Below are 72,089 nucleotides of genomic sequence, written 5' to 3' on the forward strand. Positions count from 1 at the left end.
ATTAAGTATTTTCCTAATAAACAAACATTGAAAAAATTTGTCATAACTAGACCTGCCCTGCAGAAACTACTCAGATCTGATATACATATATACACATGTATATGATATACACATACACACACACAGACACACACATATATTTATATATAATCAGCACAACAGACATATGCAGAAGCTAAAGGTCAAAGTACAGATACCACAATGGCTCTAGAGGTAAATCAAAACAACAAAATTCTATATGATGAGATGAACAGAATTTATCAATTCTTTCAATAAATATGAATGGAAAGCTATAGCCTGGTTGAATGGATAAGAAAACAAGCTTAATGTCTTGTGTCTCTAGGAAACACATCTAATCCATAAGGATTCATTCAAACTCATGATGATGGGATGGTAAACAACATTCTAATACAAAGGAAAACCAAAAGAAAGCTGGTATAGCCATTTTCATAGCAGATAACATAGACTTCAAATCAACAAAATTTAAGAAAGACAAAGATGGTCATTATATAATGGTGAAGGGAACAATTCAATGAGAAGACACAAAAATCTTATATATTTATGCATCCAACAGAGGTCCACTCAGATTTACAAAACAAACCCTACTTGATATTAACAAAATGGCAAATGGAAACATTGTATTAGCCAGGGATTTTAACACTCCACTGACAGATGTGGACAGATCTTCTAAGCAGAAAATAAACAATAATTCACTTAAACATTACTCTAAGAGTCATTCTATTAGCCAGGGATTTCAACACCCCACTGACAGATGTGGACAGATATTTCAAGTAGAAAATGAACCAAAAAAAAAATGCACTTTATTAGGCCCCTCTAAAATCCAGGGGCCTAATAGACATTTATAGAACATCCTACCCCCAAACCACTAAGTATGTTATCCCCATCACCTTATGGAATATTCTCCAAAATTGATCACCTTCTAGGCTATAAAACATGTGTCAACTATTTAAAAATAAGAATTATGCTATTTATTTTCTTAGACCACAGTTAAACAAAATTAAAAATGAATTCCAACAGAAACACTCATCCCTACCCAAAGTCATGGAAATTATGCAAGCTGTTGCTGAATGACAGTTGCATCAATGAGGAATTTATTAGCCCTAAATCTAAAAGATTATTAGACCCAAATTATAATGGGGATACAAGTTTTCAAAATCTATGGGATACATCAAAAGTAGTTCTGAGAGGAAAATTCATAGCCTTAAATGCCCACATCTAAAGGATAGAAAGGTCACAATTCAACAATCTAATGAACCATTGCAAAGAACTGGAAAAGAATAAGCAAACCAATCCCAAACTAGCAGAAGAAAAGAAATAGCCAATATTATACCAAATTAAATGAAATTGAGAACAAAGGAATCATATAGAAGATTAATGAAGCAAAAGTTGTTACTTTGAAAAGATAAACAAAATTGACAAGCCTCTTGCTAGGTGAACCAAAAACTGAAAAAAAAAAAAGGATTCTAATATTCTTAGTTAACAATGAAAAAGGAGCCAGGTGCAATGGCTCACGCCTGTAATCCCAGCACCTACAACGATGAGATGGGTGGATTGCCTGAGTTCACAAGTTCGAGACCAGCCTGAGCCAGATCAAGACGTCATCTCTAAAAAATAGCCAGCTTTGTGGGGGGCACCTGTAGTCTCAGCTATTTAGTAGGCTGAGGCAAGGGAATCACTTAAGCCCAGGAGTTGGAGGTTGCTGTGAGCTATGACATAATAGCACTCTACATGGGGGACAAAGTGAGACTCTGTCTCAAAAAATAAAATAAAGTAAAATAGAATAATGAGAGGTTACACCTGATAGCACATAAATACAAAATTTTTTCTCTAAATACTATAAAAATATCTCTGCTCATAAACTTGAAAATGTGGAAGAAATGAACAAATTCTTGGAAACTACCAATCTCCATAGGCTCAGTAAGGAGGAAATAGAACTCCTGAAAAGACAAATATCAAGCACTAAAATTGAAGCTGCAATAAAAGTATATTCCAATGAGAAAAAGTCCCAGATCACAAAGTTGTTCATCTGAATTTTACCAAATGTACAAAGAAGTTGTACCTATACTGCATGAATTATTCCATAGTGTTGACAAGGAAGGACTCCTACCCAACTTTTTCTATGAAGCTAATATTACCTTAATACCAAAGCCAGGAAAGGACACAACAGAAAAAGAAAACAACAGACCAAGATCCCTTATGAACACAGATGCAAAAATTCTTAATAAAAGCTTAGTTAACCAAATTCAGCTCCACATCAAAAAAAGAATTCATTACAAGTAGGCTTCATCAGAGAAATGCAAGGATGGTTCAACATATGCAAATCTATACATGTAACTAACTATATAAATGGATATAAAAACAAAGATACTATGATCTTTTCAATAGATGCAGAAACAGCATCAGCCTGCTTTTGGAGCTGTGAATCCAGGAAATGACTTTCTCTCTCTGGATATGAAAGTTCAATATGGCATAATCTTCCAGTAGAAGGGTGTTCTATCCACATTGAAAATCTATTGTTTAGTATTGCCAATTTCATCAGTTACCTTAGCTAGATCTTCTGGATAACTTGCTGTACCTTTTATATCAGCACTTTCTCTTTTACCTTGCTTTTAAAAACATTTTAAAGTATTTTAGAAATTAAAAAAAATTAGGAGGTGGGGGTATAACTAAGTTACCCAGACTAGTCTTGAACTCCTTTACTCAAGCAATTCTCCCACTCAACTTCCTAAGTGGCTGTGACTGCAGGTGTGTGCCACCACACCCAGCTTCCACATTGCACTTCTACGAGGATGGTTTCTTATGAACCAACCTTTGCTAGCTCCATACTTTTCTTTTCCATCTTCCTCACCTCTCTCATTCTTCATACAATTGGAGAGTTAGCATCTTGTTCTGGATTAGTTCTTTATTTTTATGGACTGTTGTTGCTTAATCTATTCAGACCACTAAAACTTTTTCCGTATCAGAAATAAGGCTGTTTTGCTTTTTTTGTTTGTTTATTTGATTTGTTTTGGTTTGGTTTTGCTTTCTTATTTGTGTGTTCACTATAGCAGTGTTTTTCGTTTCCTCAAGAAATTTTCCTTTGTATTCACAACTTGTCTAACTGGTACAAGAAGACTACATTTCAGCCTGTCTCAGCTTTCAACGTGCCTTTCTCATTAAGCTTAATCATTTATAGCTTTTGATTCATTTGTCTTGAACACTCACAGGCTATTATATGTTTTTTAATTGGCCTAATTTCAATACTATTGTGCCTCAGGGAATAGGGAGGCCTGAGAAGAACAAAAGAGATAGTGGAACAGCTGGACAGCAGAGCAGTGGACATAGTTTATGGTGCTCAAAATAGCTAGAATAGGCTCAGAGCTTGTAGCTCTGTGAGTAGGGCACCGGCCACATAAACCAAGGCTGGCGGGTTCAAGCCTGGCCCGGGCCTGCCAAATAACAATGACAATTGCAAGCAAAAAATAGTTGGGCATTGTGGTGGACACCTGTAGTCCCAAATACTTGGGAGGCTGAGGCAAAAGAATTGCTTAAGCCCAAGAGTTTGGGTTGCTGTGATTCTGTGATACCACAGCACTTTTGAATAGGACTGATGAACTGAGGAGATTATATGGCAGAAAAATATTTAATAGTGTTATGTTGAAGGACAGATGAAGTCAATCTTACAAGGGGCATGGGTGAATGTATAGTGCAAGAAGTAAAAAAGTTTGGCCTTGAGTAAAATTTTATGGTGGGTGGTGATTGCTGTATAACAAAATAAACCACAATGAGATGCCACTGCTTACTGGCATTTGTCAAAACAGTTGTAGAAATAACTGATTTCATTGTCAGTCTTTAAGGCACATAAAGAAAGGGGAGGCTTTTGGAATGTGAATCGAGTCAAATGTTTAATGTACTTGGCTCCCTGCCTGCTGTTTTAGTGGAAGGGGGGGTGCCTAGATGCCTCAGAGAAGTGTCTTAAATATTCCGTTTAGGACTGGGAATAAAAGAATTCCACGATGCTGAAGTAAGGAATAATGTCATATATACAGAATCCCAGAAAGAATAATCTTGGTTTTTTCCAGCAATTAAGTGGTCACTGAGTCAAAATAATACTTTCCTTCCTCACTATTCCTTCAACTCCAATGCTCCTTTTTAATTTGATTTAAAGGTTATTTTAATTCAAAATTACTCTGATATCATTGTATTGACCCCAATTACGTAGATAAATTAATCATTCTGAATGTTAGAGATACTTCTGGGAAACTAAGAATGCTTTCCTTTACTTTCATGGAACAAGAAGGAAGAACTCCAAAGGAGACAATGGCATCTAGATGCTCCTTTGAGAAAGGCCCAGCTTGTTTAATGAGTCACCTGGCTCCACAAGTCTTTTCTACCCAACAAACTCCAGGACTTTCTCTCAAAGGGGCAAGCAATAGCAGCCCTGGGAGACTTCCCATGTTCTATTAGAGTCTTCCTTTCTCCTCCACCCCACAAAAATATCCGCATGATGCTCACAGCATTATGCAAATATGTTATTTGTCCAAGGGGAACCTTTTGTGGTTCATGTTGTCAAGTATTCAGTCTCCAACTACCTATAAAACTAAATGGAAAATAGTACTTTAAGAATTTCTTTGGACTTCAACATTAACAATTCAGGTTCTAAAAGGTAAGTTCAGGATTCATCAATTTTGTTAAAATAATTTACATTTTTATTTGTTCATAAGAAATTAGAAATAAAATACATCTTCTGAACTTCAGCTTTTAATTCCAGTGGAAACTGTGTCCTCAAAGAGACATAAAATGTGACCCCAAACCAGGCTTCCCTGAGTCCATTGGGGCAGTGTGATGGTCTGCAGTAGCTGAAGCCAGTGCTAGGCTTGTGTAACAGTGCATGTGAATAGGAAATCAGAAGAAACAGCCTGATACTCAGGTTGAATGAGGCTTAGAGTTCTGTGTGGACAAGCATGAATGAAAGTAAAAATGGAGAGCTCTAAAAGGATGTCGGGATTTTGTGATATGGGCTAATCTTACTGGAGTTAGATGGTATCTCAAGGTAGTTTTGATTTGCATTTCTCTGATGATTAAAAATGATGGGCATTTTTTCATATGTCTGTAGGCCGTGTGCCTGTCTTCTTCAGAGAAGTTTCTCTTCAAGTCCCTTGCCCAGAATGTGATAGATCACTTGTTCTTTTCTTGCTTATATGGCATCTTAAAAGGGTACATGTGAAACTTAGTAAATGTAGGATTTAATTGTCTTAACGCAATAACTAAGAAAATGCCAGGAAGGCTAAGTTAACCAGTGTGATGAAAATGTGTCAAACTGTTTATAAAACCAGTGTATGGTGCCCCATGATTGCATTAATTACACAGCTATGATTTAATATTAATAAAAAAAATAAAAAATATAAAAGGACCTTGGATGTCCAGAGGAAGGGAAGGGCAAGAATCAAGTGGCATGTCATATACCTGAATGGCCTAATCCAGAACTAAGGAGTCATCAGATACTGTACTTCCTGTCTTGTTTTGGATTTGTTGTGAAAGTCCTCTGACCTGTGCTGAAAGCAAAATTATTATTTAAAAATTGAATAAAAATGTACGAATAATTTATTACATTTAATGAAAATTAGTTTTTAACCCTGATGTATAACGAAGTACTTCTGGGTACTTTATAAATACCATTTCTTTTAATTAGACAACAAAGCTATATTATAGAAACAATTATTTGTTTTCACAAATGCAAAAACTGATGGTCAGAGTCATTATGTGCAAGTTGATGCAGTAGCTAGTGGGAAGCCTGGGACCTGTCTGACTCTAGTGTCCATAACTCTACTGTCGGTACCGATTGAAGGTCAAAATGTGTGCACAACGCAAGCACAGTTGTCCCCGCTGAATTCTGCTTAAGTCAAAAGGCAAAAAATGTAAGCACTTCTCAGTGTCTGGTCTCATTCATCAGACCAAAGTATGTTCAGAGACTGACAAAGAAATTTGTGAGGGATTTAAAAAGTGTATCACAGGTGGAATGGCCAAAGAAACTATGGATGCTGAATTTTAGAAAAGAGAAGTTAGTGGAGGCACCATAGCTGTATTCAAACATGACAATTTTTTATACATGTAAAGTACATGGTTATGACATTAAACTTAGGGGGGACCAATTGATAAGATTAAAAACATATTTTAACAGTACAGCGAACGCCAAAGGCAATAAGCTGGCTGCTGCTAGAATAAGGATGCTAGAAGCATCCTTAATGAAGATCAATTAAAGGTCTCATCAAAGAGATAAAATACATTCTCTAGGGAACCAAAATAGCTCACTTGGGAGCACGTGAGACTGAAGAACATGTTCTTTTATGAGCTACAGGTTCTCAACTGTTGTTCATTGTACCTAACAATTAATCAAAAAACTCAGTCCCACCATCAGATAAACTTAATACTCATCCTAAAGTTGAAGAATTTAAAATTCTTAAAAAACTCATCCTAGAAATTAGGGTGTTTGAAAGACCTTGGTACTATTACAACATATTATTTAGGTAAATGTTTAAAACCTCAAGAACCACAATAATGTTGTTAGTAGAACTTGTGTTTCTTTGAATAGCATAACCCATAATATTGAGTAGAAAATCTCACTGGCATGTTAACATGACTCTTGAGAGTTACAAAAGTTGCAAGTAAGGATATATAATAGGGACATACATCTAGGAATATAATTGAAGATAAGAATATCATGCATAGCATGCTAAAGAATTTGACATTATTCCATTCAGTATTTTGGTTATACTGAAAATTGAAAATATTTTATTGATAATATTCATTAAAAATATAAGGTACAAAATAGAATATATAGTATGATTATAAATATGTAAATATTGCTAATATGTACCTCAAAATTAAAATAAGTCAAATTATGTGAGGCACTACTAAAGTTAAGGATGTCCAGGTGATTCTCTTATTACTTGTTAAATAATATGCAAACTTTTAAAAGGAAACACAAGAAAAGGAATTTGTAAATTTGTAAAATTTACCTAACATGGTTGTTAGCTGAAGTTAATGGAATAGAAATATGTGCATCAGTGATATTTTTAGATCTTCTGAAATTTCACTGACTATATTTGTTAAATGTTATACTTCACAAAAATTATTTTCACACTTCTATGTTCTTATTCTGATAAATACAACTTTTGCTAATTTTCACTCTTCAATATGCTCTGAAAGTATTGTGTTGAACTGCAGTGATTTCTCTGTGTCTTCTCTTATACTTTATCATTAATTCTGCCTTGTCAAGACGGCCTCCAAACAGAGGAACTCTGTGTTGGTTATGAGATGACGGGAAAACATGAACAACGGACTAAGCTCCTTAATGAAACACAGGCCAGAATGCAACAGAACAATGATCATAGGGGGCACTTTGATTTAGTATTTTTATTATTGCAAATCATGGTGATTTGCTTACTTTGAAGCACAGAACATAATTGTTTGTAATTATTGCCTAAAGAAAAATACTCACTAATGGGATTATTTTTAAATTTATCATATATTGGCATGTTCTGCTCCTCATGCTTGATCCAATTTTTGAACGTACTAGTTCTTTCCCCCTTATTTGATTGATTTTACTTAAAAATTAACATAACAGTAAAAATGATTTTTTGGTGAACAGCTTTATGAATTTCTTTTTTTTTTGAGAGAGAGAGTGTCTCACTCTGTTGCCCAGGCTAGTGTGTGGTGGAGTCATCACAGCCCACAGCAACCTCAAACTTCTGGGTTCAAGCCCTTTTTCTGCCTCAGCCTCCCAAGTAGCTGACATTCAGGCACTCACTACAATGCCTGGATAGTTTTATTTGGACAGTAGGTGATTTTTAATAAGTGTGGAAAGGTGAAAAGTAGACGAAGCAGTGGTAACTGGCATGGAAACACAACTTTGGTGTCTAAAGAAAGTGACTAAAACAGGAACAAGCAAGCCAGTTTGTCATAAAGAATCCATGGCAGGCTCAGAATACACAAGGCACACGGCAGCATGGGAGGTAGAGTGAAACATAAAAGTCAACAAGGTTTAGGTTAAAAATCTTTGATTAGAGCCTAAGTCCACCTGTCCTCCCATCTTACAAGGAATTTATTTTATTTTATTTATTTTTTTATTTCAGGTTAATATAAGTTACATTTTTTGGTGCTTGTAAGGTAAAGTTCATGTTGTAGTTGAGTACTTCACCTAGGAACGGGACCTGATCAAGTTCTTCTATTTTTAGTAGAGACAGTGGTCTCCCTGGTGCTCAGGCTCCTCTCAAACTCCTGAGCTTCCCTGATTGGTAACATTTTATACTCATTGTCATATATTTTTTTTTGCTAACCACTATACTAATGAGGAGAATTGAAATTCTTTTTTATTTTTAATTAATTAATTAATTTTTTTTTTTATTGAGACAGAGTCTTACTTTGTCTTACTTGGTGGAGTGCCGTGGCATCATAGCTAACAGTAACCTCCAACTCTTGGGGTCAAGTGATTCTCTTGCCTCAGTTTCCCTAGTAGCTGGAACTACAGGTGCCCACCACAATGGCCAGCTATTTTTTGTTTGTTTGTTTGTTTAGCAGACCAGGGCTGTGTTCGAACCCACCAGCCCCAGAGCATATGGCAGCGCCCTAACCACTGAGCTAAGGTCATTGACATAACTTTTATAAAAACTTATCTCAACAGATTTAAAGACTACAAATTGATTTAGAGAGTTTTTTTTTTTTGTTACATGGATGAATTACATAGTGCAGAAGTTCAGGATTTTAGTGTACCCATCACCTTAATAGTATACATGGTACCCAACAGGTAATTTTCCTTACTTTACTCCTGTTCCCCCTTCCTCTTCTGAGTCTCCAATGTCCATGTGTCACCTGTATGAACATGCATATCCACTAACTGCTCCCGCTTATAAGTGACAAGATTCTGTGTTGGGCTTTTTGTTCTAGGGTTACTTAGGATAATGTCCTTCAACTATCCCCAAATTGCTACAAAAGATATTACATTGTTCTTTTTTCATAGCTGAACAGTATTCCATGGTATGTGTGTATGTATATATATATATCATATTTTCTTTACCCACTTATCAGTACTTTGGTTAGTTCCATGTCTTTGAGATTGTGGATTGTGATATGCTAAACATACAAGTGCTCTCTATTATATTCCATTGATCTAGTTCATTGGCCTATGTGTCTGTCTTCATGCCACTACCATACTGTTTTAATTGCCGTAGCTTTATAATATATTTCAAAATCAGGAAAGGTGACAACTCCAACTTTGTTTTTCTTTCTGAAGATTTATTTAACTATTTGGAGTCATTTTGTGGTTCATATAATTAGAGATTCTTAAAAATGTCTGTAAAAAAACACTATAGGGATTTTGATAGGAATTGCATTGAATTTGCCGATCACTTTGGGTAGTATGGACATTTTAATAATAACAATTCTTCTAATCTATGGACATGAAATGTATTTGTATTTGTGTCTGGTTTAATTTTTTCCTTGACGTTTTGTAGTTTTCACCGTGTAAGTCTTTGGTATACGAGTACAAGAGCTGTCCAGATGTATCCAGCCACATACAATAAAAAATAAAGACATGTTTGATTGGATATTTTCTGGACAGCCCTAGTACTTAGTGAATTTTATTTCTAGTTGTCTTTTATTTTTTGGTGCTGTGGTAAATGGAGTAGGATAGAGAGTGTGGAAATAAATCCACAAACCTATGTTCAACTGATTTTCAATAAAGGTGCTAAGAACACACAATGAGAAAAAGTTAGTCTCTTCAAGAAATGGTGGCCAGAAACCTGGGTATTCACATGCAGAAGAATGACATTGGCCCCCTCATCTCACTCTTTATACAAGATTCAATTCAAAATGGATTAAAGACTTAAACATAAGACCTGTGACTGTAAAACTCCTAGAAGAAAACATAGCAGAAAATCTCCATGATATTGCCAACGTTGGAATTGGCTTTCTTGGACATAACCTAAAAGCACAGATAATGAAAGTAAAAACAGACAAATGGGATTGCATGTAACTAAAAAGATTTTGCATAGCAGAGGTAACAGCCCACATATTGGGAGAATATATTTTCATATCATACATTAGGTAAGAAACCAAAATATACAAGGAACCCAAACTTCTTAATAACTATAAAATCAGTAACCCTATTAAAAATGGCAAAGGACCTCAAAATACACACAAATGACCAAGAGATATATGAAAAAATCCTCACTATCTCTAATCATCAGAGAAATGCAAATTAACACCAAAATCAACTATTACTTAACCCCCATTAGTCTGGCTATTATTAAAAAGATGAAAGATAGCTAGCGTTGACAAGTTGTGGAGAGTGGGGAACACTGTACATTGTTGGTGTTATTTTAAGTTAGTATAGTCATTATAGAAAACATTATGGAGATTCTTTAAAACTAAAAATAGAATTACCATATAATCCAGTGATTTCACTTCTGGATATATATCCAAAGGAATTGCAATCAGTATATCAAAGAGATGTCTGAACTCCCATGTTCCCTGCAGCATTAGTCACAATAGCCAAGATAAGGAAACAACCAAAGTGCCTATTTATAGATTAATGAATTTTTTAAATGTGGTATAGATATGCCATGGAGTACTATTCAGTCTTTTTTTTTTATTATTCAATCTTTTTAAAGCAGGAAATTTTGTCGGTTGTGACAACATGGATGGACCTAGAGGACATTATGTTGAGTGAAATAAACTAAGGAGCTCAATTATATGTGAAATCTAAATATAAATTGAACTCATAGAAGTAAAGAGTAGAATGATGATTATCAGAGGCCAGGGTGAAGGATGGGGTGTACAGAGAAAGGGAAGATGTTGACCAAAGAATACAAAGTTTCTTAGACAGAAAGAATATGTTCCAGTAATCTGTTACACAGCATGAAGATTTATAGTTATTAATAATGTATTGTAAATTTCAAAGTAGCTAAGGCAAGGGTTTTAAATGTTCACACCACAAAAAAATGATATCTTTTTGATATAATGGATATATTCATTTGCCTGATTTGATAATTTTTAATATATGCATGTATCAAAACATCACATTTTACTAAAAATGTATAAAATTATCATTTGTTAATTAAATATAAAATAAAACTTAAAAAGAAACTCAGGTCAATGTGATAAAAGGCACATAAAAACTTATCTGTAGCAGATAAATTCCTGGAAAAAAGTACCAAACATCTGATAGTTGACATGTGTGATGGTAGCCAGACATGAGAGTAATGTATATTTTGAATTTTCAAGTGTTTTTTCCAATCTCCTTCTAAAATTTTTATTTGGAAAGCAATAAAATAAGCCATATTTTTCTTAAAATACTATTATATGAACTAATAATATTTTTATTTTCTTTCTTTTCTTTGAGATCTGGTTTCTTTGGACAGAGAAACTAAATTTTATTCCTCTCTCATCCCCCAAGGCCTTTTCATTACTCTATAATCGTGCATTCATCCATGGGACAAATGTTTCTGTTCAGCATATTTCACTAGGTATTTGCAATATAGGGAAAGGGTACAGGTATTAAAGAGAATAAGTACTAATTGAAGAGTGAAAAGTAAAAAATTTGAATAACAAAAATGACAACCTAGTTTAAAGCATAGCAATCTGAATATTTCCAAAAGTAGATGTTTATAAAACAAATGAAGGTTAATTCCACAGAGGGCTTTGGAGAGAAATAAATTCTTGAAGGATAAGTAGAAGTCACACAGAATAGTGATGATGGGAGATGGGAGCCATCAATGGAGAAAAAGAGGAGTAACAGCTAGAAAAAGTACAATGCATTGTGAAGACTACATAGTGCAAGAATATTGAGGTAATGTGAGTGGTGGATGGAAACATCCTGAGAGACAGGCAGCGAGTCATATGCATGGAACAGAGCAGAAAGGATACCGTCCATCATCCTAATAGAATCCCTTTGGCATCCTCTGCTTTTTGTTAAGCAAGATACCACCCAGGCCAATGTATCGTGAATTACAGGCAGTCGCCAGGTTACAACCAAGAGAGGTTCTATCGGTTTGTTCTTAAGTTGAATTTGTATGTAAGTTGGAACAAGCATATTTACCTATTACCTACCATTCATCACTGTGAGCTGCATGTAAGTCAGATGTTTTTAACCTGGGGACTGCCTGTATAAGAGGACAAGAATTGAAGGCAGGGAGGGAAACAGGAAAAGAGAAAAAGTTAACTAGGGCTTTGATGAAACTATGGAATGGGAATCATAAAAAGGACATAAAGAGATAAAATTGGGAGCTAAGTTGTGGGATAAAACCAACAGTTGGATGTGGCACAACAAAAGGAAGAAGGCTATGGAAGCTCAGAAATCATCTGGGTGGATGGTGGTGTCATTCCCCAGATGCAAAATACAAGAGGAGTTGTTAAAGAAAAGAGTGAATTTGGTGTGTGGAAGGCTGATGTTGAAGTATTTGTAGGATTTCCAACTGGAGACTCCCATAGATCATTGGAAATATGTATCTGTACCTTAGCTAGAAGTTCAGGTATGAGAAGCATTTTTCTGTAAATATTAAATGAAGAAAAGAATATAACTGAGGTTCTAGGTAGGGAAGTTGAAATATTCTCTGCTTATGTAGAGAAAGAAACAGAAAATCAAAAACAGTCCTGTAGAGCCCCTGTATTTACAGCTTGGATTGGGAGTAAAGTTACTGTGCATGAGGCTGAGGAATAACCAAAGAAATCCAGGCATTTGTGAAATGAAAGTATATAATAAATGAATATGCACATTTCTCTCAACAGAAATGATTCACAGAGGACATGGAAGTTGGAAACCATACCACTGTAACAGAGTTCATCATTTTGGGGTTATCTAAGGATCCTACACTTTGTGTCATCTTCTTTGTTATATTTCTAGGAATCTACATTGTCACCTTGATAGGCAATATCAGCATAATCACTTTAATAAGAAGCTATTCCCAGCTTCACACGCCCATGTACCTGTTCCTCAGCCATTTGGCTTTTGTGGACATCTGGCTCTCCACATCAGTCACACCTACGATGCTTATAGGATTCCTTAGACAGGGAGTGGCCCTCTCTGTCACTGGCTGTGAAGCTCAACTCTACTCTATGGTCATGTTTGGCACGACCGAGTGCTTCCTTCTGGCCACCATGGCGTACGATCGCTATGTGGCCATCTGCTCACCCCTTCTCTACTCCACTCAAATGTCCTCCAGAGTCTGCATGCCCTTAGTGGCAGCTTCCTACCTTGGGGGATGTGTGAATGCTTGGATATTTGCTAGCTGTTTATTGAGTCTATCTTTCTGGGGACCAAATCAGATAGATCATTTCTTCTGTGATTTCACGCCTTTGTTAAAACTTTCCTGCTCTGATATCTCCATCATTGAAATTATCCCTTCCATTTCCTCGGGCTCCATCATCGTGGTCACTGTGTCTGTCATAGCCATCTCCTACATCTACATCCTCATCACCATCCTGAAGATGCGCTCCAGGGAGGGCCGCCACAAGGCCTTCTCCACCTGTACCTCCCACCTCACTGCGGTCACTCTCTACTATGGAACTATTACCTTCATTTACGTGATGCCCAAGTCTAGCTACTCAACTGACCAGAACAAGGTGGTGTCTGTGTTTTACACGGTGGTGATCCCCATGCTGAACCCCCTCATCTACAGTCTCAGGAACAGAGATGTAAAGGACACTTTAAGAAAGGCAATTGTCAGAAATATTCCTAGGATCCATTCTCAGCACATCAGATGACCTATAAAGTTTTGATTTATTACTATCACACTTAGGACCTACCAACTACTGGTGAACTAATTGCTTAAAATAAACTCATATTTTGGTTCTGTCTTTCTCTTTTAAACATCTGTAAACCAGTTGCAAAACACCTGACATCACTAATAAAATTAGTAGTAATTATCACCATTCAATGAATTCCTGTCCTGTAGTTATCAAGCATCTTTCCTCGGTTTAAGTTATTTTGTAAGCAATAATTTTCACTTACTATTTGCCAAATCCTGTTGTAAAATTGTTACATATATTAACTCATTCATTCTCACAACACCCTATGAAGTGTTACGGTGATTTCTATTTCAAAAATAAATCATCTTGACATGGAGACATAATGTGGAATGCCCACAGTCATAGAGTTAAGAAGAGATGTGATCATATTTGAACTCAAAATTCCAATTCTAGAACCATTGTGTTTCCCCACTTAATTTTCACAGCAATATTATGATTTGGGTATTATAAATTTCCCTTAATTTGTAATTGAGAAATCTGAGTTTTAGATATGGTAGTTTATTCAGATTGATGTGAAATCAAGTCCTCTGTTTCTAGGGTCTATGAACTTAAATCAAACCACTGCAATCAGTCCAATGACATCAGTGCTTCTACTAAGCTAGGGAGTTTGGGTGGGGGGAATTATCAAGCCCAAACTGCAACTTTGTGCCAGTCTTAGACCCACCATGGTCTAAGTTATACAGACTCTGGAACAAAGCAAGGACTGAAAATCTGGATTGATTTCCTTCTTTGCAGAAATCAGTTCTTAGCACCATTTCCACATGAGTTAGGGAAGTTTATCCATCTTTTAACACACATTAAAAAACAGTCCCATGTGGCCTATTATAATCCTTTTTTTAGCAACTACAAATAGTTTCCTTTAATTCTAGGCATGGAAATTAATGTGTTAACAACAATTATAGGTCTGTAGATCTGAATATATAAATAAATTAGATCCTTAAAAAAATCAAAACCAGAACATTTCTGATAATCAACTTTGATTGAACATTTTGCAATATGCTGTAAGATAGTGAGAGGGTGTCAGGGATGTCTGTGTTGAGCACTGAGTGGGGTCATTTCTTCCAGTTACCTAATGTGTCAAATTATGGTTAGACACCTCTTTTCCTTGGTTATTTTTCCCTAAAGAAATTCCTGAAACACCTTTCCATCAGGTCTTTCCAGTACTGTACCTCCTTTTCATTTTCACTGCCACTTCTGATAGTACTTAAATTTTGGTTGTATAACCCCACTGAAATGTCTACAACAGGTACAGACATGTTTTTCCTGCTTCTATCTAATCGTTAGTCTTACAACTTGAAAATATTTTTAGCATACGAAAGTAATTCAAATTTTATGTAAATTTTTAAGATACGTGGGACATAAGAATATAACAAAAATTTAAAGTCCAAGAGTGCTGGATATCTTTTGTTTTTCTTCCCAGGCCCATTTTCTACTCATTTCTACCTTAATGTAATCTCAAGAGGCTGGCCTGTGTGAACTGTATCAACAAGAGTTTCTTACTTTTGGCTTCAGGTTTAGTTTATCAGCGGGAGACTCTGGGAGAAACTGAGTTGTGGGTACTTCTCTGGCTCGTTCCTATCTGGGTCATATTGATGGGCTGTGACCCTTCACCAAATGCCACAAATCCTGACAGGTGGTCCTCTCATCCCACTTTCCAGGTTCTAATAATTGCCCATAATTCTTTCTCCTTCAGGTGTTGAGCTGATATATGAGCCCTTTTCTACATCATTACCCTTGAAGCTTTTCTTAAACTCCGCCTTCACATTTATATATTGTCCCTTTATCATATTCCCCTCCATTATTCAGACTGAGGGAGTCATGGATTTCCTTCAGATAATCAGGATGACATATGATTTTGAACAATTTATTTCTTGCTAATACCTCAATGTTTATTTTTCTATACTTTTTTTTGCAGAGCATATTTTCTTCTTACAAAATTAAAATTATGCTGTAAATATATTTCATTTGATCATCAAGACATTATAAACACCAGGTAGAACTTAATGCATTCTAGTTTAAGTCTAATTTTTTAGGCAGATTTTTAAAAAATTCCCCAATATAACCAGATTAGTTTTCCAACATTATAACTCTCTATTATCCTACACTTACCCAATGACCCTGAAAGGTGTTCTTCCTGAACTATCCTTCCCACTTTCCTGCCTCACAGCCTGCCTACCCTTTTGCTGAAATTATTTTGTACCTACAGTTATATACATGTACCATGAACATTCTCATCTGGCTTCAGTATCACCACTCTGAAACTGCTCTTACTAAATTACCTGTAGTCACCATGTTGCTAAATCCCAGAAGCATAAAACAAGTACTCACCCTCTCTTTTCTTGCATCTTTTGGTTGTTGTTGTGTGCAGTCTCATATTTCTGGTTTGGGTTTCTGTCTACCTTTCTTGAAAATTTATCTTTGCTGGAGTTTGCAGCTCTACCAGCCCTTTAAATGTTGGACTATCCCATGGTTTATTCTATATAATCTTATATTTACAACCACCTGTAATCTAATGTCATTTCATGAATTTAGATACTGTTTATCTTATTCTGTTTTGTGTTGTTATACTAGAATAGTACAGATTGGGCAATTTCAAAGAAATTTATTTTTCACAATTCTGGAAACTTGAAGCTTAAGATTAAGGCACCAGCATTCGGTGTTTGGTGAGAGCTACATCATCTGGAGGGGAAGAAGACTGTGTCCTCACATGGCCAAAGGAGGAAAATCCAGAACGGGTGGATTCCCTCTGGCAAGCCTTTCTACAGGGGTACCTAATCCCATTCATCAGAGAGGAGCTTTAACTACCAGATCACCTCTCAAAGACCCCACCTCTCAGAACTATCACACTGAGAAACTTGTGACGGTATTGAGAGGTGGGGTCTTTGTGAGGTGAGAGGTATTTAAAGTTGAATGTTAGAAAGGACACATTAAAACCACAGCACCCCTCAAGTATTGCTCAATCCCAGATTTATATGTCCAACCCTGATTTCCCTCTGAGTTAACAAATTTCTGCATTCAACAATAATTGACAATAAGGGTTTGAAAAACAGTAAGAAAAATATTTTTAAACAAGGATAAAAAGAAGACATTTCCTGAGTTTGACAATATTGTCATCTATGATAAAATGGAAAATAGAATGGGTATCTAAATTTGCTTTGGAATTGGCTAGGAAGATTTTCAGGAAGAGTGTTTAAAGTGCTACCTAGCTTCCTGCAGCTGCCTATGATAAAATATAGCCAGAAAGCTGTGAACTAAAAAGACATTTTTGAAAAAAATTTCGAAAAAATATAAAGGAGCCAGATCTTGCTGACTTTGAAAATAAGGCCATTTTTCATCCTCAGTGGTATCTTCCACAGAAAGATTCTAAAGGTAGGAAATGGTTTCAGATCAAAGATCAAATTCAAGTTGGGACTGTAAGATCCTCGGCTACCACCTCAGAATGATGTAAGGCCTCATTGTCCCTTTCAGTGAGTTTAAATACTTAGAATCTGAGTGACATGATTTAAAGATCCCCCTTAAAAAAAAAAAAAAGAAAGAAAGAAAGATGGCTTATAAAATTGTAAGGCAACTTTCTCACAGAAATCTTACAGGTCTCAAGATAAAGAGAAAGATGGCTTATAAAATTGTAAGGCAACTTTCTCACAGAAATCTTACAGGTCTCAAGATAAAGAGTTATCTATAAAATATATATGGATGTGGAGGAAGGGAGATTAAAGATGGTGGCCAGTAACAGCCTCCCTACAACTGGGAACAGCGAATCTGGGAAGACAAGACTCCAGGCATCTCTGGCCGGTGGGATCTGCCTATAATCATCCCTTTGAGGATACAGGGAGCCAGCAAGGGACCTCTGGACCCCAAGAGGAGGACAAAAACAGTGGAAAACTGGCAAGTGGTTGCATGTGTTCGATTGACCTAATCATGCTGGCAACCATAAGTACAAGCAGCAGTGAGACTGCAAACTGGAAAGGCCTTACCTGTGAACTGTTTTGGTGTTCTTGGACTTGGCACTCAGTTGAACTGCCTTGGGGAGAGCTTGAGCAGGAGTGTGGAGAACTTTGGGCATTGTCTGGGGCCCCAGACTGAGCCACTGAGCTGGGCGCAGGAAGCCATTGTGAAAGAACTGCCCCAGCAAGCTCTGCCCTCAGGGTCTCAGACCAAGGATTGGGCGGGTCAAAGTAACCTACTGACTGAGCAGCCAAAAGGTGGGGACTGAGCTGCCTTACAGCCTTAATCCTTAGGGGCAGAGTTAGACGGTTTTGGTACACTGGAGCCTTGGGCTGTTAACCTCGGTAGCGTGCCGTGATGTCACAGCTCATAACAACCTCAAACTCCTGGGCTTGGTGCCACCCAGACCTCCATAAGACCTGTGCAGCAACCCCCTACCGGTGACCTGCACCCACTGGGCCTCCACATTCCCTGACCAGGAACTACGGGAGCCACGCAACCCTGAGTCCTCCCTCCTGTGTCCTCCCAGCTTCCACATTAGCCCATTCATCTGGACAGGGACTCTGGTAGCTGCGTGCCCTTTGGAGCCCTCACTGCCTCTGCGCAGTGCTCCTCTCCTGGCCAGAGACTGCTGGAGCCTTGGGCTCTCTGTGTCAAAGTCACCGGGCACCTGGCACTCCCAGAACTGTGCTCACCACACCCAGCCCTGTTGCTGGATCCGGGTGTGTCACAAACCGGAGCTGTTTGCACAACCAGAACTCCCTAGCTAGAGCACCCCAGAGAAACTACACAGGGTCACTCCCTACAAAGATCCAGCAACAATAGAGTGATCCCACTGGGGTCTAAACTTGGAGAGACACCTCCCGAACTCTGAGGACAGCCAGAGGCAATGGTGAAAAACAATCATGAGGTGAAATCAACAAAAAAACTCTGGCAATATGAATAATCAGCGTAGATCAACTCCCCCAAGGATCAATGGGGCAGAAACAGCACAAGACCCCATGCACAAACAAATAGCTGAGATGTCAGAAATTGAATTCAGGATCTGGATAGCAAATAAGATCGAATTAGAATTCCAAAAGTTATCTTAAGAATTCAATTGATTCAAAGACCAAATGACCAAAGAATTTGACACATTGAGACAAGAAGTTGCATCCCTCAAAGATCTGAGAAACACAGTAGAATCCCTCAGTAACAGAATGAAGCAAGCAGAAGAAAGGATTGCTGACATTGAAGACAAAGCTTTCGAACACTCCCAAACACTCAAAGAAGAGAAATGGAGAGCAAAAACAGACCACTCTCTCAGAGACATCTCCGATAATTTGAAGAAAACCAATATTCATCTTATAGGGATCCCCGAATGTGACGAAGTGGCTTCACAAGGCACAGAGTCTCTTCTCCATGAGATTATGAAGGAGAACTTTCCAGACATGCCAAGAGATTCCGAAATTCAGATAGCAAACAGTTTCAGAACTCCAGCACAACTCAACACAAATAACACATCCTCCAGACACATCATAATCAATTTCACTAAAGTTAATATGAAGGAGAAAATTCTGAAAGCTGCCAGATGAAAGAAAACCATTACCTACAAGGGGAAGAATATCAGAATAACTGCAGATCTCTCTGCTGAAACCTTTCAAGCTAGAAGAGGATGGTCAACGACTTTTAATCTCCTCAAACAAAATAACTTTCAACCAGGATCCCGTACCCAGCTAAACTGAGCTTCATTTATGACAGAGAAATTAAATACTTCAACGACATTCACATGTTGAAGAAATTTGCCACAACTAAACCAGCTATCCAGGACATTCTTAGACCTATCTTCCATAAAGACCAGCATAATTCTCCAGCACAAAAGTAAACCCACCCAAAAAATTTTTGATCAAATTCCAACTTCCACAGTCTCAAAAGGATTAAAAATGTCCACTGGTCTCTCGAAAGGTTATCAATACTCTTAATTAATGTGAATCGTTTAAATTGTCCTCTAAAGAGGCATAGGTTGGTGGACTGGATACAAAAACTCAAGCCAGATATCTGCTGCATCCAAAAATGGCGTCTTACATTAAAAGACAGAGATAGACTCAAGGTGAAGGGATGGTCATCTATATTCCAGGCAAATGGAAAGCAGAAAAAAGCAGGCATTGCAATCCTGTTCGCAGACGCAATAGGCTTTAAACCAACCAAAATAATTAAGGATAAGGATGGACACTTCATATTTGTTAAAGGTAATACTCAATATGATGAGATCTCATTATTAATATTTATGCACCCAACCACAATGCACCTCAATTTATAAGAGAAACTCTAACAGACATGAGCAACTCAATTTCCTCCACTTCCATAGTAGTTGGAGATTTTAACATCCCTTTAACAGTCCTGGATAGATCCTCCAAAAAGAAGCTAAGCAAAGAAATTTTAGATTTAAACTTAACCATTCAACATCTGGACTTAACAGACATCTACAGAACATTTCATCCCCAAAAAACTGAATACAATTCTTCTCATCAGCCCACGGAACATACTCAAAAATCAACCACATCCTAGACCACAAGTCTAACCTCAGCAAATTTAAAAAAATAGAAATTATTCCTTGCATCTTCTCAGAGCATCATGGAATAAAAGTTGAACTCAATAACAACAGGAACCTGCATACCCATACAAAAACATGGAAGCTAAACAATCTTATGCTGAAGGATAGATGGGTTATAGAGGAGATTCAGAAGGAAATCACCATACTTTTGGAACAAAACAACAATCAAGACACGAATTACCAGAACCTCAGAAATACTGCAAAGGCAGTCCTAAGAGGGAAATTTAAATGGAAAGAGAGGAAGTCAATAACTTAATGGAACATCTTAAGCAACTGGAGAAAGAACACTTCAACCCCAAACGCAGCAGAAGAAAAGAAATAACCAAAATCAGAGCAGAATTAAATGAAATTGAAAACACAAGAATTATACAACAGATCAATAAATCCAAAAGTTAGTTTTTTGAAAAGATCAATAAAATAGATAAACCTTTGGCCAACCTAACCAGGAAAAAAAGAGTAAAATCTCTAATTTCATCAATCCGAAATGGTAAGGATGAAATAACAACAGACCCCTCAGAAATTCAAAACATCCTTAACGAATACTACAAGAAACTCTACTCTCACAAATATGAAAAAATGAAAGAAATCGACCAATACCTGGAAGCACGCCACCTACCAAGACTTAAACAGAATGAAGTGGAAATGTTGAACAGGCCTATATCAAGTTCTGAAATAGCATCAACTATACACAATCTCCCTAAAAAGAAAAGCCCAGGACCAGATGGCTTTATGTCATAATTCTACCAAATATTTAAAGAAGAACTAGTACCTATACTACTAAACCTCTTCCAAAATATAGAAAAAGAAGGAATATTACCCAACACATTCTATGAAGCAAATATCACCTTGATCCCCAAACCAGGGAAAGACCCAACAAGAAAAGAAAATTATAGACCAATATCACTAATGAATATAGATGCTAAAATACTCAACAAGATCCTAACAAACAGAATCCAACAACACATCCAAAAAATTATACACCATGACCAAGTGGGATTTATCCCAGGGTCTCAAGGCTGGTTCAATATATGTAAATCTATAAATGTAATTCAACACATAAACAAACTTAAAAATAAAGACCATATGATTCTTTCAATTGATGCAGAAAAAACTTTTGATAACATCCAGCATCCCTTCATGATCAGAACACTTAAGAAAATTGGTATATAAGGGACATTTCTTAAACTAATAGAGGCCATCTACAGCAAACCCACAGCCAATATCGTATTGAATGAAGTTAAATTGAAATCATTCCCTCTTAGATCAGGAACCAGGCAAGGCTGCCCATTGTCTCCATTGCTCTTTAACATTGTAATGGAAGTTTTAGCCATTGCAATTAGGGAAGAAAAGGTGATCAAGGGTATCCACATAGGGTCAGAAGAGATCAAACTTTCACTCTTTGCAGATGATATGATCGTATATCTGGAAAACACTAGGGATTCTACTACAAAACTTTTAGAAGTGATCAAGAAATATAGCAATGTCTCAGGCTACAAAATCAACACCCATAAATCTGTAGCCTTTATATATACCAACAATAACCAAGCCGAACAAACAGTCAAGGACTCTATTCCTTTCACAGTAGTGCCAAAGAAGATGAAATATTTGGGAGTATACCTAACAAAAGACGTGAAAGATCTCTACAGAGAGAACTATGAAACTCTAAGAAAAGAAATAGCCAAAGATGTTAACAGATGGAAAAACATACCATGCTCATGGCTGGGAAGAATCAACATTGCTAAAATGTCCATATTGCCCAAAGCAATATATAATTTTAATGCAATTCCTATTAAAGCTCCATTGTCATACTTTAAAGATCTTGAAAAAATAATACTTCATTTTATACCGAATCAGAAAAAACCTCGAATAGCCAAAACATTACTGAGCAATAAAAACAAAGCAGGAGGAATCACGCTACCAGAGATTGTAGTGTGAGACTGTACTATAAATCCATAGTGATCAAAACAGCATGGTACTGCCACAAAAGCAGAGAAGTAGATGTCTGGAAGAGAATAGAGAACCAAGATATGGATCCAGCTACTTACCATTATTTGATCTTTGACAAGCCAATTAAAAACATTCAGTGGGGAAAAGATTCCCTATTTAACAAATGGTGCTGGGTAAACTGGCTGGCAACCTGTAGAAGATTGAAACTGGACCCACACCTTTCACCATTAACTAAGATAGACTCTCACTGGATAAAAGATTTAAACTTAAGACATGAAACTATAAAAATACTTGAAGAAAGTGCAGGGAAAACTCTTGAAGGAATCAGCCTGGGTGAATATTTTATGAGGAGGACTCCCCAGGCAATTGAAGCAGTATCAAAAATACACTACTGGGACCTGATCAAACTAAAAAGCTTGTGCACATCTAAGAACACAGTGAGTAAAGCAAGCAGACAGCCCTCAGAATGGGAGAAAATATTTGCAGGTTATACCTCCGATAAAGGTCTAATAACCAGAATCCACAGAGAACTCACATTTATTAGCAAGAAAAGAACACATGACCCCATTTCAGGGTGGGCAAGGGACTTAAAGAGAAACTTCTTTAAAGAAGACCGATGCAAAATCTACAAACACATGAAAAAAAGCTCATCATCCTTAATCATCAGAGAAATGCAAATCAAAACTACTCTGAGATATCACCTAACCCCAGTAAGAGTAGCCCACATAACAAAATCCCAAAACCAGAAATGTTGGCGTGGATGTGGAGGAAAGGGCACACTTCTACACTGCTGGTGGGAATGCCCACTAATACGTTCCTTCTGGAAGGATGTTTGGAGAATACTTAGAGACCTAAAAATAGACCTGCCATTTGATCCTATAATTCCTTTAGTAGGTTTATACCCAGAAGACCAAAAGTCACAATATAACAAAGACATGTGTACCAGAATGTTTATTGCAGCCCAATTCATAATTGCTAAGTCATGGAAGAAGCCCAAGTGCCCATCAACCCACGAATGGACTAGCAAATTGTGGTACATGTATACCATGGAATACTATGCAGCCTTAAAGAAAGACGGAGACTTTACCTCTTTCATGTTTACCTGGATGGAGCTGGAACATATTCTTCTTAGCAAAGTATCTCAGGAATGGAAGAAAAAGTATCCAATGTACTCAGCCCTACGATGAAGCTAAATTATAGCTTTCACATGAAGACTATAACCCAACTATAGCACAAGACTATGGGGAAAGGGCCAAGGAAGGGGAAGGGAGGGGGGAGGTTTTGGTGGAGGGAGAATATTGGGTGGGGCCAAATCTATGGTGCATCTTAGAATGTGTACAGGCGATTGCACTAATGTACACAGCTATGATTTAACAATAAAAAAATATATATATGGGTGTGGATTTTGTCTAACTCAAAAGATTATAATTTGCTACACGGGAAGACCACAAGTTTTTTTAAGAATGTTAATGAGATATAACTCACATATCATACAATTCACATGGTAAAATGTGTAAGTTGATTTTTTTAGTATATTCACAGATGTTTGCAAGCTTCGCCACAGTCAATTTTAGAAGATTTAAATAATCACCAAAGGAAATATTATATCCTATTATATCACCCCCACATGTTTCCATTCCCCCAGCCATAAACAACGATTAATGTATTTTTTGTCACCACAAAGACATTTCATATGAATGGAACTCTTCTGTTGTATGGAAAATTAATCATAAAATATAAAAGGGAATAGTGAGATCGAGGCATAAATGAGAAGAGTTAATAGTCAAGACCTGGGATTATGGTCCATTGGGCTAAGTCAACTCCAGCATAGTTGAGAAATTGAGCAACTCAAGATGTAGCTGAGATAAAGGACCAAAAGGACTTGCCAATGGATTAGTGTGGAATTTTAAGAATAAGAGATGCAGCTAAGGATAACTTAGACACTATGGGCTTAGATTACTAAGTGAACATAAGTGGGATAATATTTATTAGCCAAGGAAAAGAGCTTTATTGCCTAGGAAGTGTTATTCTATAATCCTGGTTGAGACAAGTGCTCAACCTTTGGGCATAGTACTCACACATACTGTAAATATCAAACTACTTTCAGACAAGTAAACACGTTTTATACAATATAGTAAGTGTTTAAAGGCCAGAAAATGCCTTATTTTTGTATCATACCAAACTATGACACTTAATATGCTCAGGAAATAATTACAACAAACTAAAATGTTTATAACAACATTGGAAAAAAATACCTTTGGTTCTATTCTCCTCTAATGTGCAAGATGCATCTCTGAAAGGTAGCAGGGTCTTGCCAAGTTCACAGGGATTTAAGTGGAGCTACAGTTCTTCTGTCCATGAATGGAGAGGGGAATATACTTTCCCACTGCTCAAAGGGGAAATTCAAACAATTGTGTTCTGCTTGTTTTCAGGAGGGCATCTGTATGGTTCTGAGTGTCCTAGTATTTGACAAGTCCTTTGTATATATAATTTAGTTTTCTTCACTTCAATGTTTTCTTCTTATAAAGTATTAAAATAAGAGAAACTGAAATAAAAAAGTGTCTAAAATCCTATTTTCCATTAAAATTTGAAATATTTTCATAAATACTCTACATTTTCACTTAATAGTATATTTTAAAGATTTTGAATTTTGTTAAAATAATTTTTCTTATGTATCTCAAACCTCATTTTTCTTTCCCCATTACACTGAGGTGATTGGACTCCTAAGTCTTGCGTCCAAATGCCATAAACAGGTGTATTGGTACTTTTTAAAATTTTTATGTATTTTAATTAATTAATTAATTAATTAATTTGGAGACAGAGTCTCACTTTGTCACTCTTGGTAGAGTGCCTTGGTGTCACAGCTCATAGCAACCTCAAACTCTTGGGCTCAAGTGATACTCTTGCCTCAGCCTCCCTAGTAGCTGGGACTCCATGCACCCACCACAGGCCGGGTTATTTTCAGAGGCAGGGTCTCACTCCCACTCGGGCTGGTCTCAAACTTATGAGCTCAGACAATCCACCCACCTCAGCCTCTCAGAGAGCTGGGATTACAGGAGTGAGCCACTGTGCTTGTCCTGTAGATGTATTGGTATTTACTTTGAACTGGGAACTTCTGAACTCCAGCAAATCCATCCTCACCCTTTCTAGTCTCATAATGATGATGTAAATGAAAGGTCATCCCCCAGGAAAAACATTTAGTTAAAAGGCTTGTGAATAACATTTTTAGTTTTGTTTCTTTTAACAGGATCTAATTTCTTAATATATTCATACCTAAGGAATGAAGATTGTTGTTAACACATTAATTGCAAAGCTTAGAATTAAAGGAAATCCTTTGTAATTGCTACAAATAAAGATTACAACAGGCCACATGGGACTATTTTCTTTAAATGTGTTAAACTATGGATGAACTTCCAGCTAAATCATGTGATCATGGTATTAAGAACTGATTTCTTAAAAGAAGGAAATCAATCCATATTTTTAGTCCTCACCTTACAATGTTGCAGTTTGGGCTTGATAATTCCCCCCACCCAAACTCCCTAGCTTAGTAGAAGCACTGATGTCATTGGACTGATTGCAGTGGTTTAAGTTCATGGACCCTAGAAACAGAGGACTTGATTTCACATCAATCTGAACAAACTACCATATCTAAGACTCATATTTCTCAATTACAAATTAAGGGAAATTTATAATACCCAAAACATAATATTGCTGTGAAAATTAAGTGGGGAAACACAATGGTTTTGGAATTGGAATTTTTAGTTCAAATATGATCACACCTCTTAACTGTATGACTGTGGGCATTCCACATTTTGTCTCCATGTCAAGATGATTTATTTGTGAAATAAAAATCATGGTAACACTTCATAGGGTGAGGAATGAATGAGTTAATATATGTAACAATGTTACAACAGGAAGTTACAACACTTCATATGTTGTGAGGAATGAATGAGTTAATATATGTAACAATGTTACAACAGGAAGTTACAACACTTCATATGTTGTGAGGAATGAATGAATTTATATATGTAACAATGTTACAACAGGACCTGGCAAAGAGTAAGTGAAAATTATTGTTTACAAAATAACTTAAACCAAGGAAAGATGCTTGATAACTACAGGAATTCATTGAATGGTGATAATTACTACTAATTTTATTGGTGATGTCAGGTGTCTTGCAACTGGTTTACAAATGTTTAAAAGGGAAAGATAGAATCAAAATATGATATTTTATTTTAAGCAATTAGCTCACCTTTGGCAGGTCCTAAGTGTGATAATAATAAATCAAAACTTTATAGGTCATCTGATGTGCTGAGAATGGATCCTAGGAATATATTCTGACAATTGCCTTTCTTAAAGCCTCCTTTACATCTCTGTTCCTGAGACTGTAGATGAGGGGGTTCAACATGGGGATCACCACCGTATAGAACACAGACACCACCTTGTTCTGGTCGGTTGAGTAGCTGGACTTGGGCATCACGTAAATGAAGGTAATAGTTCCATAGTAGAGAGTGACTGCAATGAGGTGGGAGGTACAGGTGGAGAAGGCCTTGTGGTGGCCCTCCCTGGAGCGCATCTTCAGGATAGTGGTGAGGATGTAGATGTAGGAGATGGCTATGACAAACACAGTGACCACGATGATGGAGCCCGAGGAAATGGAAGGGATAATCTCAATAACAGAGATATCTGAGCAAGAAAGTTTTAACAAAGGCGTGAAATCACAGAAGAAATGATCTATCTGATTTGGTCCCCAGAAAGATAGACTCAATAAACAGCTAGCAAATGTCCAAGCATTCACACATCCCCCAAGGTAGGAAGCTGCCACTAAGAGGGTGCAGACTCTGGAGGACATTTGAGTGGAGTAGAGAAGGGGTGAGCAGATGGCCACATAACGATCATATGCCATGGTGGCCAACAGAAAGCACTCGGTCGTGCCAAACATGACTCCAACACAGAGTTGAGCTTCACAGCCAGTGACAGAGAGGGCCACTCCCTGTCTAAGGAATCCCATAAGCATTATAGGTGTGATTGAAGTGGAGAACCAGATGTCCACAAAAGCCAAATGGCTGAGGAACAGGTACATGGGCGTGTGAAGCTGGGAATAGCTTCTTATTAAAGTGATTATGCTGATATTGCCTATCAAGGTGACAATGTAGATTCCTAGAAATATAACAAAGAAGATAACACAAAGTGTAGGATCCTTAGATAACCCCAAAATGATGAACTCTGTTACAGTGGTATGGTTTCCAACTTCCATGTCCTCTGTGAATCATTTCTGTTGAGAGAAATGTGCATATTCATTTATTATATACTTTCATTTCACAAATGCCTGGATTTCTTTGTGACTTCTGAGCTTCCATGGCCTTCTTCCTCTTATTGTGCCACATCCAACAAAATTCTGTTGTTTTTTTTCTACAACTTAGCTCCCAATTTTATCTCTTTATCTCCTTTTTACAATTCCCAGTTTCTATAGTTTCATCAAGGCCCTATTCACTTTTTCTCTTTGCCTGTTTTCCTGCCTGCCTTCATTCTTATCTTCTTATACAGGCAGTCCCCAGGTTACAAACAACTGACTTACACGCAGCTCACATTGATGAACGGCTATTACAGGTAATAGGTCAATGTGCTTGTTCCAACTTACATACAAATTCAACTTAAGAAAAACCTACAGAAACTCTCTTGTTTGTAACCTGGCAACTGCCTGCAATTCATTATACATTGGCCTGGGTGATATCTTGCTTAACAAAAAGCAGAGGGTGCCAAAGGGATTCTCTTAGGATGATGGATGGTATCCTTTCTGCTCTGTTCCGTGCAAATGAGTTTCTGCTTGTCTTTCAGGATATTTCCACCCACCACGCACACTGCCTCAATCTTCTTGAACTATGTAGAGTCTTCACAATGCACTGTACTTTTCCTAGCCTTTGCTCCTCTTTTTCTCCATTGGATGGCTCCCACCTCCCATCATCACTATCCTGAGTGACTTCTACTTATCTTTCAAGATTTATTTCTCTCCAAATCTTCTCTGACTTCTCAGTGGAAAATAGAATAGTTAACCTTTATTTGTGTTATAGACATCAGCTTTTGGAAATGTCTAGATGGCTTTTCTTTATACTGGGTTGTGACTTTTGTTATTTGATTTTTTTCAATTTTTGTTTTCCTCAGTTAGTACATATTCTCTTCAATAACTGCATCCTTTCCCTATACTGCAAATACCTGGTGAAATATGCTGAAGAAAAATTTGTCCCCAGGATGAATGCATTATTAGAGTAATTAATAGAGTCTGGGGAATGAGAGGGGAATAAAATTTAGTTTCTGTGTCCAAAGAAACCAGGCTTTAGAGAAGAAAGAAAATGAAGACATTATTAATTCATGTAATAACATAAGAACTAAAAAATAAATTTTTAAATTTTAAATAATTTTTATTTTATTAATGAAAATTACAGAAGCAAGTTAGAAATCATGTTTGAAATTCAAAATATATATTAATCTCAAGTCTGGCTATCATCACACATGTCAACTATTAGACATTTATTATTTTTTGTTTAGAAGTTTATGTCCTATAGATATGTTTTTATGTGCCTTTTATCACCTGTATATAAATTTATTTTTATGAATATTTTACTTTTAATTGACAAATGATAATTTTATGTATTTACAGCACAATGTGATGTTTTGATACAAGATATATTAAAAATTATCAAATCAGGCAAATTAATATACCCATTACCTCAAAAACGTATCATTTCTTTGTAGTGAGGACATTTAAAACCCTTGCTTTTAGGTGTTTTGAAATGTACATTATTGAGAACTATAAGTTATCACCTGTGTAGCAGATTATCAGAACCTATTCTTCCTGTCTAACTCAAACTTTGTACACTTTAACCAACATCTTTCCTTTCCCTGTATACCTCTGCCCTAAACTCTGATAACCCCATTCTACTCCCTAATTATATTATGAGTTTAATTTATATTTAGATTTCACATATAAGTGGTATCATTGCCTGAATTCATTTAACATAATGTCCTCTAAGCCCATCCATGTTGTCGCCACTGACAAAATTTCCTGCTTTTAAAAGGCTGAAGAGTATTTCGTTGTATATCTATACCACATATTTAAAATTTATTAATCTATAATGAGTAGGCATTTTGGTTGTTTTCATACCTTGGCCATTGTGAATAATGCCACAGAAAATGTAGGAGTTCAGACATTTATTTGACATACTGATTCCAATTCCTTGGATATAAATACAGAAGTGAAATTGCTGAATTATATGGTAAATCTGTTTTTAGTTTTGAATTTTATCAAGTCTTCAAAGAAGAGCTTGTACCTATAATGCTATTCCAAAACCTGAGAGGGAAGGAATCTTCTCCAACTCATTCTATGATGCAAGCATCACCCTGATACCAACCCAGGAAAGGATCAAACTAAAAAGTAGAACTACAGAACAATATTACTAATTAGTATTGATGCAAAAATACTCAATAAAATCTTAGCTGATAGATTATAGCTACACATTAAAAAATTATATATCACAATCAAATAGGCTTCATCCCAGGGATGTAAGGTTGGTATAACATATGAAAATCCATAAATATAATTCAACATATAAATAAAAGCAAAAACGAAGACCATATGATCCTCTCAATAGATGCATAAAAAGCATTTGACAAAATTCGGCATCCTTTTCTAATAAGAGCACTTAAGAATACAGAATAGGTGGCACATTTCTTAAACTGATTGAAGCCATCTATAACAAACTCCCCAGCTATCAGAGTGGAGTATAACTGAAAGATTTTCCACTTAGAAATGGAACCAGACAAGGATGTCCACTATCACCACTACTATTCAACATTATTCTGGATGTTCTAGCCAATGCAATCAGGCAAGAGAAAGATATAAAGGGTATCCAAATAGGGGCAGAGAAGGTCAAATTCTTTGTTTGCTGATGATATGATCTTATACTTAGAGAACCCCAGAAACTCAACCACCAGTCTCCTGGAAGTTATCAAGAAATATAGTAATGTCTCAGGTTATAAAATCAAAGTCCATGAATCAGTAATCTTTGTATATGCCAATAACAGCCAAATTGAGAATCTAATTAAGGAAGCAATTCCCTTCATATTCACTTCAAAGAAAATGAAATACTTAGGAATATACCTAACAAAAGAGGCGAAGGACCTCTACAAGGAGAATTATGAAACCCTAAGAAACGATATATAGAAGACATTAACAAATGGAAGAACATATCATACTTTTGGCTGGGATGAACCAACATTGTCAAAATGTCCATTCTACCAAAAGCAATCTACAGATTTAATGCAATCTTCATTAAAATATCAGCATCATACTTTGAAGAACTGGAAAAAATAGTACTTCACTTTGTATGGAACTAGGAAAAAAACCCATATAGCCAAGGTAACTTTTAGTAATAAAAACAATGCCAAAGGCATCACTCTACCAAACTTCAAGTTATATTGCAAATCCACGGTGATCAAAACAGCATGGTATTGGCACAAAAATGGACACATAGACATATGGAACTGAATAGAAAACCAAGTGATGAAACCAGTCTGTTATAGCCGTCTGATCTTTGATAAATCAAACAAAAGCATATACTGGGGAAAATAATTTCTATTCAATAATTGATGCTGGGAGAACTAGATAACCACATGTAAAAGATTAAAGCTGAACCTGCACATTTTACTACTTACAGAAATTGATTCAAGATGGATAAAAGTTTTAAATTTAAGACATGAAACAAAAAATATTAGTAGAAATTGTGGGAAAAAACACTTGAGGATGTTAGACTGGGGAAAGATTTTATGAAGAAGACTCCAGCAGCAATTATAACAACAACAAAAAAATTAAGCTGGACAGCACCTGTGGCTCAGTCAGTAAGGCGCTGGCCCCATATACCGAGGGTGGTGGGTTCAAACCCGGCCCCGGCTGAACTGCAACCAAAAAATAGCTGGGCGTTGTGGCGGGCGCCTGTAGTCCCAGCTACTTGGGAGGCTGAGGCAAGAGAATCGCTTAAGCCCAGGAGTTGGAGGTTGCTTTGAGCTGTGTGAGGCTATGGCACTCTACCGAGGGCCATAAAGTGAGACTCTGTCTCTACAAAAAAAAAAAAAAATTAAGCTAAAAAGCTTCTGCACAGCTAAGGGCACAAAAATTAAAAAAAAAAAACAAACAAACAAAAAAACAGACAACCTTCAGAATAGGAAAAGATATTTGCATATTACAAATCTAACAAAGTCTTGATAACTAGTTTGGATGAATTTCCAAGTCATTATCACAAGTAAAAGAAGCCAGTCTCCAAAGGCTACTTAGTTATTTCATTAACATGACATGCTCCAAAATACAAAAAGAAACAGATGGAGAATAGGTTCAGGGTGAACAGAGTGAGACCACAAAGGGGTGATACAAAGAAGGTTTTTGGAGTGATGTGACTGTTCTGTATTCTAACTGTGTTGGTAGTTGTACAATTCTATACCTGCATTAAAATTCATATAGCTGCTCACCAAAAATATGCTTTTACTGTTATGTTAATTTAAAAATGAAATAAATCAAACAAGGAGAAAAGAACTAGTAATTCCATAAATTAGAGCAAGATAAAGAGGAAAACATACCAATACATGATAAATTTAAAAAATAATCCCGGGAGATGCTGACATCAACATCAGATTTGAAATATTTAAACTGGATATAAAACTATTTCAGCAGTGCAGACGATTAAGTGCATTGTGGTAGGCAATAGTGCTCTTGGTAAAACATGACTCCTGATATCCTACATAACAAACAAATTTCCATCTGAATACATTCTGTTTTTGACAACTATGCAGTCACAGTTATGATTGGTGGAGAGCCATATACTCTTGGACTTTTTGATACTGCAGGGCAAGAGGATTATGACAGATTATGACTGCTGAGTTATCTACAAACAGATGTATTTCTAGTCTGCTTTTCAGTGGTCTCTCTGTCCTCATTTGAAAATATGAAAGAAAGGAGGTGGAGCAAGATGGCTGCCGAGTAACAGCTTCCTTGCATCTGGGCACCGTGAGTCTGGGGAGATAGGACTCCAGACATCTCTGGCTGGTGGGATCTGCCTATCATCACCCCTGTGAGGATACAGGGAGTCAGCGAGAGACTTCTGGACCCCAAGAGGAGGACTAAAACAGTGGAAAAATGGCAAGTGGTCACATGTATTCAATCCATCTAAACCCACCCGCAACTGTAAGTTCAGTAGCAGCGAGACTAGAAACCAGAAGGGCCTTACCTGTGAACTGTTTTGGTGTCTTTGGACTTGGCACTCAGTTGAACTGCCTTGGGGAGAGCCTGAGCAGGAGTGCAGAGAACTTTGGCCGTTGTCTGGGGCCCCAGTCTGAGCTGCTGAGCCAGACGGAGCTAATAGTGTTTGGCTGTGGGTCACAGGGAGCCACTGTGAGCGATCTGCCCTGGCAAGCTCTGCCCTCAGGGTCGCAGAGCTAGAATCGGGTGGGAGCTGGTAACCCAGCGACCAAGTAGCCTAAGGGTGGGGTCTGAGCTGCCCTGCAGCCCTAATCCTCAGGGGCACAGTGAGGCTGGTTTTGGCACAGTGGGTAAGTGGATAGCCACTTCAGCAGTGATTCCAGTGACAAGCACTTTCCTGAGAAGGCTTCTGCTCAGCAAGTTTACAAGTTCAAAGTGCCTTTTAAGAGGGCTGAAGAGAGATTTAGGGTGTCTACCTGCTGGGGTTTGTTACATCAGCAGCCCCAGTCGTATCAGAACTGTGATTAACATCTCATACCCCAGAAGACCACGTGTTGCCCAGACAATATTCAATAACATATACATACTGCTTTGTTTTTGGTTGTGTTTTTTTTTTTTTTTTGGTTTGGTTGTTTTTTTGTTTATTTTGATGTTGTTGATGTTGTTTTGTTTTTTAATTTCACCTTTTCCATACAGATCCTTTTTCTTTCTCAATTTTTCTAGTTTAATTATAATTTCCCATTGCTGTCTTTTTCAATAACTAGAACTTCATTTTTGCTAGTGTTTCTACCACTATTATTTGGTTTTTCACCCAATTTTATCCTGTAAAGTTTTCTGTTTGCTTGTTTTGGTTTGATTTATAGCATTTTTGTCTTTCCTCTCTACTTGGTGGAGGTGGGGTACTGTGTCTAATCAGGTTAGCAAAGAGCTGCTGACCTCAAGGGAACCAACCAACAGGGCAACCCCAGAAGGTGGGTTTTTTAAGGTTGTGTCAAAGTACTCTACTGTACACCTATATTGCTCTGTCTCCCTCTTTCTGTGCCTCTCTTCTTTTTGTCAATATTCCTTTTACCCACCCCCTCTCCTTTCTCTATTTTTCTTTTTTTTTCTTATCACTTGGTCCTCCTTTCTTTCATCACTTTTTTTGCTCTTCAACCTTCTCACCTTTCTGGAGATGTAACCCTTAGTCCACAGGCATGAGAACTTAAAGAGCAAGAGGAAGTGAAAGGAAAATTAGGGCAAGAAAACAGATAAAAGAAATCACTCATGAGGAAGAATCAGCAGAAAACTCCAGGCAACATGAAGAACCAGTCCAGAATAACCCCGCCAAGGGACCATGAGGTAGCTACTGCAGATGATTCCACTATAAAGAAATGTTAGGAATGACTGAAAGGGAATTTAGAACACAAATGTTGAAAACAATGAAAGAAATGATGGAAACAATGAAGGAAACTGCTAATAAAGTGGAAAATAACCAAAAGGAAATCCAAAAACAGAATCAAATAAGAGATGAATGATATGAAGAATATAAAAAGGATATAACAGAGCTGAAGGAACTGAAACAGTCAATTAGGGAACTTAAAGATGCAATGGAAAGTATCGGCAACAGGTTAGACCAGGCAGAAGAAAGAATTTCAGAGGTAGAAGACAAAGTTTTTGAGATAACTCAGATAGTAAAAGAGGCAGAAAAGAAGAGAGAGAAAGCAGAACGTTCACTGTCAGAATTATGGGACTTTATGAAGCCTTCAAACATACAAATTATAGGAATTCCAGAAGGGGAAGAAGAATGCCCCAGAGGAATGGAAGCCATACTAGAGAATATTATAAAAGAAAATTTCCCAAATATCACCAAAGATTCTGACACACTGCTTTCAGAGGGCTATCGGACACCGGGTCGCCTCAACTCTAACCGAGCTTCTCCAAGACACATTGTGATGAACCTGTCCAAAGTCAAGACAAAAGAAAAGATTCTGCAAGCTGCCAGGAGTAAGCGCCAGTTGACCTACAGGGGCAAATCATTCAGAGTGACCAAAGACTTCTCTAATGAAACTTTCCAAGCAAGAAGACAATGGTCATCTACCTTTAATCTACTTAAACAGAACAATTTCCAGCCGAGAATTCTGTACCCTGCTAAGCTAAGCTTCAAAATTGATGGAGAAATCAAATCACTTACGGATATACAAACATTGAGGAAATTCGCCACAACAAGACCAGCTCTACAGGAAATACTTCAACCTGTTCTGCACACTGACCACCACAATGGATCAGCAGCAAAGTAAGAACTCGGAAATTAAAGGACAGAACCTAACCTCCACACTGATGCAAAAGATAAAACTAAGCAATGGACTCTCACAAAATAAGATGAATAGAATACTACCACACTTATCAATAATCTCAATAAATGTTATTGGCTTGATTCCCCACTGAAGAGACATAGATTGGCTGACTGATTTAAAAACATAAGCCATCCATTTGCTGTCTGCAAGAAACACACCTGGCTTCAAAAGACAAATTCAAGCTCCGAGTCAAGGGTTGGAAGACAATTTTTCAGGCAAATGGAATTCAGAAGAAAAGAGGAGTTGCAATCTTATTTTCAGATACATGTGGATTTAAAGCAACTAAAGTCAAATAGGACAAGATGGTCACTTTATATTGGTCAAGGGAAAAATACAACAAGAAGACATTTCAATTCTAAATATTTATGCACCCAATTTAAATGCTCCCAGATTCTTGAAACAGACCTTACTCAGTCTGAGCAATATGATATCTGATAATACCATCATAACAGGGGATTTTAACACTCCTCTTACAGAGGTGGACAGATCCTCTAAACAGAAATTAAACAAAGATATAAGAGATTTAAATGAGACCCTAGAACAACTGTGCTTGATAGACGCATGTAGAACACTCCATCCGAAAGATAAAGAATATACATTCTTCTCATCACCCCATGAAACATTCCCCAAAATTGATCATATCCTGGGACACAAAACAAATGTCAACAGAATCAAAAGAATTGAAATTTTACCTTGTATCTTCTCAGACTATAGGGCACTAAAGGTGGAACTCAACTCTAACAAAAATGCTTGACCCCACCAAAGGCATGGAAATTAAACAATCTTCTGTTGAATAACAGATGGGTGCAGGAAGAAATAAAACAGGAAATCATTAAATTCCTTGAGCATAACAACAATGAAGACACAAGCTACCAAAACCTGTGGGATACTGCAAAAGCAGTTTTGAGAGGAAAATTCATCGCTTTAGATGCCTACATTCGAAAAACAGAAAGAGAGCTCATCAACAATCTCACAAGAGATCTTATGGAATTGGAAAAGAAGAACAATGTAAGCCTAAACTCAGTAGAAGAAAAGAAATCTCCAAAATCAAATCAGAGATCAATGAAATTGAAAACAAAAGAATCATTCAGAAAATTAATGAAACAAGGAGTTGGTTTTTTGAAAAAATAAATAAAATAGATAAACCATTGGCCAGACTAATGAGGAATAGAAAAGTAAAATCTCTAGTAACCTCAATCAGAAATGATAAAGGGGAAATAACAACTGATCCCACAGAGATACAAGAGATCATCTCTGAGTACTACCAGAAACTCTATGCCCAGAAATTTGACAATGTGAAGGAAATGGATCAATATTTGGAATCACACCCTCTCCCTAGACTCAGCCAGGAAGAAATAGAGCTCCTGAACACACCAATTTCAAGCACTGAGATCAAAGAAACAATAAAAAATCTTCCAACCAAATAATGCCCTGGTCCAGATGGCTTCACTCCAGAATTCTATCAAACCTTCAAGGAAGAGCTTATTCCTGTTCTGCAGAAATTATTCCAAAAAATTGAGGAAGAAGGAATCTTCCCCAACACATTCTATGAAGCAAACATCACCCTGATACCAAAACCAGGAAAAGACCCAAACAAAAAGGAGAATTTCAGACCAATCTCACTCATGAATATAGATGCAAAAATTCCATCCAATAGATTACAGCTTATAATCAAAAAAGTCATTCATCATGATCAAGCAGGCTTCATCTCAGGGATGCAAGGCTGGTTTAACATACGCAAGTCCATAAATGTCATCCACCATATTAACAGAGGCAAAATTAAAGATCACATGATCCTCTCAATAGATGCAGAAAAAGCATTTGATAAAATCCAGCATCCTTTTCTAATTAGAACACTGAAGAGTATAGGCATAAGTGGTACATTTCTAAAACTGATTGAAGCTATCTATGACAAACCCACAGCCAATATTTTACTGAATGGAGTAAAACTGAAAGCTTTTCCTCTTAGAACTGGAACCAGACAAGGTTGTCCTCTGTCACCTTTACTATTCAACATAGTGCTGGAAGTTCTAGCCAATACAATTAGGCAAGACAAGGAAATAAAGGGAATCCAAATGGGAGCAGAGGAGGTCAAACTCTCCCTCTTTACTGACGACATGATCTTATACTTAGAGAAGCCCAAAGACTCAACCACAAGACTCCTAGAAGTCATCAAAAAAAAAAAAAGTAGTAATGTTTCAGGATATAAAATCAATGTCCACAAGTCAGTAGCCTTTGTATACACCAATAACAGTCAAGATGAGAAGCTAATTAAGGATACAACTCCCTTCGCCATAGTTTCAAAGAAAATGAAATACCTAGAATATACCTAATGAAGGAGGTGAAGGACCTCTATAAAGAAAACTATGAAATCCTCAGAAAGGAAATAGCAGAGGATATTAATAAATGGAAGAACATACCATGCTCATGGACGGGAAGAATCAACATTGTTAAAATGTCTATACTTCCCAAAGCAATCTACCTATTCAATGCCATTCCTATCAAAATACCAACATCGTACTTTCAAGTATGGAAAAAATGATTCTGCGTTTTGTATGGAACTGGAAAAAAACCACTTATAGCTAAGGCAGTTCTTAGTAATAAAAATAAAGCTGGGGGCATCAGCATACCAGATTTTAGTCTGTACTACAAAGCCATAGTGCTCAAGACAGCATGGTACTGGCACAAAAACAGAGACATAGACACTTGAAATCGAATTGAAAACGAAGAAATGAAACTAACATCTTACAACCACCTAATCTTCGATAAACCAAAGAACATACCTTGGGGGAAAGACTCCCTATTCAATAAATGGTGTTGGGAGAACTGGATGTCTACATGTAAAACACTGAAAGTGGACCCATACCTTTCCCCACTCACAAAAATTGATTCAAGATGGATAAAGGACTTAAATTTAAGGCATGAAACAATAAAAATCCTCAAAGAAAGCATAGGAAAAACACTGGAAGATATTGGCCTGGGGGAAGACTTCATGAAGAAGACTGCCATGGCAATTGCAAATACAATAAATAAATAAATAAACAAATGGGACTTCATTAAACTGAAAAGCTTCTGTACAGCTAAGGAGACAATAACCAAAGCAAAGAGACAACCTACACAATCGGAAAGGATATTTGCATATTTTCAATCAGACAAAAGCTTGATAACTAGGATCTATGAGAACTCAAATTAATCCACATGAAAAAAGCCAACAATTCCATATAGCAATGGGCAAGAGACATGAATAGAACTTTCTCTAAAGATGACAGACGAATGGCTAACAAACACATGAAAAAATGTTCATCATCTCTATATATTAGAGAAATGCAAATCAAAGCAACCTTGAGATATCATCTAACCCCAGTGAGAATGTCCCACATCACAAAATCTCAAAACTGCAGATGCTGGCGTAGATGTGGAGAGAAGGGAACACTTTTACACTGCTGGTGGGACTGCAAACTAATGCAACCTTTCTGGAAGGAAGCATGGAGAAACCTCAAAGCACTCAAGCTAGACCTCCCATTTGATCCTGCAATGCCATTACTGGGCATCTATCCAGAAGGAAAAAAATCCTTTTATCATAAGGACACTTGTACTGGACTATTTATTGCAGCTCAATTTACAGTCGCCAAAATGTGGAAACAGCCTAAATTCCAACCAACCCAGTAATGGATTAACAAGCTGTGGTATATGTATACCATGGAATACTATTCAGCCATTAAAAAATGGAGACTTTACATCCTTCGTATTAACCTGGATGGAAGTGGAAGACATTATTCTTAGTAAAGCATCACAAGAATGGAGAAGCATGAATCCTATGTACTCAATTTTGATATGAGGACAATTAATGACAATTAAGGTTATGAGGGGGGAAAAGCAGAAAGAGGTAGGGAGGGGGGTGGGTCCTTGGTGTGTGTCACACTTTATGGGGGCAAGACATGATTGCAAGAGGGACTTTACCTAACCATTGCAGTCAGTGTAACCTGGCTTATTGTACCCTCAATGAATCCTCAACAATAAAAAAAAAAAGTAAATATGAAAGAAAAGTGGGTGTCTGAGATAACTCATCATTGTCCAAAGACTCCCTTCTCGCTTGTTGAGACCCAAATTGATCTCAGAGATTATCCTTCCACTATTGAGAAACTTACCAATAACAAACAGAAGCCTATCACACCAGAGATTACTGAAAAGGCCCCTGACGTGAAGGCATCAAATATGTGGAGTGTTCTGCACTTACACAGAAAGGCCTAAAGAATATATTTGATGAAGCAATATTGGCTGCCCTGGAACCTCCAGAACTGAAGAAGAACCGCAGGTTTGTGCTGCCATGAACATCTCTCCAGAGCCCTTTCTGCACAGCTGGTGTCGGCATCATACTAAAAACCATGTTTAAATCAAACTAAAAATTAAAAATGAAAATTTGTTTTTGCAATAATGACAAATGCCCTGCACCTACCCACATGCATTCATGTCAGACTAGGCCACATGAATGGCTCCCCTTTCCTCTCCCAGTACTAGTTAATTTTGAGTAATTGTATATTGTCAGAAAAGTGATCAGTGTTAGTTTTTATTTTGTTGCTTCAAAAAAAAAATTTTTTTTTTTAAAGCAAGGCATGCTTGTGATGACTGTAACAGACTAATTTGAATTGTTGAAGCTGCTCCCTGGTTCCACTCTGGAGAGTAATCTGGGACATTTTAGTGTTTCTTTCTTTTTTTTTTCTCTCTGTTTTTGGGGGGAGTGTGTGGGGTTTGTTTTTTAGTCTAGTTATTTTTTAATTCATTAACCAGTGGACAGCCCTAGGGGGAGGAGGATGGATTGATAACATATTCCCCATCTGGTGCTCTTAGGAAGGAGTATAGTAAATGCCTCATTTAATAACATACTCCTTTTTGAAAGTTGTCTTTCCTCTCCACACTTGAGTAGATCCAGTATTTGATGAAACTCATGAAAGTGGGTGGAACCTGTCCTGCCCCTTCTCTTTTCTAGAATGCACTATATATGTGACTGTGACTTTCAAGGAAATTTGTTTGCCATTTGCTGATTTTTTTTGGAAATTAATTTCTAACTTCTTTCACTGATAAACAAAGAAAAGTATTGCACCTTTGAAATACACCAAATGGATTGAGTTCATAATTAAAAAATTTTTTTTTCTTGTCAGTTGTCTTACATGCTTAGCATAGATTTGCAACTCAGTAGTATATAATATGGTATTCCTAGACCATAGCTGAAGATCTGGCATGTAGGGGGGATGCGAGGGGTGGTGCTAGAAGACAGATGTCAATGGAATGATTCACATCCTGTCAATGTTGTGAGGGTGGAGGCCTGCTTCATGAAGAAGCTGGGGTTGGGTAGGGGTGGGGAGAATACTTAACAACTTGGGGACTGGTAGGGTGAATCCCCTTATTTCTGTTTTGCATATGAGGAACAATAGAGCAGCCAGATAAGGCTCTCTAGTTTAATAAAAATAACGGAGTCTTATAAAGCCTCTTCATAAATGTTAATAGGGATTTTATCAGCTTATTCTGGTTTCCAATTTTTCTTTTTTCTTTTTTTTTTTTTTTTCAGTTTTTAGCCAGGGCCAGGTTTGAACCCGCCACCTCTGGTATATGGGGCCAGTGCCCTACTCCTTTGAGCCACAGGTGCCACCCTGGTTTCCAATTTTTAAAAATGCTTAGGTAATGTTTTATACCTTCCCAAAATCCTAATTCCTGTAGATTCGTTAATGTTGAACCAATGCTTTCACATGTCTCAAGTCTTTGTATATTCATTCTTTTCAGATGTATTAAACAAACAAAAAAACCTTCACAAGCCAGCTTGAGGGTTGTTATTTTCCCTCTGCCTCTTAACTTTCTGGAGTGGGAAGCTGACTCTTGATAATATCAATTTCTCATAAATTTTGGAATAAGATTTTTTTCAAATTATATATAAAACGAGCACATTGTACCCCATGATTGCATTAATGTACACAGATATGGTTAAATAAAAAAAAGAAAAAATAAATAAATAAATAAATAAAAATAATCCCATTAGTGAGTATTTTTTTTTAGGCAATGATCAACAAAAATTATGTTCTGTGCTTCAAGGTAAGCACATCAAAGTGCCCCCTATGATCATTGTTCTGTTGCATTCTGGCCTGCATTTTCATTAAGGAGCTTAGTACATTGTTCATGTTTTCCCATTGTCTCATGACAGATGCAGTGTTCCTGTATTTGAAGGCCATCTCAACAAGGCAGAATTAATGATAAAGTGCAAGAGAAGACACAGAGAAATCACTGCAGTTCAACACAATAATTTCAGTGCATATTAAAGATTCAGTGAAAATTAGCAAAAGTTATATTTATCAGAATAAGAAAATAGAAGTGTGAAAATAATTTTTGTCAAGAAGTATAACATTTAACAGATATAGTCAGTGAAATTTCAGGGATGTAAATATTTCACTCATGCACTTTAGGTAAATTTTACAAATTTAAAAATTCCTTTGCTGTGTTTTCTTTTAATGTTTTACATATTATTTAACAACTAAAAAGGGAATCACCCAGAAATCCTTAACTTTAGTAGTATATCAAATAATCTAACTTATTTTAATTTTGAGGTATATGTATTATTTATATATTTGTAATCATTCTTCATATTGCATTTTATAACTTACATTTTTATTAATATTGTCAATACAATATTTCTCATTTTCAGCAATACTGGGTGGAATATATGTCAAACTCTAGCCCAGCAGTTCTCAACCTGTGGGTCACGACCAATAGGAACTATATTAAATGGCTGTGGATTAAGGAAGGTAGAGAACCACTGCTTTAGCCCAATATGCATGGAGCTTTATTTTCTACCTTCAATTACTTTTCTAAATGTATCTCTCCATTACATATTCTTTTCTTTTTTTTTTTTGAGACAGAGTCTCACTATGTCACCCTCCATAGAGTGCCATGGCATTGTAGCTCACGCCAACCTCAAATTCTTGGGCTAAAGCAATTCTCTTATATCAGCCTCCCAAGTAGCTGTGACTACAGGTGCCCCCCACAATGCCCCACTACTTTTTGGTTGCAGTTGTCATTGTTGTTTAGCAGGCCCGGGCCAGGCTCAAACCCACCAGCCTCAGTGTATGTGGCCGGTGCCCTACTCACTGAGCTATGGGGGCAGAGCCCCCATTACATATTCTTACTTGCAACTTTTGTAATTTTCAAGAGTCATGTCAGCATGTCACTGAGATTTTCTACTCAATATTATTGCTTATTATATACAAAGAAACACAATTTCCACTAAGACTATTATTGTAGTTCTCGAAGTTTTAAACATTTACCTAAATAATAAATATCAGTACTGGGCGGCGCCTGTGGCTCAACGGGTAGGGCGCCGGTCCCATATGCCGGAGGTGGCGGGTTCAAGCCCAGCCCCGGCCAAAAAAAAAAAAAAATAAATAAATAAATAAATATCAGTACTAATACTTTCAAATGTCCCAACTTCTTAAAAAATAAAAAGTTTTCAATTTTAGAATAAGTATTAAATTCATCTGATGGTGGGCCTGAGTTCCTTGACTGCATTGTGAGGTACAATGAACCAGTAGTTGAGAACCTGTAGCTCATTAAAGAACACGTTCTTCAGTTTAATGTGCTCCCATGTGAGATGTTTCCATTGCCTAAAGAATATGTTCCGTCTCTTTGAAGACATTTTTGATTGATCTTCATTAAGGATGCTTAAATTACTCTAGCATTAGCCAGCTTACTGCCTTTGGTGTTCACTGTATTATTAAGGTTTGTTTTTAATTGTATCAATTGGAAACCCACAAGTTTAATGTCATAACCATGTACTTTATACATACAAACATTGCAATATTTAAATACAGCTATGGTGCCTTCACTACTTTCTCTTTTCTAAAATTCAGCATCCAGAGTTTCTTGGGCCATTCCACCCATGACATACCTTTTAGATCCCTCACAAGTTTCTTTGTTAGCTTCTGAACATACTTTGGGGTGAGAAATGAGGCCAGACACTGAAGTAGAGCTTATGCTCTTTGCCTTTTAACTAAAGAGAATTCAGTGGGGACAACCCTGTTTTCATTGTGCATGCCTTCTGTGTTGACAGCAAAGTCATAGTCACCAGATTCAGACAAGCAGATTCTGGGCCTCTCACTAGTCAGCTGTATCAACTTGCACGTAATCACTCAAACTCTCAGTTTTTGTATTTGTGGAAGGAAATATTGTTTCTACAGTATAGCTTTGTTATTAGACTAAAAGAAATGGCATTTGTAAAGTTCAGTGATGTTTGGTCACACATCAGGGCTAAGAAACTACTATTTAATAAAAATTAATTAATGGTACATTTTTATTAAAATTTTTAATGATAATTTGGCTTTCAACACATGTCAGGAAACATTCACAACAAATTCAAAATAAGACAGGAAGTACAGGAGCTGATGCTTTCTTAGTTCTGGACTAGGCCATTTAATATATGAGATGCTGATTGATTCTTCCCCTTCCGTTCCTTTTTTCTGGACACCTAAGGTCCTTTGTAGAGCTCTCCATTTTGACATCCATTTCATGCTTGTCCACCTGTGTCAGAAATTCTGATTACTCAAATATTATGCCCCTTAATGTATGGGTCATTTTTGATAATGAATAAAGGGCATAGAACTGTAAGCCTCATTCCATTCAACTGAGTGTCATATGCTCAGTTACACTTCTTTTCATATGCTCAGTTACACAAGCCTAGCTCTGGTTTTGGCTGCTGCAGACCATCCCAGGTCCCTAGGGACTCCAGGAAGCTTCATGTGGGTGTGCCAAGAATGACCATCACCTGGTGCATCTCTGGCCAAGACCAGAGTAACCACTAGGGTTAAGAGCTAAAGTTGGTGAGAGTTAATTTTTAATTTCTTACCGAACAAATAAAAATGTAAATTGTTTTTAAAAAAATCAATGAATGTACTTACCTTTCAAAGCTAGAATTGTTGATGTCCATAGAAATTTTTAAAGTACTATTTTCCACTTAGTTTTATAGGTAGTTAGAGACCGAATACTTGATATTGTAAACCACTGAGTTCTCCCCTTGGACAAAGAACATATTTGCATAATGCTGTCAGCATGATGTGGATATTTTTGTGGGGTAGGGGAAGAAAGAAAGGCTCTAATAGGACATGAGAAATCTAGGGCTGCTGTTGTTTGCCCCTTTGAGAGAAAGGTCCTAGAGTTTGTTGGATAGAAATGACTTGTGGGGCCAGGTGATTCATTAAACTGACTGGGCCTTCCCCAAAGGAGCCTCTAGATGGCATGGTGTCCTTCTTGTTTCATGAAAGTGAGGGAAAAGGTTCTTAGTTAACCTGAAGTATGCCCGACAGTCAGAATAATTAGTTTATATACTTAATTAGGGTTAGTATGATGATGTCAGAGTAATTTCCAATTAAAATAACCTTTAAACCAAATTGAAAAGGAGTAGTGGAGTTGAAGGAAGGAATAGTGAGGAAGGAAATTGTTATTTGATTTAGTGACCATTTACCTGCAGAAAAACCCAAGATGATCCTTTCAGAATTCTGTACACATGGGATTCTTCCTTATTTAAGTATCTTGGAATTCTTTTATTTCCACTCTTAAACAGAATAATTCAAGACACTCTTCTGAGGCATCTAGGCACCTACCTTCTATGACAATAGGCAAGAAGCCAAGTTCATTAGACATTTGACTGAAATAACATCCAAAATACCTCACCTTTCTTTGTATACCTTAAGAGTTGACAAAGGGATCCATTATTCCTACATTTTTTTGACAAGTTCCATTAAGCAGAGGCATCTCATAATGATTTATTTTGCTATACACAACCATCATTGTCCATCAATGTCTGTCAAATTTTACTCAAGGCCAATTTTTTTTTTTTTTTACTTCTTGCATCATACCTTTACCCATGCCCCTTCTAGGATTCTCTGACTTGATCTGTCCTTCAACCTAATGCTATTAAATATTTTCCCTCCATATAATAACCTCCTTACTTCATTAGTCCTATTCAAAAGTACTTAAATTATCAAGAAGCAGAGAAGATTGCAATATCAGAATACAGACATAACTCGTTTTTCACCTTTGACACTATTGTACTTTGTAGACATTTCATTTTTTACAAATTGAAAGTTTGTGGCAAGGTATATTAAGTGATTTTTTTCTAGAAGAATGTGTTTATTTCATGTTTCAGTGTCATATTTTGTCAATTATCACAATATTTCAAACTTTGTTATTGTCATTAGTATTATTATGTCTGTTATGGTGATCTAGGTTTAGTGATCTTTTATGTTACTATTCTAGCTATTTTGAGTACCATGAACCATATCCACTACTCCACTGACCAGCTGTTCCACTGTATTTTTTCTTCTCTTCAGGCCCCGCATTTCCCTGGTCAAAATAATATTGAAGTTAGGACAATTAGTAAGCATATAAAAACCTATGAGTGTTCAAATGAAATGAATCAAAAGCCATAAATTATTAAGCTTAATGAAGAAGGCATGTTGAAAGTTGAGATAGACCAAAATGTAGGCTTCATGCACCAAACAGCCAAGTTGTGATTGCAAAGGAAAAGTTCTTGATGGGAATGAAAAGTGCTCCAAATGAGCACACAAATAAGAAAGCAACACAAAACAAACAAACAAAAAAAGAAAAAAGAAAGAAAGAAAAGAAAAGAAAAGAAAAAGAAAGCAAAACAGCCTAACTGCTGGTTTGGAGATTATTTTAGTGGTGTGTATATATTAAACCAGCAACAACATTCCCTTAAAGAACTAATCCAGAGCAAGATACTAACTCTCTTCAATTCTCTGAAGGCTGAGAAAAGTGAGGAAGATGTAGAAGAAAAGTTTGGAACTAAGAGAGATTGGTTCATTAGGTTTAATGAAAGAAGCTATTCTCATAACATTAAATTTCAAGGTAGGAGCTGGGCATGGTGGCCCATCCCTGCAGTCACAGCCACTGAGGAGGCTGAGGTGAAAGGATTGCTTGAGTACAGGAAATCAAGAAGTCTGGGTAACACAGTTAGACTCCATCTCTTAATTTTTTTTAATTTTTAAAATATTTAAAATGTTTCAAAGTACAAGGTGAAACAGAAAGTACTAATATAAAAGGTATAGCAAGATATCCAGAAGATCTAGCTAAGGTAATTGATGAAGTTGGCAATACTAAACAACAGATTTTCAATGTAAATGAAACATCTCCTTCTATGGAAGAAGATGACAATTAGGACTTTCATAGCTAGAAAGAGGAAGTGAATTCCTGAATTCAAAGCTCCAAAAGACAGGCTGATGCTTTTTCTGCATCTTTGAAAAAAATCATATTGTCTTTGTTTTTATATCTAGTTATGTAGAGAATTACATTTATAGATTTGCGTATGTTGAGCCATCCTTGAGTCTCTGGGATGAAGTCCAGTTGGTTGTGATGAATTATTTTTTTGATGTGCAGCTGAATTCAGTTAGCTAAACTTTTATTAAGAACTTTTGCATCTACATTTTTAAAAGATATTGATCTGTAATTTTCTTCTTTGGTTGTGTTCTTTCCTTGCTTTGATATCAAGTTGTTATTGACTTCATAGAACAAGTTGAGGAAGACTCCTTCCTTCTCAATGTTATGGAATAATTTATACAGTATAGGTACAAGTTCTTTGTAGGTTTGGTAAAATTCAGGTGTATAACTTTGTGGTCTGGGACTTTTACTTGTTGGAAAATCCTTTCATTGCAGCTTCAATTTAAATGTTTGATATTGATCTGTTTAAGAGTTCTATTTCTTCCTTATTGAGCCTAAGGAGCTTACGTGTTTCCAAGAATTTGTTCATATCATCCATATTTTCAAATTTATGAGCAGAGCTATTTTTATATTAATAGTAGTTAGAGACTGATTATGTTTTGTATTTCTCTTACATCAGTTGTGATCTCTCCTTTTCCAATTTTAATTGAGCTTATTAGAATCCTTTATATTCTGTTTCTTATTGATCTAGTAAGGGGCTTGTCAACTTTATCTTTTCAAAGAAACAACTTTTTGCTTCATTAATCTTGTGTACAATTCTTTTGTTCTCAATTTTATTTGGTTTTGTGTTGGACATCCAGTGGACTCCAACCTGGGACAGTGGCCAGCAAAGGAGATAGCGATGAAGAAATAATGAAACTTACACAAAACTTAGTGCATAAACCTGGAAGGCTGTAAGGGCATCTACTGTTTTATGTTCCTGGTGGCAGCATGAAAACAATGCAGTACCTGCCCTATTTCTCAGAATCTTTTTGTTGATACATAACAGAGTATATGTACAAGGATGCACAGGAATCAGTACTTAGCAGTCAAGGTTAAAAATTAAATAGAGGACCCAAGTGCCCATTGACCCATGAATGGATTAATAAATTTTGGTATATGTACACCATAGAATATTATGCAGCCTTAAAGAAAGATGGAGACTTCACCTCTTTCATGTTTACATGGATGGAGCTGAAACATATTCTTCTTAGCAAAGTATCTCAAGAATGGAAGAAAAAGTATCCAGTGTACTCAGCCCCACTATAAAACTAATTTATAGCTTTTGGGGAAAGGGGAAAGGGAGGGGAGGGGAAGGGGGAGGATGAGTGGAGGGAGGGTAATTTGTGGGACCACACCTACAGTGCATCTTACAAGGGTACATGTGAAACGTACTAAATGTAGAATATAAATGTCTTAACACAATAACTAAGAAAATGCTGTGAAGGCTATGTTAACCAGTTTGATGAAAATATTTCAAATTGTATATAAAACCAGTGCATGGTGCCCCATGATTGCATGAATGTACATAGCTATGATTTAATAAAAAACAATTAGAAAGAGGAGATTACAGCCCCCAGGAAGGCTGGATAAAGGCTGGATAAAGGCAGGAAGGTGGAACATCTGAAGATGCCAGATAATGGTGCAAGCAAAAGAGAGAGAAAGCGGGGAGAGTAAGTCTCATTCCTCAAGCAGACCATCTCAGCTTCTCTAGCCAAAACTACTAATAGATGGTTTCAGTTGCTTACATTGCTGATTTCCCCATGCAGGGATAGTTATGTAGACATTCTCCTGACTGGGCACTTTACCCTGAATTGGACGGTTTGAGGAATTCAGCCTGTCTCCCTCTCACAGTTTTGCTCTAATCTTGGTCATTTCTTTTCTCCTGTTGGATTGAGACTGGTTTGTTCTTCCTTTTCTAGTTATTTGTAATATTTCATTAGATTGTTGTTGTGACCTTTCTGTCTTTTGGATGTGGGCATTTAAGGTTATGAATTTTCCTCTTGGGACTGCTTTTGATGTATCCCACAGATTTTGGTAGCCCGTGTCCCAATTATCATTTAAGTCTAATAATCTTTTGATTTACATATTTATCATCTCATTGACTCACCTATCATTCAGCAATAGCTTGTATAATTTCCATGACTTTGGGTAAGGATGAGTGTTTCTGTTGGAGTTGATTTCTAATTTTATTCTATTGTGGTCTGAGAAGATACATGGTATAATTCCTATTTTTTTTATTTGTTGAGATATATCTTATAGCCTAAAATGATCAATTTTAGAGAATGTTCCATGAGCTGATAAGAATGCATGTTGAGTAGTTTTCAAGTAAAATTACCTGTAAATATCTGTTAACCCCATTTGTTCTATAATGTTTAAGTCCATTGTTTTTGCTGTTGTTGTTTGTTTTCTACTTGTATGATCTGTCCCATTCTGACGGTGTGGTGTTGAAGTCCCCAGCTATCACAATGCTGCTGTTTATTATTTTGTTCAGATCAAGTATAATTTGTTTTACAAACATGGGTGCAGCTCTATTGGGTGCATAAGTATTTAGGATTATTATGACTTCTTATTGAACTGTTCCCTTCACCATTATTTAATGACCATCTTTCTCTTTCTTTACTTTTGTTGAGTTAAACTCTATGTTATCTGCTATGAAAATGGCTACACCAGTTTTCTTTTAGTTTCGATTTGCATGGAATATTATTTACTAAACTATCATCTTGAGTCTGAATAAGTCCTTATGGATTAGATGTGTTTAGGGATACAGCAGATACTTGTCTTACATATATATATTTTATCTATTCAACCATATAACTTTTTAGTGTCAAAGTGAAGCCATTTATATTTATTAAAAGAATTAATAAGTGTGGTGGATTTCTGTTCATCCTGTTATGTAGAACTTTATTGTTTTGTTTTACTGATAGGGCCATTGTGGTAGGTAGGGTTTGACCTTCTGCTTCTGGGTATTTTTATGCTGTGGGTGTCTGTTGTGCTTATCCATGTATAATATAGACCTGAGTAGTTCCTGTAGGGCAAGTATAGTTATGACATATCTCTTCAATGTTTGCTTGTCAGAAAAAGACTTAATTTCTCCATCAAATATGAAACTAAGATTTGGAAAACCTGCATATCCATATGCAAGAATGAAATTGGGCCTTTCTCTTATACCATACACAAATCAACTCAAAATAGATTAAATACCTAAATGCAACACCTAAACCTACAAAAAGAAAATATTTGAAAAACATATATCTTATAAGGGGTTAATATTTCAAACATGTAAATTCTTCTTTCTGTCACCTGTCAAGGAAGCTAAGTTCTCCACTGGACCTGGATGACACTACACTGGCAGGAGAATCAGAGTGATTTAAGGAGGGGTCAGCTCCCTATGAATCCCCACTGAAACACAGGGAAGTGGTAGGGTATAATTTTTCCATTAGTACTTGTGCTTATCTAGAGTAGGGAAAGTACTGATAAAAAGTTTTTTGGCCTGGGTGGCACCTGTGGCTCACTACTGGAGGTGGTGGGTTCAAACCCGGCCTTGGCCAAAAACTGCAAAAAAAAAAAAAAAAAAAAAAAAAGTTTTTGGTCTGTTAATCTCATTCTTTCCCCAGTTCCTTGTCTAGGAAGTTTTAGGCTTTTCTTAGACATTTTTTTTTTTTGTTTGAGGTTAGTGGTGGTTCTGCTTGGAGGTGTTTGAGTCTTCCTATGCTCATTTTTTGTGCTATATCTAGGTTTACAGGGTTTTATTTTTAGTTTTAGTTTTTTGTTTTTTTAGTTTTCTTGCATTCTTTTCCTTTTTATTCTGTAACAACAGGAAGGGCATGGGAAGAAGGCAGCTATTTCATCATCACGGGAATAACAAGTCTATGCCATAAAATATTTAAACATATTTATCCTTTTTCTTATTTATTTTGTGCCCAAAATTTGGTGTAATACAAATTAACTTGCCATACCCAGATATGGAAGTTTAAGTACTTACTTTAAACAGAAAGGGTTCAGGCTAGGGGGACAAGATGGTGGACTGAAGCCAGCTTCCCACAGAGGCTCCCGTCCAGAAAGAGTTAAGGGACAAAAATTTAGCAGGTAACCTGGTGGATCTGAGCTGCACTAAGAGAGAAGGCTGAAGAACACACAGCAACCCCACTGAAGTGAGCTGAGACCACAAGGACGCAAACAAAAGGTATAAAACCCATCGCCAAGCGGACAGGAGTCCCCCCTCCCCCATGAGACTGGCTCAAGAGCCCCACAAACAAACAAACGGGCAGAAATCAAAGGCCCTCCCACTACACTCCATGGAGAGACCTCCTAAAAACTGGACCTACCTCCCTACTAGGGTGCCATGGCGTTCTCCTGCTAGGCATAAAACTGTATAAAACTGTAAATATCTTTTGCCTGCAACCCTGATCTCTAGCATGCCCCTCCACTCACTCTAAAATCTAGAGGCCTGTCCCCCAGGAGTCTGGATTCTTGGGTTATTTCTCCATGGGGTGTGGACAGCGACTGAGCTGCGCCGACTCTGGGGCACGTGAGTGAGGAGAGGACAATTGGCTAGAGGAGAACCTCCAGAGCTGAGCTTCCTTCAGATGCGGAACAGTGGCTGTCTTCTGGCAGTGGTGCAGCCGGGCATAAAACTGTGTGGAACTGAGTGTACTCACTACCTACACCTCTGGGCTCCCAGCACTCTCCTTCCCCTCACTCTGAAATCTGGAGGCCTGTCCCCCAGGAGCTCGGATTTTTGGGTGATCTCTCCAGGGGTGTGGACAGAGCATAAACTGCAGCTGGTCAGTGCTGACTCTGAGGCATAAGAGCCTTTTTTTTTTTCTTTTTCTTTTTTTTCTAACAGCAAAACAGCTCACTCCTGATATTCTGAAGCCACACCTTCTGTCTCCGTGGGCAACCAAAGGAGGCCACCTGTGAGTAAAAGATTTGCCTGAGGCTACTCACAAATCTGGGAAGCTTCCAGGGCGGGCCAACTCAGAGAGGCAACCGAATACAAACCTCTAGCAGCGAAGAGGTTGGAACTCAGAACAGCTTATCTTCTGCAGGCGATTTTACCAGGAACAGAGACAGAATCCCATGAAGTTGTACTGTTCTGTTCTGTTCTGCTATGTTCTGTCAGTAACATCAATCAGGGGCGGGACTGAGCCTGAGTGAACACCCCCCAACCTTCATCAAGTGCCAGAGGATGTCAGGCCTCACCTCCTCTTGCTAAATAGCAGCACAGTGCAGAGGCCTGGCAGATTTCCTTGGGATTCAGGTAGGTGAAAACCCCTGGAGTATCTGTTCACTACAGGCAACTGGGTCACCAACTGCACTGATATCAGTGACTGGGACCGACAAAGAGGCAAGGTGGGGAAGGAGGCATCAACCTTCCCAGACTGATCTATTTGCTAGGTGGTTCCTCCTGACTCCACACAGCACTGGAGTAAGCTATATAGAGTAGTCACCAGACCCCTGTGACGCAGCACCCAGAGACCTCTTGAACTCTCCCACCCGAGACAGGTGCCGACTGAAACAATTGATTTGGACCTTTTGAACTGAACCACTAGACTGAGGACTTTTCAGGTGGTGTCCTGGGTATGTGATTGTAGGAAGGTTTGATTTTCCTTCTCCAATTGGTCCAGGAGGTGGGCAGGGTGACTTAATTGCTGTTTTTTCTCCACAGCAGAGACTTCAACCCAGAGCAAATCTTTCACCAGGGTCAAACAGAAACCATCTGAAAACAAGACCAGAACCACTTAGCCCCAACATATCAGACAGGGCCCCAGTTCTCAGGCTACGACAATGTACTGGCCCTTGACAAAGCCCCAGGTGAAAAACCAAAGGGAGTAAAACAAACATGGGCAGAATCAGCAGAAAAACTCTGGTAACATGAATAACCAGAATAGATCAACCCCCTCAAGGAAAGATATGGCAGGTGTAATTGAAGATCCCATTCATAAACAACTGGCTGAGATGTCAGAAATCAAATTAAGAATTTGGATGGCAGACTAGATTGATAAAGTGGATTAGGAATTTGACGAGAAATTCAAAAGTTATCTCAAGAACGTAACGAATTTAAAGACAAAACCACCAAAGACTTACATACACTGAAGCAAGAATTTGCAGCCCTCAAAGATATGAAAAGTACAGTAGAATCCCTCAGCAACAGAATGGAGCAAGCAGAAGAAAGGATTTCTGACATTGAAGATAAAGCCTTGAAACACTCCCAAATTCTCAAAGAAGAAGAGAAATGGAGAGCAAAAACGGATCATTCTCTCAGAGAGCCCTGGGATAATTTGAAGAAGGGCAATATATGAATAATTGGAATTCCAGAAACCTATGAAGTGACCTCAATGGGCACAGAGGCCCTTCTGCATGAAATTATAAAAGAGAACTTTCCAGACATGCCTAGAGATTCTGAAATTCAGATAGCAGATAGCTTCAGAACCCCAGCATGACTCAACCCCAATAAGACATCCCCCAGGCATATCATAATTAACTTCACTAAAGTTAATATGAAGGAGAAGATTCTCAATGCTGCCAGGTGAAAGAAAGCCATTACCTTCAAAGGGAAGAATATTAGAATGACTACAGATCTCTCTGCTGAAATTTTTCAAGCTAGAAGAGGGTGGTGATCGACTTTTAACCTCCTAAAGCAAAATAACTTTCAACCCAGGATCTTGTATCCAGCTAAACTGCATTTCATTTATGATGGAGAAATTAAATACTTTAATGACATTCATATGTTGAAGAAATTTGCCATAACCAAACCAGCTCTTCAGGATATTCTCAGACCTATCCTTCATAATGACCAACCCAATCATATACCACAAAAGTAAACTCACTCAGAAACTTTGAATCAAACTCCAACATCCACACTGGCAAAAGGATTAAAAATGTCCACTGGACCTTTGAAAAACTCAATACCCAAAATTTCACCAGACTTATCAATATTATCCATACATGTGAATGGCCTAAACTGTCCTCTAAAGAGGCATAGGTTGGCTGACTGGATACAAAAACTCAGGCCAGATATTTGTTGCATACAAGAGTCACATCTTAACTTAAAGAAAAATACAGACTCAGGGTGAAAGGATGGTCATCCATATTTCAGGAAAATGGCAACCAGAAAAAAGCAGGCATCACAATTTTATTTGCAGATACAATAGGCTTTAAACCAACAAAACTAAGGAAGGACAAGAATGGTCACTTCATACTTTTTAAGGGTAAGACTCAATATGACGAGATTTCAATTATTAATATCTATGCACACAACCAGAATGCACCTCAATTTATAAGAGAAACTCTAACAGACATGAGCAACTTGATTTCCTCCAGCTACATAATAGTCAGAGTTTTTAAAACTCCTTTGGCAGTGATGGTTCGATCCTCCAACAAAAAGCTGAGTAAGGAAATTCTAGATTTAAATCTAACCATACAGAATTTAGATTTAGCAGACATCTACAGAACATTTTATCCCAACAAAACTGAATATACATACTTCTCATCAGCCCACGGAACTTACTCCAAAATCGATCACATCGTAGGTCACAAGACTAACATCAGTAAATTTAAAGGAATAGAAATTATTCTGTGCATCTTCTCGGACCATCATGGAATAAAACCTGAGCTGAGGAACAACAGGAATCTGCATACTCATACCAAAACATGGAAGTTAAATAACCTTATGCTGAATGATAGCTGGGTCAGAGATGAGATCAAGAAGGAAATTGCCAAATTTTTGGAACAAAACGACAATGAAGACAAAAACTATCAGAACCTCTGGGACAGGGCAAAGGCAGTTCTAAGAGGGAAATTTATAGCACTGTACGGCTTCCTCACGAGAACAAAAAGAGAGGAATTAAACAACTTAATGGGACATCTCAAGTGACTGGAAATGGAAGAACACTCCAACCCCAAACCCAGTAGAAGAAAAGAAATAACCAAAATCAGAGCAGAACTAAATGAAATTGAAAACAAAAGAATAATACAACAGATCCATAAATAAAAAGCTGGTTTTTTGAAAAGGTCAACAAAATAGATAAAACTTTGGACAACCTAATCAGGAAAAAAAGAGTAAATTCTCTAATCTCATCAATCAGAAATAACAAAGACGAAATAACAATAGAGTCCTCAGAAATCCAAAAAATCCTTAATGAATATTAAAAGAAACTTTACTCTCAGAAATATGAAAATCTGAAGGAAATTGACCGTTACTTGGAAGCATGTCACCTTCCAAGACTTAGCCAGAATCAAGTGGAAATGCTGAACAGGCCCATATCAAGTTCGGAAATGACATCAACCATACAAAAATCTCCCTAAAAAAAAAAAGCCTGGGACCAGATTGTTTTACATCAGAATTCTACCAAACCTTAAAGAAGAATTAGTACCTATATTACTCAACCTGTTCAAAAGGTAGAATAAGAAGGAAGACTGCCCAACACGTTCAATGAAGCAAACATCACCCTGATCCCCAAACCAGGAAAATACCCAAAAAGAAAAGAAAATTATAGACTGATATCACTAATGAATATAGATGCAAAAATATTCAAAAAGATTCTAACAAACAGAATCCAGCAACACATCAAACAAATCATACATCATAATCAAGTCGGTTTTCTCCCAGGGTCTCAAGGCTGGTTTAATATACGTAAATCTATAAGTATAATTCAGCACATAAATAAATTAAAAAACAAAGACCATATGATTCTCTCAATCGATGCAGAAAAGCTTTTGATAATATCCAGCATCCCTTCATGATCAGAACACTTAAGAAAATCGGTATAGAAGGGACATGTCTTAAACTGATAGAGGCCATCTACAGCAAACCCACAGCCAATATCATATTGAATGGAGTTAAATTGGAATCATTTCCACTCAGATCAGGAACCAGACAAGGCTGCCCATTGTCTCCATTGCTTTTTAAAATTGTAATGGAAGTTTTAGCCACTGCAATTAGGGAAGAAAAGGCAATCAAGAGTATCCACATACGGTCAGGAGAGATCAAACTTTCACTCTTCGCAGATGATATGGTTGTATATCTGGAAAACACTAGGGACTCTACTACAAAACTCTTAGAAGTGATCAAGGAATACAGCAGTGTCTCAGGTTACAAAATCAACATTCATAAATCGGTAGCCTTTATATATACCAACAATAGTCAAGTTGAAAAAACAATTAAGGACTCTATCCCATTCACAGTAGTGCCAAAGAAGATGAAATACTTGGGAGTTTATCTAACAAAGGACGTGAAAGATCTATGTACAGAGAACTATGAAACTCTAAGAAAAGAGATAGCTGAGAATGCTAACAAATGGAAAAATATACCATGCTCATAGTTGGGAAGAATCAACATTGTTAAAATGTCCATACTACCCAAAGCAATATATAATTTCAACGCAATCCCCATTAAAGCTCCACTGTCATACTTTAAAGATCTTGAAAAAATAATACTTCGTTTTATATGGAATCAGAAAAAACCTCAAATAGCCAAGACATTACTCAAAAATAAAAACAAAGCAGGAGGAATCACGCTACCAGACCTCAGACTATACTACAAATCGATAGAGATCAAAACAGCATGGTATTGGCACATAAACAGAGAAGTAGATGTCTGGAACAGAATACAGAACCAAGAGATTTACTTAATCATTAAATAATTATTAAACCGTTATTTAATCTTTGACAAGCAAATTAAAAACATTCAATGGGGAAAAGATTCCCTATTTAACAAATGGTGCTGGGGGAACTGGCTGGCAACCTGTAGAAGACTGAAACTGGACCCACACCTCTCACAATTAACCAAGATAGACTCTCACTGGTTTAAAGATTTAAACCTAAGACATGAAACTATAAAAATACTAGAAGAGAGTGCAGGGAAAACCCTTGAAGAAATTGGGTTGGGTGAGATTTTCATGAGAAGGACCCCCCCGGGCAATAGAACCTGCTTCAAAAATACACTATTGCGACTTGATCAAACTAAAAAGCTTCTGCACAGCCAAGAACACAGTAAGTAAAGCAAGCATATAGCCCTCAGAATGGGAAAAGATATTTGCAGGTTATGTCTCTGACAAAGGTTTAATAACCAGAATCCACAGAGAACTCAAACGCATTAGCAAGAAAGGAACAAGGGATCCCATTGCAGCCTGGGTAAGGGACTTGAAGAGAAACTTCTCTGAAGAAGACAGGCGCACGGCCTATAGACATATGAAAAAATGCTCATCATCTTTAATCATCAGAGAAATGCAAATCAAAACTACCTTGAGATATCATCTAACTCCAGTGAGACTAGCCTACATCACAAAATCTGAAGACCAGAGATGTTGGCGTGGATGTGGAGAAAAGGGAACACTTTTGCACTGCTGGTGGGAATGCAAATTAATACATTCCTTTTGGAAAGAGATATGGAGAACACTTAGAGATCTAAAAATAGATCTGCCATTCAATCCTGTATTCCCTCTACTGGGCATATACCCAGAAGACCAAAAATCACTTCATAACAAAATTATTTGTATTAGAATATTTATTGCAGCCCTACTCATAATTGCTAAGTCATGAAAAAAGCCCAAGTGCCCATCGATCCACGAATGGATTAATAAATTGTGGTATATGTACACCATGGAATATTATGCAGCCTTAAAGAAAGATGGAGACAGGAGGAATCATGCTACCAGACCTCAGACTATACTACAAATCGATAGTGATCAAAACAGCATGGTACTGGCACAAAAACAGAGAAGTAGACATCTGTAACAGAATAGAGAACCAAGAGATGAATACAGCTAATTACCATTACTTAATCTTTGACAAGCCAATTAAAAACATTCAATGGGGAAAAGATTCCCTATTTAACAAATGTTGCTGGGGGAACTGGCTGGCAACCTGTAGAAGACTGAAACTGGACCCACACCTCTCACCATTAACCAAGATAGACTCTTACTGGTTTAAAGATTTAAACCTAAGGCAAGAAACTATAAAAATACTAGAAGAGAGTGTAGGGAAAACCCTTGAAGAAATTGGGTTGGGTGAGTTTTTCCTGACAAGGACCCCCGGGCAATTGAAGCTGCTTCAAAAACACACTACTGGGACTTGATCAAACTAAAAAGCTTCTGCACAGCCAAGAACACAGTAAGTATAGCAAGCAAACAGCCCTCAGAATGGGAAATGATATTTGCAGGTTATGCCTCCGACAAAGGTTTAATAACCAGAAACCACAGAGAACTCAAACGCATTAGCAAGAAGAGAACATGGGATCCCATTTCAGGCTGGGCAAGGGACTTGAAGAGAAACTTCTCTGAAGAAGACAGGCGCACGGCCTTCAGACATATGAAAAAATGCTCATCATCTTTAATCATCAGAGAAATGCAAATCAAAACTACTTTGAGATATCATCTGACTCCAGTAAGACTAGCCTACATCACAAAATCTGAAGACCAGAGATGTTGGCGTGGATGTGGAGAAAAGGGAACACTTTTGCACTGCTGGTGGGAATGCAAATTAATACATTCCTTTTGGAAAGAGATATGGAGAACACTTAGAGATCTAAAAATAGATCTGCCATTCAATCCTGTAATCCCTCTACTGGGCATATACCCAGAACACCAAAAATCACATCATAACAAAGATATTTGTATTAGAATATTTATTGCAGCCCTATTCATAATTGCTAAGTCATGGAAAAAGCCCAAGTGCCCATCGATCCACGAATGGATAAATAAATTTTGGTATATGTACACCATGGAATATTATGCAGCCTTAAAAAAAGATGGAGACTTTACCTCTTTCATGTTTACATGGATGGAGCTGGAACATATTCTTCTTAGTAAAGTGTCTCAAGAATGGAAGAAAAAGTACCCAATGTATTCACCCTTATTATGAAACTAATGTAGGACCTTTACATGAAAGCTATAACCCAGTTATAACCTAAGAATAGGGAGAAGTGGGAAAGGGAGGGGAGGGAGGGAAGTGATAGGTGGAGGGAGGGGGATTAATGGGATTACACCTGCGGTGCATCTTACAAGGGTATAGGTGAATCTTAGTAAACGTGGAATGTAAAGTCTTAGCAAAATAACTAAGAAAATGCCACGAAAGCTATGTTAACTACTGTGATGGAAATGTGTCAAACGTTCTATGAACCAAGTGTATGGTGCCCAATGATCATACTAATGTACACAGCTATGATTTAATAAAAAAAAAAAAAAGAAGCTGAGCAAAGATATTTTAGATTTTAATCTATCCATCCAATATCTGGATTTAGCACACATCTACAGAACATTTTATCCCAACAAAACTGAATATACATACTTCTCATCAGCCCACGGAACCTACTATAAAATCGATCACATCTTAGGTCACAAGTCTAACCTCAGTAAATTTAAAGGAATAGAAATTATTCCGTGCATCTTCTCGGACCATCATGGAATAAAACTTGAGCTGAGTAACAACAGGAATCTGTATATTCATACAAAAATATGGAAGTTAAATAACCTTATGCTGAATGATAGCTGGGTCAGAGATGAGATCAAGAAGGAAATTGCCAAATTTTTGGAACAAAACGACAATGAAGACACAAACTATCAGAACCTCTGGGATACCGCAAAGGCAGTTCTAAGAGGGAAATTTATAGCACTGCAAGCCTTCCTCAAGAGAACAGAAAGAGAGGAAGTTAACAACTTAATGGGACATCTCAAGCAACTGGAAAATGAAGAACATTCCAACTCTAAACCCAGTAGAAGAAAAGAAATAACCAAAATCAGAGCAGAATTCAATGAAATTGAAAACAACAGAATAATACAACAGATCAATAAATCAAAAAGCTGGTTTTTTGAAAAGGTCAATAAAATAGATAAACCATTGCAAATCTAATCAGAAAAAAAGAGTAAAATCTCTAATCTCAGTCAGAAATGACAAAGACGAAATAACAACAGAATCTTCAGAAATCCCAAAAATTCTTAATGAATATTACAAGAAACTTTATTCTCAGAAATATGAAAATCTGAAGGAAATTGACCAATACTTGGAAGCATGTCACCTTCCAAGACTTAGCCAGAACCAAGTGGAAATGCTGAACAGGCCCATATCAAGCTTTGAAATAGCATCAACCATACTAAACCTCCCTAAAAAGAAAAGCCTGGGACCAGATGGTTTCATGTCAGAATTCCACCAAACCTTTAAAGAGAAATTAGTATCTATATTACTCAACCTGTTCCAAAAGGTAGAAAAAGAAGGAAGACTACCCAACACATTCTATGAAGCAAACATCACCCTGATCCACAAACCAGGAAAGGACCCAACAAGAAAAGAAAATTACAGACTGATATCACTAATGAATAGAGATGCAAAAATATTCTCTTTTTTTTTGGCCGGGGCTGGGTTTGAACCCGCCACCTTCAGCATATGAGACCGGCGCTCTACCCCTTTGAGGCACAGGCGCCACCCAATGCAAAAATATTTAACAAAGATCCTAACAAATAGAATCCAGCAACACATCAAACAAGTTATACATCATGACCAAGTTGGTTGTATCCCAGGGTCTCATGGCTGGTTGAATATACGTAAATCTATAAATGTAACTCAGCACATAAACAAATTAAAAAACAAAGACCATATGATTCTCTCAATAGATGCAGAAAAAGCTTTTGATAATATCCAGCATCCCTTCATGATCAGAACACTTAAGAAAATTGGTATAGAAGGGACATTTCTTAAACTGATAGAGGCCATCAACAGCATACCCAGAGCCAATATCATATTGAATGGAGTTAAGTTGGAATCATTTCCACTCAGATCAGGAATAAGACAAGGCTGCCCATTGTCTCCATTGCTTTTTTTGGGTTTTTTTTTGGTCTTTTTTTTTTTTATTGTTGGGGATTCATTGAGGATACAATAAGCCAAGTTACACTGATTGCAATTGTTAGGTAAAGTCCCTCATCTCCATTGCTTCTTAACATTGTAATGGAGCATTAGCGACCGCAATGAGGGAAGAAAAGGCCATCAAGGGTATCCATATAGGCTCAGGAGAGATCAAACTTTCGCTATTCACAGATGATATGATTGTGTGTCTGGAAAAAACTAGGGACTCTACTACAAAACTCAGAAGTGATCAAGGAATACAGCAACGTCTCAGGTTACAAAATCAACATTCATAAATCGGTAGCCTTCATATATACCAACAATAGTCAAGTTGAAAAAACAGTAAAGGGGAGGCAGAGCAAGATGGCAGCCGAGTAACAGCTTCCTTGCATCTGGGCGCCATGAGTCTGGGGATATAGGACTCCAGGCATCTCTGGCTGGTGGGATCTGCCTATCATCACACCTGAGAGGATACAGGGAGTCAGCAAGAGACTTCTGGACCCCAAGAGGAGGACGAAAACAGCGGAAAACCGGCAAGTGGTCGCATGTGTTCAATCCATCTAAACCTGCCCGCAACATCCACAGGCATGAGAACTTAAAGAGCAAGAGGAAGTGAAAGGAAAATTAGGGCAAGGAAACAGATAAAAGAAATCACTCAGGAGGAAGAATCAGCAGAAAACTCCAGGCAACATGAACAACCAGTCCAGAACAACCCCGCCAAGGGACAATGAGGTAGCTACTGCAGAGGATTCCACCTATACAGAAATGTTAGGAATGACAGAAAGGGAATTTAGAATACACATGTTAAAACAATGAAAGTAATGATGGAAATAATGAAGGAAACTGCTAATAAAGTGGAAAATAACCAAAAGGAAATTCAAAAACAGAATCAAATAAGAGATGAACGATATGAAGAATATAAAAAGGATATAGCAGTGCTGAAGGAAATGAAACAGTCAATCAGGGAACTTAAAGATGCAATGGAAAGTATCAGCAACAGGTTAGACCATGAAGAAGAAAGAATTTCAGAGGTAGAAGACAAAGTTTTTGAGATAACTCAGATAGTAAAAGAGGCAGAAAAGAAGAGAGAGAAAGCAGAACGTTCACTGTCAGAATTATGGGACTTTATGAAGCGTTCCAACATACGAGTTATAAGAATTCCAGAAGGGGAAGAAGAATGCCCCAGAGGAATGGAAGCCATACTAGAGAATATTATAAGAGAAAATTTCCCAAATATCACCAAAGATTCTGACACACTGCTTTCAGAGGGCTATCGGACCCCAGGTCGCCTCAACTCTAACCGAGCTTCTCCAAGACACATTGAGATGAACCTGTCCAAAGTCAAGACAAAAGAAAAGATTCTGCAAGCTGCCAGGAGTAAGCGCCAGTTGACCTACAGGGGCAAATCCATCAGAGTGACCGCAGACTTCTCTAATGAAACTTTCCAAGCAAGAAGACAATGGTCATCTACCTTTAATCTACTTAAACAGAACAATTTCCAGCCCAGAATTCTGTACCCTGCTAAGCTAAGCTTCAAAATTGATGGAGAAATCAAATCATTTACGGATATACAATCATTGAGGAAATTCGCCACAGCAAGACCAGCTCTACAGGAAATACTTCAACCTGTTCTGCACACTGACCACCACAATGGATCAGCCTCAAAGTAACAACTCAGAAATTAAAGGACAGAACCTAACCTCCACACTGATGCAAAAGATATAACTAAGCAATGGACTCTCACAAAATAAGACAAATAGAATACTACCACACTTATCAATTATCTCAATAAATGTTAATGGCTTGAATTCCCCACTGAAGAGACATAGATTGGTTGACTGGATTAAAAAACACAAGCCATCCATTTGCTGTCTGCAAGAAACACACCTGGCTTCAAAAGACAAATGAAAGCTCCGAGTCAAGGGTTGGAAGACAATTTTTCAGGCAAATGGAATTCAGAAGAAAAGAGGAGTTGCAATCTTATTTTCAGATACATGTTGATTTAAAGCAACTAAAGTCAAAAAAGACAAAGATGGTCATTTTATATTGGTCAAGGGAAAAATACAACAAGAAGACATTTCAATTCTAAATATCTATGCACCCAATTTAAATGCTCCATGATTCCTGAAACAGACCTTACTCAGTCTGAGCAATATGATATCTGATAATACCATAATAACAGGGGACCTTAACACTCCTCTTACAGAGCTGGACGGATCCTCTAAACAGAAATTAAACAAGGATATAAGAGTTTTAAATGAGACCCTAGAACAACTGTGCTTGATAGACGCATATAGAACACTCCATCGAAAGATAAAGAATATACATTCTTCTCATCACCCCATGGAACATTCTCCAAAATTGATCATATCCTGGGACAGAAAACAAATACCAACAGAATCAAAAGAATTGAAATTTTACCTTGTATCTTCTCAGACCATAAGGCACTAAAGGTGGAACTCAACTCTAACAAAAATGCTTGACCCCACCCAAAGGCATGGAAATTAAACAATCTTCTGTTGAATAACTGATGGGTGAAGGAAGAAATAAAACAGGAAATCATTAACTTCCTTGAGCATAACAACAATGAAGACACAAGCTACCAAAACCTATGGGATACTGCAAAAGCAGTTTTGAGAGGAAAATTCATCGCTTTAGATGCCTATATTCGAAAAACAGAAAGAGAGCACATCAACAATCTCACAAGAGATCTTATGGAATTGGAAAAGAAGAACAATGTAAGCTTAAACTCAGTAGAAGAAAAGAAATATCCAAAATCAAATCCGAGATCAATGAAATTGAAAACAAAAGAATCATTCAGAAAATTAATGAAACAAGGAGTTGGTTTTTTTAAAAAATAAATAAAATAGATAAACCATTGGCCCGACTAACGAGGAATAGAAAAGTAAAATCTCTAGTAACCTCAATCAGAAATGATAAAGGGGAAATAACTGATCCCACAGAGATACAAGAGATCATCTCTGAATACTACCAGAAACTCTATGCCCAGAAATTTGACAATGTGAAAGAAATGGATCCATATTTGGAATCACACCCTCTCCGTAGACTCAGCCAGGAAGAAATAGAACTCCTGAACAGACCAATTTCAAGCACTGAGATCAAAGAAACAATAAAAAATCTTCCAACCAAAAAATGCCCTGGTCCAGATGGCTTCACTCCAGAATTCTATCAAACCTTCAAGGAAGAGCTTATTCCTGTACTGCAGAAATTATTCCAAAAAATTGAGGAAGAAGGAATCTTCCCCAACACATTCTATGAAGCAAACATCACCCTGAAACCAAAACCAGGAAAAGACCCAACCAAAAAGGAGAATTTCAGACCAATCTCACTCATGAACGTAGACGCAAAAATTCTCAACAAAATCCTAGCCAATAGATTACAGATTATCATCAAAAAAGTCATTCATCATGATCAAGTAGGCTTCATCCCAGGGATGCAAGTGTGGTTTAACATACGCAAGTCTATAAACATTATCCACCATGTTAACAGAGGCAAAAATAAAGATCACATGATCCTCTCAATAGATGCAGAAAAAGCATTTGATAAAATCCAGCATCCTTTTCTAATTAGAACACTGAAGAGTATAGGCATAGGTGGCACATTTCTAAAACTGATTGAAGCTATCTATGACAAACCCACAGCCAATATTTTACCGAATGGAGTAAAACTGAAAGCTTTTCCTCTTAGAACTGGAACCAGACAAGGTTGTCCTCTGTCACCTTTACTATTCAACATAGTGCTGGAAGTTCTAGCCAATACAATTAGGGAAGACAAGGAAATCCAAAAGGGAGCAGAGGAGGTCAAACTCTCCCTCTTTGCTGATGACATGATCTTATACTTAGAGAACCCCAAAGACTCAACCACAAGACTCCTAGAAGTCATCAAAAAATACAGTAATGTTTCAGGATATAAAATCAATGTCCACAAGTCAGTAGCCTTTGTATACACCAATAACAGTCAAGATGAGAAGCTAATTAAGGACACAACTCCCTTCACCATAGTCTCAAAGAAAATGAAATACCTAGGAATATACCTAACGAAGGAGGTGAAGGACCTCTATAAAGAAAACTATGAAATCCTCAGAAAGGAAATAGCAGAGGATATTAACAAATGGAAGAACATACCATGCTCATGGATGGGAAGAATCAACATTGTTATAATGTCTATACTTCCCAAAGCAATCTACGTATTCAATGCCATTCCTATCAAAATACCAACATCATACTTTCAAGATTTGGAAAAAATGATTCTGCGTTTTGTATGGAACTGGAAAAAACCCCATATAGCTAAGGCAGTTCTCTGTAACAAAAATAAAGCTGGGGGCATCTGCATACCAGATTTTAGTTTGTACTACAAAGCCATAGTGCTCAAGACAGCATGGTACTGGCACAAAAACAGAGACATAGACACTTGGAATCGAATTGAAAACCAAGAAATGAAACTAACATTTTACAACCACCTAATCTTTGATAAACCAAACAAGAACATACCTTGGGGGAAAGACTCCCTATTCAATAAATGGTGTTGGGAGAACTGGATGTCTACATGTAAAAGACTGAAACTGGACCCACACCTTTCCCCACTCACAAAAATTGATTCAAGATGGATAGAGGACTTAAATTTAAGGCATGAAACAATAAAAATCCTCGAAGAAAGCATAGGAAAAACACTGGAAGATGCTGGCCTGGGGAAAGACTTCATGAAGAAGACTGCCATGGCAATTGCAACAACAACAAAAATAAACAAATGGGACTTCATTAAACTGAAAAGCTTCTGTACAGCTAAGGAGACAATAACCAAAGCAAAGAGACAACCTACACAATGGGAAAGGATATTTGCATATTTTCAATCAGACAAAAGCTTGATAACTAGGATCTATAGAGAACTCAAATTAATCCACATGAAAAAAGCCAACAATCCCTTATATCAATGGGTAAGAGCCATGAATAGAACTTTCTCTAAAGACGACAGACAAATGGCTAACAAACACATGAAAAAATGTTCATCATCTCTATATATTAGAGAAATGCAAATCAAAACAACCCTGAGATTTCATCTAACCCCAGTGAGAATGGCCCACATCACAAAATCTCAAAACTGCGGATGCTGGCGTGGATGTGGAGATAAGGGAACACTTTTACACTGCTGGTGGGACTGCAAACTAGTACAACCTTTCTGGAAGGAAGTATGGAGAAACCTCAAAGCACTCAAGCTAGACCTCCCATTTGATCCTGTAATCCCATTACTGGGCATCTACCCAGAAGGAAAAAAATCCTTTTATCATAAGGACACTTGTACTAGACTGTTTATTGCAGCTTAATTTACAATCACCAAAATGTGGAAACAGCCTAAATGCCCACCAACCCAGGAATGGATTAACAAGCTGTAGTATATGTATACCATGGAATACTATTCAGCCATTAACAAAAATGGAGACTTTACATCCTTCGTATTAACCTGGATGGAAGTGGAAGACATTATTCTTAGTAAAGCATCACAAGAATGGAGAAGCATGAATCCTATGTACTCAATTTTGATATGAGGACAATTAATGACAATTATGGTTATAGAGGGGGAAACAGAAAGAGGGACAGAGGGAGGTGGGTGGGGCCTTGGTGTGTGTCACACTTTATGGGGGCAAGACATGATTGCAAGAGGGACTTTACCTAACAATTGCAATCAGTGTAACCTGGCTTATTGTAGCCTCAATGAATCCCCAACAATAAAAAAAAAAAAAAGAAAAAACAGTAAAGGACTCCATTCCTTTCACAGTAGCGCCAAAGAAGATGAAATATTTCGGAATTTTTCTGACAAAGGACGTGAAAGATCTCTATTACGAGAACTATGAAATGCTGAGAAAAGAAATAGCTGAAAATGTTAACAAATGGTAAAACATACCATGCTCATGGCTGGGAAGAATAAACATTGTTAAAATGTCCCTACTACACAAAGCAATATATAAGTTCAACGCAATCCCCATTAAAGCTCCACTGTCATAATGTAAAGATCTTGAAAAAACAATACTTCGTTTTATATGGAATCAGAAAAAACCTTGAATAGCCATGACATTACTCAGAAATAAAAACAAAGCAGGAGGAATCATACTACCAGACCTCAGGCTGTACTACAAATCGATAGTGATCAAAACAGCATGGTATTGGCACAAAAACAGAGAAGTAGACGTCTGGAATAAAATAGAGAACCAAGAGATGAATCCAGCTACTTACCGTTATTTAATCTTTGACAAGCCAATTAAAAACATTCAGTGGGGAAAATATTCCCTATTTAACAAATGGTGCTGAATGAACTGGCTGGTAACCTGCACAAGACTGAAAGTGGACCCACACCTTTCACCATTAACTAACATAGACTCTCACTGGATTAAAGATTTGAACTTAAGACATGAAACTATAAAAATACTAGAGGAGAGTGCAGGGAAAACCCTTGAAGAAATCGGTCTGGGTGAATATTTTATGAGGAGGACTTCCCCGGCAATTGAAGCATCTTCAAAAATACACTACTGGGACTTGATCAAACTAAAAAGCTTCTGCACGGCCAAGAACACAGTAAGTAAAGCAAAAAAACAGCCCTCAGAATGGGAAAAGATATTTGCAGGTTATGTCTCTGACAAAGGTTTAATTACCAGAATCCACAGAGAACTCAAACACATTAGCAAGAAAAGAAAAAAGTATCCCATCGCAGGCTTGGCAAGGGATTTGAAGAGAAGCTTCTCTGAAGAAGACAGGCGCACGGCCTTCAGTCATATGAAAAAATGCTCATCATCTTTAATCATCAGAGAAATGCAAATCAAAACTACCTTGAGATATCATCTAACTCCAGTGAGACTAGCCTATATCACAAAATCTGAAGACCAGAGATGTTGGCATGGATGTGGAGAAAGGGGAACACTTTTGCACTGCTGGTGGGAATGCAAATTAATACATTCCTTTTGGAAAGAGATATGGAGAACACTTAGAGATCTAAAAATAGATCTGCCTATTCAATCCTGTAATTCCTCTGCCGAGGATATACCCAGAAGACCAAAAATCACATCATAACAAAGATATTTGTTCCAGAATGTTTATTGCAGCCGTATTCATAATTGCTAAGTCATGGAAGAAGCCCAAGTGCCCATCGATTCGCGAATTGATTTATAAATTGTGGTATATGTACACCATGGAATATTATGCAGTCCTAAAGAAAGATGGAGACTTTACCTCTTTCATGTTTACATGGATGGAGCTAGAACATATTCTTCTTAGTAAAGTATCTCAAGAATGGAAGAAAAAATACCCAATGTACTCAGCCCTACTATGAAACTAATTTAGGGCTTTCACATGAAAACTATAACCCAGTTACTACCCAAGAATAGGGGGAACGGGGAAAGAGAGTGGAGGGAGGGGCAGGTAGGTAGAGGGAGGGATATTGGTGGGATTACACTTGTGGTGCATCTTAGAAGGTTATATGTGAAACTATTAAATGTGGAATGTAAATGTCTTATCACAATAATTAAGAAAATGCCAGGAAGGCTATATTAACCATTCTGATAAAAATGTGTCAAACGGTCTATGAAACTAGTGTATGATGCCCATGATCATATCAATGTACACAGCTATGATTTAATAAAAAAAAAAAAAGGGAAGGCCAACAAAGAGCAAAAACATATTTTCATATCTTCAACAACTATTACAAATATGTGATTCTGTTATCTTCTGGAGGAAGTGATATTTACACTGCTTTGAAAACCTTACTGCACAAAATAGACTACATGGAATTCCAATCCAGACTATTGTCCACCTCAAAGTGTTTTTCACACATACCAGTAAAAAGGAGTTTGGAATGTAATGGGCTTTGGATGATAAAAATAAAATGTAGACTAATTCTTCAGTGGAAAAAAAAAATAAACAGAACGGGTTAGCTAGAAATGAACCTGTCCCAGAAACAAAAGTCCCCTAGCGGTGACTGTTCTCACAGAGCCTCTCAGTCCCCCTTTATAGAGAATATGTGCCTGACAGAAGTCAAACTGTTAAGAGGATGTTTGTGACCTTGGTCTTTTTGTCAACCTTATGTACTTTGTTAATACTCTGTAAAATAAAGGAGAAACTTAAGAGGGTTACTCTGAGGCTTACTTGAATTGTGAATCACTGGGGACAGTGTAGAAAGCAATCAAGTATTGTTAACAGCTTTTTCTAGCACAGTAACTGGAGCTACTACTACTATTTCTAACATTTGGTTTCAAGATCTTCCAACTCTCCAACTATGCAAATACATAAGGGAGAAATTGCTCAGTAGAGTGAGATTACAAAGCTTCAGTGAATTAGGCTGAATTCAACTGTATTTGCCAATCTCAGTTATCACAGTGTCAAGGCACTAGCACAGATGTTGTGCAAGGGCCTATCAGAGTTGCAGCAGGATCTGACCCAAATACACAATCACTTGAATCAGGCATAAGCATTCAACAGGTAAGGGGCCAAGATTCAAAGCAGCAGAATCAGTGGTTCAAGTAGGAGCAAAAGCTTCATTCATCCATTAGTCATGAAGCAAAAACTTCATTCAGTTTTAGTTTTAATAACTAAAAATATGTACCAATTTTAGTTAATTTTTATTTTCAATTAAAATAATAATTATATGTATTTTGGGGGTTGTGTATGTTTCAATGCCCATATACATTGGACAATGATCAAGCCAGGGTAATTACTCTAGCCATTACTTTAAACATTGCCGCGGACCACCCTGTCGGTGGGCTTCAGTCCGAGGGAAAGCAGGGAAACGGAGTCAGGTTGGTTGAAAGGTCGACGCAGGAAAATGACAGTCTGGCACACTATGGGTGAAGTATGCAGCTGTACTTTACTGAGTTTTAAGTACGGTTTTTATACAATTTACACAAAGCATTACAGGTTACACAAAGTATTTTTACAACTTGCTGACCTTTACAAGTTATATTTTAAGTTTGCAAACGTGGGTAGTTATCCATTACTATTTTTCAATATCCTGCCCTTAAGGAGAACAAAGGTTAGTGGTTATCAGCGAAAACTACTTGCTTCCTCTTGCTTTCTCTTATCTGTGGAATGTTAGTTTAGTGTAATTCTTTACATTTGTGTTTAAGTAATAGTAAAGGCATAATTTGTTTTAAGGCTCTTATTAGATATATAAATTTTAAGTTAATGTTGGTTATATATACTTTTATTATGTGCTTATTATTAATCATATGTGCTTATTCTATTGTGATTTGATTGATTAGAAATGTAGTGAAGTAAGATGTTTTTTAAGGAAAGTTTTACTGTGGGTGGTGATGGTGCATGTCGTGTTGGAACATCTTGTTTAAACATCTTGTTTGCTGTGCCTGCATTGTCTTAGCCCACTGGTGTTTATGGTGGGGACTTGCTTTTGTGCAGGCTTACTTGGAGCCACTGAGTCTGGCACAGTTATACTTCTTGTGCTGTTTCTGAATCAGTAAACCACTGTGTTCATTCTTTAAAACCGTATTGCTTACTTATCAGGACAAACAGACATTCAGCTTAACATACACTTACACTGTAACAGAAAACCATACCCTTAGAATAATGCGATAAAAAACAGCATGCTGGGCAACATCTCTGTCGCTGCGCACACTGGGGGTGCTGGGGGCTTCGCTCCGGGGAGCACAGACCTCCTTTCCGTCGTTTTACAACGCGGACAGCGCCACCTCGCTGCGGCTTGGTGCCGAGGGTGCGGCAAAACATTTCCATTTCTTTGTGGTGGCGACATTAAATATCTTCTCTTCTAGCTATATAAAATATACACTACATGGTTATTTGCTATAGTCATGCTGCTGTGTGACATAACACAAGAATTTATTCTTTCTAACTATAACTTTCTCTCTATTCAGAACACAAGAACTTATTCTTTCTAACTATAACTTTCTATCTATTCATGGTGCCTCCCTCTCCTCTACCATCCCCAACCTCTAGTAACCACTATTCTACTCTCCACTTCTATGAAGTCAACTTTTTTAGATTCCACATATAGGTAAGGTCATGTGTTTTTTGCCTTTGTCCACCTGGCTCATTTCACTTAACATAATGTCCTCCAAGTTCATCCTTATTACCACAAATGATAGGATTTCATTCTGTTCAATGGCTGTATCTTATTCCCGTTTGTGTGTGTGTGTGTGTGTGTGTGTTAGCACATCTTTTGTTCATTGACCTGGACATGGCCATTTAGGTTGGTTTCATTACTTGGCTATTATGAATGGCACTGCAATAAACATGGAAAGGCAGAGCAATCACATTAATGTGTCTACAGATCTGAAGGAAATGAAATCAGCATGTCAAAAAGACGTGCACTCTCATGTTTACTGCAGTGCTATTCACAATTCATTATTTTTTTCTTTCCTTCATTTTTAATTATAACATGACATTTACTATGTTCCTGAAACTGTGTGAAAATTAGAGATATAGGGAAAGAGGAAAAACATTGTAGCTGTCCATAAGTAGCTTCCAGCACCCTGGAGAAAGCAAATATCGAATCTAGAAATACAAGTACACAGAATATTGTTAAGAAAGTATTTTACAGGAAAATAACTGATGTACCTAATTTGGCCTGGGGCCTCAAGAAGTCTTCCTAGATGATGGGAAATAACATGTAGGTTAATATATGTCATATAAGCAGGCATTACCCAGGGAAGGAAGAAAATGCATTACAGGTAGAGGTACTGCATACAAGGGTCTTGAGATAGGCAAGATTTGAGAGATGAGAAAATGATGAGTTCCTAGAACATGTATGCTTAAGGCCAAGAAGAGTGGTGAGAGGTGAAATGAAAATGGGAGCCATATTCAGGACCTCATAAGCCATGTTGAAAACTGTTGCCTTATTTTAACATTATTGGGATATTTAACCAAGGAATTAACTTATTTAAATTTATGGCTATGGCTGGTATATGGAGGATTAGAACAGAGTAAGAAATAAAGAGAAGAGATGATTGAAAGTGATTAATTATAGCTCTCCAGAAAAATAGATCAAATAGTGCATGTGTATTTCTTCATATATATATTTGTTTATGTGCATATGACATATATGAGTATATGAAAAAGAATTGCTGGGCACAGTGGCTCATTCCTGTAATCCTAGCATTCTGGAAAGCCAAAGTGGGAGGATTGCTTGATCTCAGGAGTTAGATACCAGCCTGAGCAAGAGTGAGACCCTGTCTCTACTAAAAATAGAAAAACAATAGCCATGTTTTATGGCAGGCACCCATAGTTCCAGCTACTTGGGCGGATGAGGCAGGGGGATTGCTTGAACTCAGAAGTTTGAGGTTGCTGTGAGCTAAGCTGATGGCATGGCACTCTAGCCTGGGCAACAGAATAAGAGTCTGTCTCAGGAAAAGAAAGGAAGAAAAAGAAGAATTGTAATCATGATGACCATGGTGGCTAACAAGTCCCAAATCCATGGGGCAGGTGAGCAGTTTGAGAATTCTAGCAAGAATTGATGTCACAGTGTTGAGTGCAAAGGTAGTCTGGAAACAGAATTTCTTCATCTTTGAAAGACTTCAGTTTTGGTGGCACCCATAACTCAGTAGGTAGAGTGTTGACTACATACAAAGAGGCTGGCAGGTTCCAACCGGCCCAGGCCAGCTAAAACCGCAATGACAACTGCAACAACAATGAAAAATAGCTAGGTATTGTGGCCGGTACCTGTAGTCCAAGCTACTTGGGAGGCTGAGGCAAGATCATTGCTTAAGCTCAAGAGTTAGAGGTTTCTGTGAGTTGTGATGCCACGGTATTCCACCGAGGGTGACATAGTGTACTCTGTCTCCAAAAAAATAAAAAAAAGAAAGACTTCGGTTTTTTTTCTCTTAAGGCCTTTGCCTGATTAGACAGGGCATATTCATATTATGTATGCAATCTCTTTCAGTAAAAATCTACCAATTTATATATTAATCACATCTAAAAAAATAACTCACAGCAGTATCTGGATGGCAATTTGGTAAAACAACTAAGGAGCCTAGCCAAGTTTACAGATAAAAATTTCAACCATCTCAGGAGTATTATTGTTAAATATATATAACAGGTACTGGTTTGAAATAGAAGTATTGACAGTGAAGATGGAGAGAAGCGATTCTAAA

The 72,089-nt window shown here is 37.3% G+C and overlaps 2 protein-coding genes and 1 pseudogene across 2 annotated transcripts; 2 read left to right on the top strand and 1 right to left on the bottom strand.

Annotated features, from left to right (window-relative positions):
- Positions 1-12,804: 12,804 nt before the first annotated feature.
- On the top strand, positions 12,805-13,761 carry LOC128564406 (olfactory receptor 491-like). The gene has a single exon (XM_053559890.1). The coding sequence runs from the start codon at positions 12,805-12,807 to the stop codon at positions 13,759-13,761; it is 957 nt and encodes a 318-aa protein (XP_053415865.1).
- Positions 13,762-26,615: 12,854 nt separating this feature from the next.
- On the bottom strand, positions 26,616-27,548 carry LOC128565864 (olfactory receptor 491-like). The gene has a single exon (XM_053562601.1). The coding sequence runs from the start codon at positions 27,546-27,548 to the stop codon at positions 26,616-26,618; it is 933 nt and encodes a 310-aa protein (XP_053418576.1).
- Positions 27,549-28,072: 524 nt separating this feature from the next.
- Positions 28,073-39,204, top strand: LOC128564407 (cell division control protein 42 homolog; annotated as a pseudogene).
- Positions 39,205-72,089: the final 32,885 nt, after the last annotated feature.

The sequence above is a fragment of the Nycticebus coucang genome, chromosome 14, assembly GCF_027406575.1.
Source record: "Nycticebus coucang isolate mNycCou1 chromosome 14, mNycCou1.pri, whole genome shotgun sequence".
Lineage (NCBI taxonomy): Eukaryota > Metazoa > Chordata > Mammalia > Primates > Lorisidae > Nycticebus > Nycticebus coucang.

Bases quoted from the DNA above. Each gene is read 5' to 3' on its own strand.
- LOC128565864 (XM_053562601.1), bottom strand. From the start codon at position 27,548: ATGGAAGTTGGAAACCATACCACTGTAACAGAGTTCATCATTTTGGGG.
- LOC128564406 (XM_053559890.1), top strand. From the start codon at position 12,805: ATGGAAGTTGGAAACCATACCACTGTAACAGAGTTCATCATTTTGGGG.